The sequence below is a fragment of the Rattus norvegicus genome, chromosome 10 (genome assembly GCF_021556685.1).
Source record: "Rattus norvegicus strain SHRSP/BbbUtx chromosome 10, alternate assembly SHRSP_T2T, whole genome shotgun sequence".
Lineage (NCBI taxonomy): Eukaryota > Metazoa > Chordata > Mammalia > Rodentia > Muridae > Rattus > Rattus norvegicus.
Window position 1 is genome coordinate 83,512,293 of NC_141543.1, and position 72,089 is coordinate 83,584,381.

General features: G+C 38.5%; 1 long non-coding RNA gene across 1 annotated transcript; it reads right to left on the reverse strand.

The window, feature by feature from the left end:
- Positions 1-11,939: 11,939 nt before the first annotated feature.
- On the reverse strand, positions 11,940-51,213 carry LOC148003042 (uncharacterized). The gene is made up of 3 exons (XR_015632402.1): positions 50,981-51,213; positions 14,034-14,104; positions 11,940-13,569 (listed from the first exon to the last, which is right to left on the reverse strand). It is a non-coding gene; the product is annotated as an uncharacterized LOC148003042 (long non-coding RNA).
- Positions 51,214-72,089: the final 20,876 nt, after the last annotated feature.

A 72,089-nucleotide genomic window follows, 5' to 3' on the forward strand; every position in this document is an offset into this window, starting at 1 on the left:
GATATTTTCTTTATTTACATTTCAAATGTTATCCTCTTTCCTGCTTTTCTTCTGGAAACTTTCTATCCCATCCTCCCTCCTCCTGTTTCTATGAGGGTACTCTCCCATCCACCCACCCACTCCCTCCTGCCTTCCCACCCTGGCATTCCCCTACACTGGGGCATCCATCAAGCCTTCACAGAACCAAGAGCCTCTCCTCCCATTGACATCTGACAAAGTCATTCTCTCCTACACATGTGGCTAGAGTCATGGGTGGCTCCATGTGTACTCTTCGGTTGGTGGTTTAGTCCTAGGAGCGCTGGGGTGTCTGGTTGGTTGATATTGCTGTTCTTCCTATGGGGTTGCAAACCTTTTCAGCTACTTGAGTCCATTCTCTTAACTCCTCCATTAGGGACCCTGTTCTCAGTCCACTGGTTGGGTGTGAGCAGAGTATCTATCTTCCTTGTTTCTCCTGAGAGGTTCCCTGGTGAAGAAAAAGAAAGGATTTGCAGGTCTGCTAATAGCCTTTGTCTTCCTATCTCATGGATCATGCAGTGATGATCACAGGTTGCTGTAGCACTCTGATTTCCTCCTCTTCCTGCAAGTTTTGAATAATAATATGAAGATTAAGTACTTAGATTTTAGAATGTCTGGTTCTTGGTGACTGGTGTTGTTGAATTAAAATCTAAATTCTCCCCTTAGTTTTGGTCTCGGTTCCACAAATGTCTGCTTGATAATTGTACTGAGTATTTCACTTTATTGTAATGTCTGATACAAATGTGTACTGATCTCTCGGCTTCTAACCCCCACCCCCACCATAGATTCTGCTCCCACAGTTTAGTTCTGCTAGATATATAGCCTTCTGTGCTTATCTCATTCATCCAGCAAGATTTCTTATTTTACATATACCCTGATACCCAAAAAATGTACATGGCAACAACACAAATACATTTGATTCTGAGTCCTTTGCTATCCATCCTACCACTACCTTTATTTTACTGTCTCTAGATTAGCTTTTCCAAACTCACTGATATCCCTTACCCTTTCAACAGAACTCTACTACTTAAAGCATTCTATAGTTGTCCATTGCTTTTAAAATAAACCCCACTCTTCATTTTAGATTCGGGTCTCCATATCTTTTCGGTACTACTTCTATAAGAAGATTCTTCTGCCTTTCAATTCATTTCTAAGCTCTAGGCTTTCTCCTAGACCATTGAATTATCTATTTTCCTCCTGTTTCAGAAGGAGTTGCTGTGTAGCAATTTCCTTTGATATGAAGCAGGCAGGCTTGGAAGGAAGCTCCTTAAGACACAAAATGTTTAAAAAAGGGCGCGCGCGCGCGTGTGTGTGTGTGTGTGTGTGTGTGTGTGTGTGTAACAACAGAATGTTCTAAGAAGAAGTGAACTATTCCATTAGTCAGGGAAACTCATTGATCTCGGGTACTAAACAACTCAATTCCTTCAGGAAACCCTTGAAACTTACCAGAATCATTATATTTCTCCTCTCCAAATGTACATAACCAGTAAGGGTTCCTGAGAGAAACTCCCAGAGGCACTGAGCTGCCTAGAGGAGGCTCAGACTAGCTGAGCCCCATGAAAAAGATACCAACCTGCTCAGCTGCCTTCAGGTTATGTTGAAAACTCCAGGATTTTTAGCTTTCATGAACTGTCACCTATACTGGGGCAGACTTTGGTGATACATTGTCTTGAATGCTTTCCATGCCTGTTAGGAACTACAGTAAAATTCTTCAGTTCACCAAGTAGGACTTCGGTGCTATTCTTGCTTACTGTCTGGGGTGGATAGCTTTTTATTCGTGGATCTGCAGCAACTGTTATACATCACATATATTCTGCTGTGTTTCTAATATTTCTTGACACAGTAGAAGAACCTCATTCTTCTAAGTTCAGTAGGAACATCACCTCTCTTCTTCAATCATCATTGCATTGACTAGTAAGAGAATCCAAACATCCCAATTAAGCACCTGTCTACCCCTTCACAATATGCACTACTTAAGAGAATGCATTTTGTTGTTATTTTTTTGGTGGTGTATTTATTATTTATTCACTCATTAATTCATTTCTTTGCCTTTGAAAAAATCTATAAGGTAAAAATGGAATGTCATGTTTTTATTCCTGGTAAAAGTAACTGAATGTGAAAAATCACTTCGATAAGGTTCTGTCAAAATGTTCTGACAAGGTCTGGGAAAATGTGTGCGGATAATATTCCTTGTTGTGCAAGCATAAGGACCTGAGTTCAGATCCCCGGGACTCACATAAGAAGCTGGGCCTGTGCAGGTAACCTCAGCCAGAGGGAGTAGAGACTGAGACAGGAGAATTGGTAGAGCTTGCTGACTGCCTTCATAGATAAAACTTGGCAAGCTGTGGATTCGATGAAAGACCCTGTCACAAAGGAAAAAAGCAGAGGCAGTGAAGTCGCAGACACATGTGCACATGTGTGAACATGACACACGGGATTGTTGTCTATATGCAGGCGAGGGCAGACACAAGATATGGCAAAACCTGTAATTGGGCAGTGGAAAAGGAAGGCAGGCGCAGAGTTTTGGAATGTCAGGAGAGGAGAAAGGAAAAGAAGAACCAAGATGGAGGCAGAGAAGGACGACCCAGATCTGTGTGGCCTTAAAGGGCCACGAGTAGCTATGAATATTTCATAAGGGAAGGACTTTTACAGTACAATTTGTCTTATCTAGATTGGCAGTTTACAGCAATATTAATTGGTTTAGAGTTTAGTGTGTGGATGTTTTGTGGGGTGAGAATTTACTGATATAAATCTGATTGATAAATTACAAGCCTCTAGAGTTTTGATTTTAATGGGATACTGGGATTGTGAACAGAGTTGAGAGCAGAGAGTCACAAGAGGGCAGCCACTGCTGTGGCCAGAGAGTAGCCAGTGCCAGTGTGGGGCTAGCCATGGAAGCAGAGAGACCGCCAGAGACAGAGAGTAGCAGGAGGTAGCGTGGTGTGGTACATGGTGCCCCACATCATTTTTTATTTAATATTTACTGCAACACCATACATAGATTTAAAATACATTTTAATACTCAAAAGTAAGTTTTAACCAGGGAAATATTATACACATAAACAACAACTATTATTATTATTTTTTGCAATATATACTCTTGGTGAGTTTTCCAGGAGATGTCTATGTTACTCGATTAGTTCTGAAGAAAAGCTCTTCATTAGTCGAACCCACCCTTACCAATGGATGACTTCTGCTTAGAATATTTGGTGTGGTAAGTCACTGCTTCTGACCTGTGTTAGATGGAGTGAGAAGTTAAATATCATGGCTCTTTATGTGAATCCTATCCTTTGCTTGGAAAAGACCAGTGATTTTTCTGTCAGCATCACACTGGCCTTGGCTCTTGCTCTGCCAAGTGTGATTTTATCTCCCTAGCATAACCAAATGTTTTAAAGGGGGTAGACAGGAAAAGATAAAAAGTTTTAGAAACCCGAATTAAACCACTGTGCCACTCAACCAACAATTATTCTTATTATCATATTTTCATGGTATTTTGTCGTCTGTAAGGTTTTTATTGCCTAGGAGTCCATTTTCAGCTTCTGCCATTTATTCTGCCATTGATTGCTGAATGTGGTCAGAAACTGGATGAAATACAGCAGAGACTAACACATACTGAGAACAACCTCCTGACCCACCTCACAGGTTTTCCCTGTGGTATTAAAAGTAGTCAATATTTATCTCTTGGCTCAGATTCAACCTCTTCCTCAGCAGTCTACTACCTACAAAATTTTGATAAGCAATCTGTTTAAAAGAGTGTCCACATACAACTTAAAGGACATGTCTAGAAAATTATTTAGGATTTTAAAAGTGATAGTTCAAAAGCATATCCTCCATGAATCAATGTTTAAGTGGCTTTTCTTTCAACAAGGACTTGTTAATTTTTGACATTATAGGCTTTAATTTGTCACCTTTGGATGGCAAAAGTCAACTTACTATGCCTAATTTCTGTAGCAAAATTATTTATATACATTTTTAGGTAATAATCCAGGAAAACAGAATAAAACAAAGCTCTCAAAACATAACTGTTAGAGAAATGAAAGTAAGTGCACACACTTGCTTCAGTGTGAGAATGCTATATTTTTCTCCTGCTACGTTTGATTTAAATATTCTTTTTTTTTATTAACTTGAGTATTTCTTATATACATTTCGAGTGTTATTCCCTTTCCCGGTTTCCAGGCAAACATCCCCCTCCCCCCTCCCCTTCCTTATGGGTGTTCCCCTCCCAACCCTCCCCCCATTGCCACCCTCCCCCCACCAGTCTAGTTCACTGGGGGTTCAGTCTTAGCAGGACCCAGGGCTTCCCCTTCCACTGGTGCTCTTACTAGGATATTCATTGCTACCTATGAGGTCAGAGTCCAGGGTCAGTCCATGTACAGTCTTTAGGTAGTGGCTTAGTCCCTGGAAGCTCTGGTTGCTTGGCATTGTTGTACTTTTGGGGTCTCGAGCCCCTTCAAGCTCTTCCAGTTCTTTCTCTGATTCCTTCAACGGGGGTCCTATTCTCAGATCAGTGATTTGCTGCTGGCATTCGCCTCTGTGTTTGCTGTATTCTGGCTGTGTCTCTCAGGAGCGATCTACATCCGGCTCCTGTCGGTCTGCGCTTCTTTGCTTCATCCATCTTGTCTAATTGGGTGGCTGTATATGTATGGGCCACATGTGGGGCAGGCTCTGAATGGGTGTTCCTTCTGTGTCTGTTTTAATCTTTGCCTCTCTCTTCCCTGCCAAGGGTATTCTTGTTCCCCCTTTTAAAGAAGGAGTGAAGCATTCACATTTTGATCATCCGTCTTGAGTTTCATTTGTTCTAGGCATCTAGGGTAATTCAAGCATTTGGGCTAATAGCCACTTATCAATAAGTGCATACCATGTATGTCTTTCTGTGATTGGGTTAGCTCACTCAGGATGATGTTTTCCACTTCCAACCATTTGCCTACGAATTTCATAAAGTCATTGTTTTTGATAGCTGAGTAATATTCCATTGTGTAGATGTACCACATTTTCTGTATCCATTCCTCTGTTGAAGGGCATCTGGGTTCTTTCCAGCTTCTGGCTATTATAAATAAGGCTGCAATGAACATAGTGGAGCACGTGTCTTTTTTATATGTTGGGGCATCTTTTGGGTATATGCCCAAGAGAGGTATAGCTGGATCCTCAGGCAGTTCAATGTCCAATTTTCTGAGAAACCTCCAGACTGATTTCCAGAATGGTTGTACCAGTTTGCAATCCCACCAACAATGGAGGAGTGTTCCTCTTTCTCCACATCCTCGCCAGCATCTGTTGTCCCCTGAGTTTTTGATCTTAGCCATTCTCACTAGTGTGAGGTGAAATGTCAGGGTTGTTTTGATTTGCATTTCCCTTATGACTAAAGATGTTGAACATTTCTTTAGGTGTTTCTCAGCCATTCGGCATTCCTCAGCTGTGAATTCTTTGTTTAGCTCTGAACCCCATTTTTAATAGGGTTATTTGTCTCCCTGCGGTCTAACTTCTTGAGTTCTTTGTATATTTTGGATATAAGGCCTCTATCTGTTGTAGGATTGGTAAAGATCTTTTCCCAATCTGTTGGTTGCCGTTTTGTCCTAACCACAGTGTCCTTTGCCTTACAGAAGCTTTGCAGTTTTATGAGATCCCATTTGTCGATTCTTGATCTTAGAGTGTAAGCCATTGGTGTTTTGTTTAGGAAATTTTTTCCAGTGCCCATGTGTTCCAGATGTTTCCCTAGTTTTTCTTCTATTAGTTTGAGTGTGTCTGGTTTGATGTGGAGGTCCTTGATCCACTTGGACTTAAGCTTTGTACAGGGTGATAAGCATGGATCCATCTGCATTCTTCTACATGTTGACCTCCAGTTGAACCAGCACCATTTGCTGAAAATGCTATCTCTTTTCCATTTGATGGTTTTGGCTCCTTTGTCAAAAATCAAGTGACCATAGGTGTGTGGGTTCATTTCTGGGTCTTCAATTCTATTCCATTGGTCTATCTGTCTGTCTCTGTACCAATACCATGCAGTTTTTATCACTATTGTTCTGTAATACTGCTTGAGTTCAGGGATAGTGATTCCCCCTGAAGTCCTTTTATTCTTGAGGATAGTTTTAGCTATCCTGGGTTTTTTGTTATTCCAGATGAATTTGCAAATTGTTCTGTCTAACTCTTTGAAGAATTGGATTGGTATTTTGATGGGAATTGCATTGAATCTGTAGATTGCTTTTGGTAAAATGGCCATTTTTACTATATTAATCCTGCCAATCCATGAGCATGGGAGATCTTTCCATCTTCTGAGGTCTTCTTCAATTTCCTTCTTCAGTGTCTTGAAGTTCTTATTGTACAGATCTTTTACTTGCTTTGTTAAAGTCACACCGAGGTACTTTCTATTATTTGGGTCTATTTTGAAGGGTGTCATTTCCCTAATTTCTTTCTCGGCTTGTTTCTCTTTTGTATAGAGGAAGGCAACTGATTTATTTGAGTTAATTTTATACCCAGCCACTTGGCTGAAATTGTTTATCAGCTTTAGTAGTTCTCTGGTGGAACTTTTGGGATCACTTAAATATACTATCATATCATCTGCAAATAGTGATATTTTGACTTCTTCTTTTCCGATCTGTATCCCCTTGACCTCCTTTTGTTTTCTGATTGCTCTGCCTAGAACTTCAAGAACTATATTGAATAAGTAGGGAGAGAGTGGGCAGCCTTGTCTAGTCCCTGATTTTAGTGGGATTGCTTCAAGTTTCTCTCCATTTAGTTTAATGTTAGCAACTGGTTTGCTGTATATGGCTTTTACTATGTTCAGGTATGGGCCTTGAATTCCTATTCTTTCCAGGACTTTTATAATGAAGGGGTGTTGAATTTTGTCAAATGCTTTCTCAGCGTCTAATGAAATGATCATGTGGTTTTGTGCTTTCAGTTTGTTTATATAATGGATCACGTTGATGGTTTTCCGTATATTAAACCATCCCTGCATGCCTGGGATGAAGCCTACTGGGTCATGGTGGATGATTGTTTTGATGTGCTCTTGAATTCGGTTTGCCAGAATTTTATTGAGTATTTTTCGTCGATATTCATAAGGGAAATTGGTCTGAAGTTCTCTTTCTTTGTTGTGTCTTTGTGTGGTTTAGGTATAAGAGTAATTGTGGCTTCCTAGAAGGTATTCGGTAGTGATCCATCTGTTTCAATTTTGTGGAATAGTTTGGATAATATTGGTATGAGGTCTTCTATGAAGGTTTGATAGAATTCTGCACTAAACCCGTCTGGACCTGGGCTCTTTTTGGTTGGGAGACTTTTAATGACTGCTTCTATTTCCTTAGGAGTTATGGGGTTGTTTAACTGGTTTATCTGTTCCTGATTTAACTTCGGTACCTGGTATCTGTCTAGGAAATTGTCCATTTCCTAAAGATTTTCAAGTTTTGTTGAATATAGGTTTTTATAGTAAGATCTGATGATTTTTTGAATTTCCTCTGAATCTGTTGTTATGTCTCCCTTTTCATTTCTGATTTTGTTAATTTGGACGCACTCTCTGTGTCCTCTCGTTAGTCTGGCTAAGGGTTTATCTATCTTGTTGATTTTCTCAAAGAACCAACTTTTGGTTCTGTTGATTCTTTCTATGGTCCTTTTTGTTTCTACTTGGTTGATTTCAGCTCTGAGTTTGATTATTTCCTGCCTTCTACTCCTCCTGGGTGTATTTGCTTCTTTTTCTTCTAGAGCTTTTAGGTGTGCTGTCAAGCTGCTGACATATGCTCTTTCCTGTTTCTTTCTGCAGGCACTCAGCGCTATGAGTTTTCCTCTTAGCACAGCTTTCATTGTGTCCCATAAGTTTGGGTATGTTGTACCTTCATTTTCATTAAATTCTAAAAAGTTTTTAAGTTCTTTCTTTATTTCTTCCTTGACCAGGTTATCATTGAGTAGAGCATTGTTCAATTTCCAAGTATATGTGGGCATTCTTCCTTGATTGTTATTGAAGACCAGTTTTAGGCCGTGGTGGTCTGATAGCACGCATGGGATTATTTCTATCTTTCTGTACCTGTTGAGGCCCGTTTTTTGACCAATTATATGGTCAATTTTGGCGAAAGTACCATGAGGAGCTGAGAAGAAGGTATATCCTTTTGCTTTAGGATAGAATGTTCTATAAATATCCGTTAAGTCCATTTGGCTCATGACTTCTCTTAGTCTGTCTACATCTCTGTTTAATTTCTGTTTCCATGATCTGTCCATTGATGAGAGTGGGGTGTTGAAATCTTCCACTATTATTGTGTGAGGTCCAATGTGTGTTTTGAGCTTTAGTAAGGTTTCTTTTACATATGTAGGTGCCCTTGTATTTGGGGCATAGATATTTAGGATTGAGAGTTCATCTTGGTGGATTTTTCCTTTGATGAATATGAAGTGTTTTTCCTTATCTTTTTTGTTGACTTTTAGTTGAAAATTGATTTCATTTGATATTAGAATGGCTACTCCAGCTTGCTTCTTGCGACCATTTGCTTGGAAAGTTGTTTTCCAGCCTTTCACTCTGAGGTAGTGTCTGTCTTTGTCTCTGAGGTGTGTTTCCTGTAGGCAGCAGAATGCAGGGTCCTCATTGCGTATCCAGTTTGTTAATCTATGTCTTTTTATTGGGGAGTTGAGGCCATTGATGTTGAGAGATATTAAGGAATAGTGATTATTGCTTCCTGTTATATTCATATTTAGATGTGAGGTTATGTTTGTGTGCTTTCATTCTCTTTGTTTTGTTGCCAAGACGATTAGTTTCTTGCTTCTTCTAGGGTATAGCTTGCCTCCTTATGTTGGGCTTTACCATTTATTATCCTTTGTAGTGCTGGATTTGTAGAAAGATATTGTGTAAATTTGGTTTTGTCATGGAATATCTTGGTTTCTCCATCTATGTTAATTGAGAGTTTTGCAGGATACAGTAACCTGGGCTGGCATTTGTGTTCTCTTAGGGTCTGTATGACTTAAGGGGCCATGTTAGTACGCACTTGTAATACTGTCACTCTCAAGATGGAGGCAGAGAGAGATTTCAAGTTCAAAGCCAGCCTGTGCTGCATAGAGAAAATATATCACAAACTAATATGAAGGTAGAAGTACGACATAGCATATGTACATGCATGAAAACAGCATATGTTATAAATTACATGGATGTGTTTTGTTTCATATATCAGTTTAAAAGTGAATATCGGCCTTGTAAAAGGAATAGACATGATTGTTTTCCTAAACAAACTAGGAGATAAGACACTTTCAGTATCCTCTCATCCAGTAAACACTGTTGTGTTGTGGTTCTGTGCACACTGTGTCTGGTAGTTGGAAACACCCATGAAGAACACACATGGATTTATAATCAGAGACCCCATTGGCATTTTCAATGTACTTGAACTAAAACCTTATCCATTTTTCAGACACTTGACCATGATCTCCTGATTCATTTTTCTTAACATCTCTAAGAAATTTGGACTTTCCTCTTCTTCCAAAGTGATTTCCCTAGCTGTCTACTTTACAAGGGAGAATTTTACCTGCCATCGCAAATTAAATTCAAGGAGAACAGTGAAATACATGACCAATCATTTATCAGGATGGTAAAGTGACACACTTGCTAACTCAGTTCTCAGAACACTCCACGGTTTTCATTAATACCAATGCTTGGGGGATAAAACAGAAAAATGATTGATTAAATCCTTGATTTTCTCTGCATATGTAGACTTTCTCAGCTTCTTAGTGTTTCAGGATAAATTTTGTTTGCTTTTCCTTTTCGATCTGTAACTGAAAAATACATTCATTTGTGAATATCCTGCTGTTGAAAGATATACTATTTTACTTATCTTTCTGTTATATATAAATAATAAATATATAAGTATATATAAACATATATATATATATATATATAATATATACCCATAAAGTAACTCCTCTGGGAAAGATTGGAAGTTAGATCTGAGGTTAGGGCTTCCACTTTTAGGGGAGTTGGGGAGTTAAGGTTATCATTTTCTGATATGGAACACCCCCAGAAACAAATAATAGTTGATTTCACTATATAGATTCCTAATCGAGTTATCCTAATTATTGATTAGTGATACATTTCCTGAGTAATAGATAATGATGCCATTATACTATTGAAAAAAATTCAGTCTGTATATGGAATCACTACTTCTCTTAATAAAATTAAAGTCAAATATATTAGATAATTTGGTAATATTTAATAAATATGATTTATTGGCTGGAGAGACGGCTCAGCAGTTAAGAGCACTGACTGCTTTTCCAGATGGTCCAGAGTTCAATTCCAAGTACTCACATGGTGGCTCACAACCATCTGTCATGAGATCCGATGCCCTCTTCCGGTGTCTCTGCAGACAGATAAAGTGTATTCATATAAAGTGAATAAACAGACAAGCAAACAGACATATAAATGTGATAAATATCAAGAAAATGTACACTATTCTCTCAATTTTTACACCACTTTGTACCAATTCCATATTTGGGGCTATTCTCTCTCTCTCTCTCTCTCTCTCTCTCTCTCTCTCTCTCTCTCTCTCTCTCTTTCTCTTTCTCTCCTGATCATATGTGCCTCAGTGCACATGGATATCAGAGGATAAACCTAGGTGTTTGTTACTGCTTTCCATCTTGTTTTAAGCAGGACTTTTATTATTATTTTATTATTTTATTATTTTATTATTATTTTATTATAGGCTAATGCCAGTCTAGCTCGGCCACTAGCAATGAGGGATTCTTCTTCCTCTACTCCCATCTTACTGTAGGAAGGCTAGGCTCACACATGCACACTGTCATGTCCCGAAGTGGGTTCTGAGGCTTCAACCTGAGGTCTCTTATTTACACTCTTCACTTCCTCCATTAAACCATCTTCCTACTTACATTTCACATAAAATTGGTACTGGAATCCATTGCAGGACTGCATGAACCTAAATGACAAGATCTTTGCAATTACTTATAGGTGAATCCCTAGATGTTAGCATAGGTCCATATCTATTTGAGGCACTCAGTCCCTTAGGGATGAATATACTCTGTCAATAAATGAATCCCACTTACCGTGGCAGCTTTCGTTTCTTTAGCAGGTTCTTGATAATGTGATCCTCTGGTCGGCAGCACCATGGCACTGCTTCAAATGTTTTACAAATGCCAAATCCCAGTAACCAGTACCGACTTAATGAAGTATAAGTTAAGGGCTTTTAGTGCTCTCCCATAGATGCTGAGATAAAGTAACAAGTTGGAAGCCAATGCTGACAGAGCAGCCCTATATAGAACCACCTGACTAACAGTAAAGAACACAGTAACTGTCCTCTTGGACTCACTTCAGAACAATAAAGGTAATATATTTATAGGTTTTTGGTAGTTTCAAAACTTATTTGATGTATGTTGTCAGGCTTTAAGGGCTAGCAAGCAAACCCAATTTTTCTGAAATTTTTCTCCTTCTCTTGTGATCCACCTCCAATAACTCTACAATTGTAACCTCTTGTTGCAAAACTTATACAGGTATAAATTGCTAAAAGACTTAAATATTTCTCCTCCTTTTAGTATGATACCTAGCCTTATCTAGTCTCCTATTATCAGGTATAAAAGGACTATAGTTAAACTTATTTTTAAATTTCTCCACACACAGAATATCCCAGCTGGTTTACTCTGGGTCTGCAAATATCTCATTAAGAAATATTGCATGGTCCAAGTATTTCATTAAGTGCAAGGATTTTTATAAATGCAAGACTATGTTACTATTAAATATCACATAAGTTTCTAGGAGAATATGAGATTATTTAGTTTCATATACTAACATTTCTAAAACCCTACAAAATCATTTTATTTATTTTCTTTAACATTTCATAGATTAAAATTACAATAAACCTAAGTTTAAATGAGAATTATGAAAGGTTGACTATTCACAATTAAATTGCTTTAGAATAGCCACAGGGTCACAGAGAAACCATATTTAATATAAAAGAAACATAATACACCATTTTTTAAAGGTTTATTTATTTTATGTATGTGAGTACACTGTAGCTGTCCTCAGACACACCAGAAGAGGGCATCAGATCCCATTACAGATGGTTGTGAGCCAACGTGTGGTTGCTGGAATTTGAACTCAGGACCTTTGGAAGAGCAGTCAAGTGCTCTTGACCACTGAGCTATCTCTCCAGCCCCCATAATACACCATTTTTGTCAACAACCCTATTCCTAGCCTTGTAAATGAAAATTCAAGTTCAAGCATTTTTTTTTCTTCCCTGTCCTCAAGTTTCCAACTAGATAGATAAGTAGTCACAGGGACCAGATCTTGGCTTGGTGATAGTACAGGTCCCAGATAGTGGCCTCCAACTCCAATGTTCTGTCTGTGTGTGTCAGTAAATCAGCACCTCCCTGTAGTGAGAATTAGGGTTTCTTCAAAACACAAGTGTCATAGGAATGTGTTTTTGTTTTAATCCCAGGCATGTGATTTAGGGCTGTATTAGATTGTCCACAGCAGTGACTATGATTTGCCTGGTGCTCTAGCAGGGGCACAATTTTGCCAGCTGCAGAGAGTTTCTACAAGTGTATGATGTTTGGACTCTTGAAAGTGTATATAAATTCTAGATCCAGGAGAGAGCTGTGGCTTCTGCTGCTGCAGCTCCTCTTGCTGCTACTGTTGCCGGTTGCTGTGGTTGAAGTTTACTGCTGTTTGTCTAGTGGTCACATGTAAAGAGATGAGAGGATAACCTGACTGTGAAGATCAAACTTGCCCCAAAGTACTTCAGGTCCCTAATCAGCAGGAAGTATCAATATCAATGTGTTCTTTCCCCTCTAGCCTTCTTTCCCTCCTCCCTAATGTTGGGAGGGGGTGGATTTGGAGGGTGGGATAGGGTTAAAGAAGGATGATAGGAAAAGAAATCCGTAAAATAGCCAGCAGTCTAGCTACGCTCCTCCAAGAGCAGAGACCTGACTCAGTTCTGAGTGGCACGATTCTTGAGACAAGACAACTTAACTTAGTTGGAGGGGACCCACCACACAAATGGTCTGTCTTTACTGAGATGCTAAGGATAAGCCACCACAGCTATCAAAGAAAGTAGCACACAGACCTCCCATGGGAAGGCCACCATCCAGAGGGATCATGCCACACCTAAAGGCAAAACTCCATCTTCCCAGCCCATGTGGCTGAAGTCAGCCTCAGACACAGTCAAGCTTCTAGGTGGAGTAAGGAAAGTGGAAGGAACTCCAGCCGCATGTATCTCTCAGGATACTTGGATGAGAGGAATCCATTCTGGAGGTCAGTTAATCAGGACTTCCCACAGGGGTGCCAACACCTTCAGCTTGTAGTCCTCACAGTCATCATCAAACTGGCTGGCACTTTGATCTTCCACCATTCACATCTTGCACTTTTTTTTTCTGTGATGGCAAGTTATCAACAGAGGTCAGGAAAATAAAATATAACTCTGAAAAATAATGTTTAAAAATCTTTGAAAAGACAGTATTTGGTATTGCATAACATTCCAATGGATGATGATGATGACGATGTTGATGATGACAACGACGGCAATGACCTCGAAGATGACTACGATGACGACGATGACAACAACATTGATGACAACGATGATGAAGCTGAGAAGGGGGCTGAGGAAGAGAGGGCAGCAATTAGGGCTGCTGCTTCTGCATTCTTGCATTCTACACTCTAGACTAAATTTTTCTGTCCAATAGTTTTTATCAGTAGTTCTCCTGCCCTGAAAATTCAAATAACACACTATTTTATACATACAAGTCAGGAATACTTGGAGTTATATTCTATCACTATTCTCGTTTTGCTATGTGACTCTCTGTAGGTTATTTCTCTGTGATACCTTCTTCTGCAGGTTTCTGTGAAATTTAAATGAGGCTGGGCAAATATTGCCTTTAGAAATGCCTAGCATATCATGGATATCCAAATCACATTATTCCCTTTCCTTCGTTTCTCTTGACTATGTGGATATATGTCTTTAAGGAAAATACTGTTTTATTTAAAGATATCCCAGGTATTTTGCAAAAGCAATGCTTAGAACAACCTTCTTTCTGTAACATTTCTATCACAATGCTTCTCACACCTGTGTCCTGAAGAGCGCCTTTGTTTTTTCTTCTGTCTCGTCTTTTTTCCTGGTTGCTATTTCTCACCTGTCTGAGGAGCAGAGAGAGGGTTGTGAATTAAAGCGAAGCTGAACCCCACCTTGTTCATTTAATATTTCAGTGGTCAGGGCATAGCCATTATCACCTGCTATTTCCTAGTAAGTAACTGTAGAAAGCTTTAATCCCCCTTATCCCTTCCTAGAATATTGTATTTGAATAAAGCACAGCAATTCACAGTCAAGTAATTCCCCATTTATATTTTATCAACAACCCCTTTGACCTTCTCAACAGCATTAGTGCTCTGGAAGAAATAATTTCCCCTTGCTTTGATGTGTAGTACAAGTTGTCTCAAACAATTTGTCATGAAGGTCTTTTGGCAGAAACAAAGCCAAAACACACACACACACACACACACACACACACACACACACACACAGAGCCACATTCCATTATCAAGGTGGCATGACTGGCACACCAGACAGGAAAGTGATTTATATAAATGAAAGGATGAAAGGACATACCTTAGCCAGACAGGGAAAAAAACAATCAACAGCAGCTTTCTGGAATGATCATAACATCTGTTAGCTGTTCCAGAAGGAATAAAAGCTAAACAGGTCTCTGATTGTCAGCACTATTTTTAATATAAACTAAAGGATTTCATTGTCCTTTAAAATAAGTAAAAGCATTTGCATTGTGTCCTAAATATCTCCTTTTGATCACTATTAGCTTGACTTTGGAATACAATACAGAAGAAAGAAATTTAGCCAGAGAAGGAGGATAAGCTTATTCACTGGTTCTATTCTGAGCAGGTAGCTAAGAGTCTCATCTATATGGAAAGATGATAGGACTGAGTATGTGATTTCAAATGGATCTTCTAAACTTCAACTGAAAGGCAGAAAGGTTTAACACAACTGCCTCATTTCTTTGATTCAGCATTATGATCTGCAAGCTTGTCAACCACTGATGATTTTGATACTTCAGAACATATGAAAACTGACCCTCAGGTGTTTTAAATTTTAGATGTATAGCTTTGTCCTAGCTAAGGTTACTAGTGCTATCATGAAATACCATGGTCAAAGCAACTTGGGGAGGAATGGGTTTATTTCAGCTTACATTTCCAAGGTAACAATTCATCACTGAGGAAAGTCTGAGCAGGAACTCAAATATGGGAACCTGGAGGCAGAAATTGAGGCAGAGGCATAAAGAAGTGCTGCTTACTACCTTGCCACTGTGGCTTGCTCACCTCAGAAGCCAGGGTCTCTAGGACAGATTGAAACCCTACTCAATCAATCACCAATTAAGAAAATCTCCTACAGGGTGATCTTGTGAAAGCAATTTTTGCGCTCTTTCTCTCTCCCTCTCCCTCTTCCCCCTCCCTCTCTCTCTTTGTGTGTGTGTGTGTGTGTTTGTGTGTGTGTGTGTTTCTTATATTGTTTGTTTTGTTTTATGTTCATTGGTGTTTTTCCTGCACGCATGCTGGTGTGGTGGTGTCAGAAACTCTTAGAACTAGAATTAGAGAGAGTTGTGAGCTACCAAGTAGATTCTGGGAATTGAACCTGGTCTTCTGAAAGAGCAGCCAGTTCTCTTAACTGGTAAGCCATCTTTCTTACTTGATATTTCTTCCTTTTAGATGATTTCAGCTTGTGTCAGGTTGACTTATGCCAGCCAGCAAAAGTTTCATTTGTGAAAAAGCACAAAGATAACAAAGCTAATTAATTTAAGATAAATGTGTAATTGATAAATTGGTGAGTGAATGTCACTCACAACACTGAATCAGAAATGAAACTGGCAGTGCAATGGTCTTGAATATACCAGGAATGGCTAACATAGACTTCCCACATAAAATGATAAATCAATGTTCTTTTTACCATAGCTCTCCTAGAAAAATAAAATGCCCTTGGTGGATGTTTGTTAGATTCTAACAGTAGAAGAGCAGAAGTCAAAGTAGAATTCTCAAGGTCAATACAAAACTTAGTAGGCCCAGTGAAGCATACCTAGACGAATGGAGACTCAAATCTATTAAGCATGGAGATCATAAAACAATTTATTTGAGATAATTAAAAGTCTTTGAATTCCTTATTGTCAGGCTATTCTGTTTGTTTGTTTGTTTTTGTTTTTATTTTACTTTCAAGTTGCTTAAGAGGAGGAAGAAAGAAAAGTCCCTTTGTCTAGGGAAAAATTAAAACAAGGAAATGATAATGGCTGTGTATTAGAGTCCATAAATATTGTATGAAAATTTTGCCAAGACAAAGCAACTTATCATTCCACAGTCTTGCAGACATTTGAACTGTACAGGAGGAAATCAAAGACAATGGTAGATTTCTCAAAGAATTCCAATTAAGTTCTTAATAGATCTGTAAGGAAGGAACATGGAGATCCCCACCACCCCTCTCACCTCTCTCTGTGTGTGTGCGTGTGCGTGCGTGTGTGTGTGTGTGTATGTGTGTGTGTGAGAGAGAGAGAGAGAGAGAGAGAGAGAGAGAGAGAGAGAGAGAGAGCATGAAGAAATGTTAATGGGACAAAACAAAAGACAATGATATCTATGGAAAGCTGAAGAATATTATTGAAATTTTAAAATTTTAACCAATATATTTGAGATTTAATTAGCAGTCATCGCACCTTCTGTGAGTGGGTTCCTTTCATTAGCAGAAACTTAATTCTCTTGAATTAAGGTTAAAATTGATAGAAACATTGGTAAATTGGAGGCGGCATCTTAGACTTGTTCTGCATTGCTAATGCTATCCATCCCTCCACTAGCTGACCTGCTGTCATTCAGTTCTAATCTAAAGTATGACCTAGAAGGTTCAATACTTACTAATCATTCCTATAACTATAACAAAGAAACAAATGTGGGTGTTCACACCACTCAGTGTTTGATGGTACCTAATCAGTAATTATTCCTGCCTTATCCTTTTCTGATGAATGCATCTAGGAGAAAAAAGTTTTTTCTTAAAAGAAATAGTGAAGGGGGATTAATTGTTTTTAGTCTTCATTTCCAGTGGCACTTGCATAATTCTGTTTAAAATCATTAAACTGTATGTTAAAAATATAATTCTATACATTATAGATCAATAAGCATGAGATTTCTAAATTCTAGGAGTTTAAAGATTAGTATACTTGATAGTAAATAACTTATTTTCAAAGTTATCTCATCAGGAAAACACATGCCACCAAGACAAATGACCTGAACCAGTACTAGGACCCACATTGTAGAAGATATACTAAATATCTTTAAATTATTCTTTATAAATGATTTATAACTATGAAAAAATGAGAATTAGCAAAAAGTACACACTAAAAGTGTCTTTATTTGTGTCTCCAACAAGTTCTAAGCACTAGATATCTTAGGAGAATGCTCTAGTTCTTTAGTGTTTTCTTAGAGACAGGTGTCCCTATGTAGAATGGCTTATATAAACTAGTTGCACACATGTACATAGGTGTGTTCTGCATATTCATAGTGGGGATATATTCAATTCTTTTATTTCTGTACTTACTATGTTTGAGAAACGATTTCCGAGAACTATGTGCAAAGCTTATCTTCCTTTTAATGACTATTAAATATTTTGTTTTACCAACTTACTAGAAAATATCTTATGCATTAATTTTTCTTTGATATTTAATATTGTGTTAGTCTTTTCTCATTACAATTCAAAGTGATTATACTTCGAGATTATCTAATCTATCTAATCTATCTTTCTTTCTTTGTTTCTTTGTTTCCTTTTTCCTTTCTTTCTTTCTTTGTTTCTTCCTTTGTCTCTTTCTTTCTTTCTTGCTTGCTTTCTTTCTTTCTTTCTCCTTTTCCATCTCTCTCTTTTCCCCTCCTGTGTTTGTGTGCATGTGTAGAGTATATTTCTTTTTTTTTATTATTAACTTGAGTATTTCTTATATACAATTCGAGTGTTATTCCCTTTCCCGGTTTCCGGGCAAACATTTCCCTCTCCCCTCCCCTTCTTTATGGGTGTTCCCCTCCCCATCCTCCCCCCCTTGTTGCCCTCCCCCAAACAATCTAGTTCACTGGGGGTTCAGTCTTAGCAGGACCCAGGGCTTCCCCTTCCACTGGTGCTCTTACTAGGATATTCATTGCTACCTATGAGCTCAGAGTCCAGGGTCAGTCCATGTATAGTCTTTAGGTAGTGGCTTAGTCCCTGGAAGCTCTGGTTGCTTGGCATTGTTGTACATATGGGGTCTCGAGCCCCTTCAAGCTCTTCCAGTTCTTTCTCTGATTCCTTCAACGGGGGTCCTATTCTCAGTTCAGTGGTTTGCTGCTGGCATTCGCCTCTGTATTTGCTCTATTCTGGCTGTGCCTCTCAAGAGCGATCTACATCCGGCTCCTGTCGGTCTGCACTTCTTTGCTTCATCCATCTTGTCTAATTGGGTGGCTGTATATGCATGGGCCATATGTGGGGCAGGCTCTGAATGGGTGTTCCTTCTGTGTCTGTTTTAATCTTTGCCTCTCTATTACCTGCCAAGGGTATTCTTGTTCCCCTTTTAAAGAAGGAGTGAAGCATTCACATTTTGATCATCCATCTTGAGTTTCATTTGTTCTAGGCATCTAGGGTAATTCAAGCATTTGGGCTAATAGCCACTTATCAATGAGTGCATACCATGTGTGTTTTTCTGTGATTGGGTTACCTCACTCAGGATGATATTTTCCAGTTCCGACCATTTGCCTACGAATTTCATAAGGTCATTGTTTTTGATAGCTGAGTAATATTCCATTGTGTAGATGTACCACATTTTCTGTATCCATTCCTCTGTTGAAGGGCATCTGGGTTCTTTCCAGCTTCTGGCTATTATAAATAAGGCTGCGATGAACATAGTGGAGCACGTATCTTTTTTATATGTTGGGGCATCTTTTGGGTATATGCCCAAGAGAGGTATAGCTGGATCCTCAGGCAGTTCAATGTCCAATTTTCTGAGGAAACTCCAGACTGATTTCCAGAATGGTTGTACCAGTCTGCAATCCCACCAACAATGGAGGAGTGTTCCTCTTTCTCCGCATCCTCGCCAGCATCTACTGTCACCTGAGTTTTTGATCTTAGCCATTCTCACTGGTGTGAGGTGAAATCTCAGGGTTGTTTTGATTTGCATTTCCATTATGACTAAAGATGTTGAACATTTCTTTAGGTGTTTCTCAGCCATTCGGCATTCCTCAGTTGTGAATTCTTTGTTTAGCTCTGAACCCCATTTTTTAATAGGGTTATTTGTCTCCCTGCGGTCTAACTTCTTGAGTTCTTTGTATATTTTGGATATAAGGCCTCTATCTGTTGTAGGATTGGTAAAGATCTTTTCCCAATCTGTTGGTTGCCGTTTTGTCCTAACCACAGTGTCCTTTGCCTTACAGAAGCTTTGCAATTTTATGAGATCCCATTTGTCGATTATTGATCTTAGAGCATAAGCCATTGATGTTTTGTTCAGGAAATTTTTTCCAGTGCCCATGTGTTCCAGATGCTTCCCTAGTTTTCCTTCTATTAGTTTGAGTGTGTCTGGTTTGATGTGGAGGTCCTTGATCCACTTGGACTTAAGCTTTGTACAGGGTGATAAGCATGGATCGATCTGCATTCTTCTACATGCTGCTCTCCAGTTGAACCAGCACCATTTGCTGAAAATGCTATCTTTTTTCCATTTGATGGTTTTGGCTCCTTTGTCAAAAATCAAGTGCCCATAGGTGTGTGGGTTCATTTCTGGGTCTTCAATTCTATTCCATTGGTCTATCTGTCTGTCTCTGTACCAATACCATGCAGTTTTTATCACTATTGCTCCGTAATACTGCTTGAGTTCAGGGATAGTGATTCCCCCTGAAGTCCTTTTGTTGTTGAGGATAGTTTTAGCTATCCTGTGTTTTTTGTTATTCCAGTTGAATTTGCAAATTGTTCTGTCTAACTCTTTGAAGAATTGGATTGGTATTTTGCATTGAATCTGTAGGTCGCTTTTGGTAAAATGGCCATTTTTACTATTAATCCTGCCAATCCATGAGCATGGGAGATCTTTCCATCTTCTGAGGTCTTCTTCAATTTCTTTCTTCAGAGTCTTGAAGTTCTTATTGTACAAATCTTTTACTTGCTTGGTTAAAGTCACACCGAAGTACTTTATATTATTTTGGTCTATTATGAAGGGTGTCGTTTCCCTAATTTCTCTTGGCTTGTTTCTCTTTTGTGTAGAGGAAGGCAACTGATTTATTTGAGTTATTTTTATACCCAGCCACTTTGCTGAAGTTGTCTATCAGCTTTAGTAGTTCTCTGGTGGAACTTTTGGGATCACTTAAATAAACTATCATATCATCTGCAAGGAGGTCAAAGGGATATAGAGTATATTTCTAACATAGAAATCAATAACTATGTACATATTTAATTTTAGTTTTAACATTGCACATCCCTTATAAGATTTATGCCTTTTTGCCTCATCTCTTTGTTGCCCAAAGTATCATAAATTTGTTCTTTTTCATGTGTATGCCAGAACATCACATCACTGGCTGGGTATTGTAGTACAGGCATTTTGCAGGTAGAGGCTGGAAAAACAGGAATTCACAGCCAGCTACAGATACATATGATGTTCACACAGAGCACGGGACATATAAGACCTTTTCTGAAAACAAACACATTAGCACTAAAGTCAAGCTTCATATTTTGAATACACATGAGTAAATGTATTTTTATATTTTACTAAACATGTAGAATTCAAAGAATAATTCAATGAAAGTTTCATTTTTAATAACCAAAAATTGGACATTTATTCTGTAATGTGTTTTTCATGGTTAATTTTTAAATTATGTTTAGGTTGCAACCGCACGGGCAGGATCTGGAGATGATCAAATCAATCAAACTAAGAGTGTGGATAGGAAAGGGGCTCATAAAGTCCTGTACCCAGCTCAGAAGCGATTGGAAATTGGTGGCTACTAAAGGAGGGAGAATTTGTTTACTTCAGAAATATGGGCCCTAAAATGCTACCCATGCTCCCACAGCTTGCCCCATACCCATGTACATAAAACCAACACTAAGTGAAGTTAACAGATTAAAAAACATAGCACATGAAATGAGGGGGTGGTGTAAATGGTTGGCAGAAAGTTTGGGGGAAGAACTAATGAGAAGAGAAAGAGGGGTAAATTTGATCAAAACACATTAAGTTCACCGATACGATTCTCAAACAATAAAAATACTCTTTTTAAATTATTTACATTATTGTTATGTGCATGGATTTGTGTATGTGTGCATGGGCTTTAAATAGTCTTTTAAAGATATTTTTATTATTTTTATGTCTCTTCGTGTGTGTGTATGTGTGTAAATGTGTGTGTGTGTGTGTGTGTGTGTGTGTGTGTGAGAGAGAGAGAGAGAGAGAGAGAGAGAGAGAGAGAGTGTGTTAAGGAGCTTACAGTAGTTAAAAAAATAATCAAATCCCTAAAACCAGAGATTCAGGCAGTTACGACTATATATGTTTGAGCAACCCAGACCATCTATAAGAATATTAAGCAGTTTTGACCACTGAGCAATCTCTCTAACCTTCCCCAATTTTAATAATTATTTTTAAACAAAATAATATATTTTAATTATACTGTCATACTAGGCACTTGGGTAGAATTTCATTTCATTCAATAAAATGTGTTTCAATGTAATAATTCGAAGACAAGAATTAAGAAGAGGTAATATGTTTGATATAAAGTATAATTATAGAGATATTGAGATTTTGGGGACTTTCAAACTTATAATAGACCCCAATAACCATCCATGTGCTGTGCAAGGAGGCTGACTGGCTGATTCCTCCTATAGATATTATAATGTTAGAGAATGTAGTCAGAGAATCACAGAATCCCATACTCATAGAGGGACATAAGGAGAATACTTTTGCAAATGTAGCAACCTTATATATTCTATCTCAATATTTCTCAGAAAGAGAAAGGGGGGTGAGTTTTACCAGGATAAGCTATTTTCAGGATTTTTGTGTTAAGGGAATAAACATCAAACTCTAGTGAATTTTCCAGACCTCTGGTTGTAGTTACTGAGGCACAGGCAAAAGCTACTTACAAATATGGCAGGTCTCATAAATGATTTACCTTAAAAGCATTCCAATAGCCATTGGATATAGCTAAACTCTACTGTTGCAAGGAAAGCATTGCTAACTTAACTTGTAGTGTAAGTCACAAATTAAAGCATTCATAAGGCTAGAACTAGAAACTTCACCTGTAGTCATTCAGTGATCTGGCATCAGGGGATGAGAAAGCAATGACAACTTACCATGTATTTTATTATCCCAGACTTTATGGTCTCACAACACCATTGGTTATTTGACTCTAAATTCCTGATGCACCTGGAATAACCTTATTTTATGATAATGGACTAGGAATGTAATGCAGACATGTTAATTCTAATTCTAGACTTCATAGAAAATGGCCTAAATTTTTCTTGTAGCATTTTGACGTTCATTTTATTGAGTCAAACTTTTATTTTTCTCTGTATACAAAAATCTTCATGCTGAAAAATATTATCTTTCTGTTCCTTTTGTCACTTTTCTCATATATACAGTTTTGGTGGTTTTTTTTTTTTTGGTTGATTGATTGATTGATGAGTTGATTGATTGATTTGTCCAAGACAGGGTCTTACTATGTAGCATCAGTTAACCTAAAAATCAAGAAGCAAATCAAACTGGTCTTAAACTGTGGCAATTGCCGGTGCCTCCAGGTTATTGGCCACCCATTAGAAGGGACAACTCACTTTGAGGGTAGATCTTTCTCCATTAGTTTAGCCTTTCTAGAAATCCTCACACAGTCATATCTGCTGGGTTATTTTAAAGACTGTCAAGTTATTAATCAACTAGAAGCATCAGAGAGGGATGGAAAATGACAATATAGATGAAAATACTGGTCCCAAAATTCAAAGTGTCACTCAAGGACAATTCGAGAAGATTGTGTACCGCATGGTATTGTACTGTATTTTATTGTACTGCACTGCATTTTATTATATTATACTCTGCTTTATTGTATTGTAACCAATTAAAAGTACAAGAGAATATGGAACTATATTTGATAGAACACAAAGTACACGTCGATTCTATGGATATCTTCTCAGATATAGAAAACAGCAACAACACAAAGGAGAGTAAACTGGACTTGAAAAAGGCATAGTTGAAATGTAAGTCACATGTGTTTTCCCCTCCCCATTGTCTAGCAATGACCAAACAAATATGAATTTGGCATGTACTTTATAAATTATAAGTGACTCCCTAAGGATTTTGGACAGCTAAATTATAGGCTCAGTGGTGGATTGCTGAAGTGGACCTAAATTGGTTGATGAATATTTTGACTCTGTCCTTTAAATGATGAAGAATAAATGTCCTTTAAAGAAATATAGATGGCATATAGATTATGTGAAAATAAGCTTGACAAAAACATGATCAAATCTGCATCTATTTTGCTTGTTGAAATTTTATTTGTACATGTAAAGCATCACATTTACTAAGAAGGGTAGGAACTAATCATTTCATCATGCGATAAGGCATTGACAATAGAAGATCAGATGTCACTCAAGGATAGCTTGGTGAGCAAATGGGGCTGTTAGGGTTATTTGCAGTAGCTTGGGTGAGAGGTAACTTACAGGAGCTTAGGGGACTCTTGGCCAGCTGTGTCGCCCCAGGCAGTGATACAAAAATTATACCACTTATTCCTGTACAATGAGGAGGCAGCTACATTGTAGAATGTCTCAATGAGCTGAGCTTCCTTTGTCTTAGAAGTCCCCTCTTTTCTCCAGAAGATGATGTTTTCAATTGAGAAAATGGCTATTCAATGTTTTCATTATACCAATTAAAAATACATAGGAGAAATATAGAACTATATTTGATATAACACAAAGGATATGTTGAGTCTCTTAATATTTTTATCGTGTGTGTGTGTGTGTGTGTGTGTGTGTGTGTGTGTGTAAGGTGTTTTTCTATGTCTCATTCTCTCCTGACCAACATTCCTTCCTCCTTCCTTCCCTTCTCTTCTCTCTTCCTCTGTATGTATGTGTGGGGTGTGTATCCAAGTCCTTCCCTTCCTTCCATTTCTCTCTCTCTCTCTCTCTCTCTCTCTCTCTCTCTCTCTCTCTCTCTCTCTCTCTCTCTCTCTCTGCGTGTGTGTGTGTGTGTATCCAGCAGATAAATGAATATCAGAGTACAACCTTCAGTGTCAATTCTATAATTCCTATGAACATTTTTGTGTTTCTTCAAAAGTAATAATGTGATTATTATGTATGGAATAAACTGGACTTCAACAACAGTAGAAACACAAGAGAGAAATTTAACATCTACATAATGATCTCTGGGTAAGGAAAAAATTAAAGAATTTCTGGAATTCAATGCAAATGAAGGCACAACTTACCCAAATTTGTGAGACACAATGAAAGCAGTGCTGAGAGGAAAGCTGAGAGAACTAAGTGCCTCCATAAGGAATTTCACTTTCGAATAATGATGCAAAAATACTCAATAAAACTCTCGCAAACCACATCCAAGAACACATCAAAACCATCACTGACCATGATCAAGTAGGCTTCATCCCAGGGGTGCAAGGTTGGTTCAATATACAGAAATCCATCAATGTAATCCACTTTATAAACAAACTCAAAGGAAAAAAAATCACACAATCACCTCATTAGATACTGAAAAAGCATTTGACAAAATACAACACCTCTTCATCTTAAAAGTATTGAAAAGGTCAGGAATTCAAGGTCCATACCTAAACATAATAAAAACAACATACAGCAAATCAACAGCCAACATCGAGTTAAATGGAGAGATACTTGAGGTAATCCCACTAAAATCAGGGAGAAGACAAGGATGCCCACTCTCCCCGTACCTATTCAATTACATCCCCTGAAGATCTAGTTAGAGCAATCAGACAACAAAAGGAGATAAAGGGGATAAAAATTGGCAAAGAAGAGATCATGGTATCACTATTTGCAGATGACATGATAGTATATATAAGCAACCCAAAAAATTCTACTAGAGAACTTCTCCAATTGATAAACAACTTCAGCAGAAAAGCTGGTTATAAAATTAACTCAAACAAATCAGTAGCCTTTCTTTATACAAATGATAAGTGGGCTGAAAAATATGTTAGGGAAACAACATATTCCCTTCACAATAGTCACAAACAATACAAAATATCTTTGGATAACTCTAACCAAACAATGAGAGATCTGTATGACAAGAACCTCAAGTCTCTCAAGAAAGAAATCAAAGAAGATCTCAGAAAAATGAAGAGACATCCCATGCTAGTGGATTTGTAGAATTAACATTGTAAAAATGGTCATTTTAGCACATGCTGACAGCACATGCTGGTGAGGATGTGGGACAAGGGGGAACACTCCTTCATTTCTGGTAGGAGTATAAACTTGTATAATCTCTTTGGAAATCTATTTTGGCAGTTTTTCAGAACACTGGGAATAGTTCTACCTCAAGACCCAGCTACAACACTCCTCAGCATCCCGCAAGGACACTTGCTAAACCATGTTAATAGCAGCTTTATTTATAAGAACCAGAGACTGTACACAACCTAGATGTCCCTCAACTGAAGAATGGATAAACAAAACATGGTACATCTACACAGTGGAATTCTATTCAGCTATGAAAAACAAAGGAATCATGAATTTTGCAGGCAAATGGATGGATGTTGAGACTATCTCCCTGAGTGAGGTAACCCAGTTCCAAATGTACATGCATGGTATGTACTCATTTATAAATGGATATTAGCCATAAAATACAGGATACCCATGCTATACTCCACAAATCGAAAGAAGTTAAACAAGAAAGAAGGCATAAGTGAGGATGTTTGAATGTCATTTAGAAGGGGGAAAAATAGTCATAAGAGGCAGATGGAGGGAGGAAAAGAACTGGATGGGAGAGCGGATATAGAGGGAAATGGGGGGGCTTTTCAGGATCAAGTGTGGGAAGGGACAGGAGGGATGGCCAGATGACCATAAAAAAGAATGGAAATCTGCAACTGATTTCCATCTCCACAACCTGACAGAGACATGGGATAATCAATGGAGGTGGCCTTAGCTGTGACTCACTACATTGGAGATTTTGGACTGGACTGTGAGAGGCCACCTTCTGTAGTGAGACAGGAATCTCAGTGGAGCAATAGAGACACCAACCCACACCCAAAACTTTCAACTCACAATTTATCCTGTTACAAGAAATGTGAACATGGATACAGGAACAAAGCCTGGGGAGATAGCCAAACAATAACTGGTTCAACTTGAGACCCATTTGATGGATAAGCACCAATCCCTGACACTATTAATGATACTGTTATGATTGCAGACAAGAGCATGTTGTCCTCTCAGAGGCTTGACCCAGCAGCTGACTCAGACAGATACAGACACCACAGCCAAAGAGCAGATGGAATTTTGGTACTCTTATGGAAGAATAGGAGGAAGGATTGCAGGCCCTGAAGAAGATAGGAACTTCACAGGGAGGCCAACGAAATCAACTAACCTGGACACTTGGGGCTCTTTGAGTCTGAACCATCAACCAAAGAACACACACAGGCCAGATCTAGGCCTCCCCACAGATATGTGGCAGCTGTACAGCTTGGTCTTCATGTTGGTCCCAAACAACTGGAGCAGGGTCCATCCCCACAGATGTTGTCTGTACATGGGATATGTTCTTCCAGCTGGGCTGCCTTGTCTGAGCATGATGGGAGAGATGTGATGTTTCAGGGTTGGGGGAAGCGTGCCCATGGGTTCCCCAACTGCTCAGAGGAGAAGGGAAGGGGGATAGGAAAGGGATTGTGGAATAGGGTGACTTGGAGGGAGCATTGAGTGGAACGTAAAATGAATAAGTAGTAAAAATGAAAAGAAAACTCAATACTACTATGCATATTACTATTAATAGTGTAGTACTTTTACTACTATTAATAATAATAATAAACACTAATAAAATAAATAACAATAGTAATATTGGGATTATCTTTTTATCTGTATCACAAAGCTTTGTAAAGAGTCCATGAAAGAATCAGCTTTCAGCTTGTGATTTTAAACTGCTGTCCACTTTTGTGTACACTCTGGGAAGATAAAGGATTTGGAAGCACATGCCACCTCCATCTGCAACAAAAGACTTTTTACTTCCTCGTGTTTCTTGGCCATAGTCCAGAGAAACAGCTCTTGTAGCAGTTAAACAAACGAACTCATTCCTCTTGAGGCCGGGGAGGGAGGGAGCCAAGCACCAGTTTGAAGTATTTTTTTTCTTGGGTAACATCAACTCAGCATATAAAATTTAGTCAAAAATGTCAGAAACAATCGATTGTTTATTTTTACCTCCTGTGTGCCATTTGAGGAGTGGAATCAGGCACTTTATGCATTATCAAAGTGGCACGATGTACTTGTTCACATTACTGATTTGAGAAACAAGAATTTCTGAAAGAAAATCAATTTCAGACATGGAACAATGCTAGATCTTGCCATAAAATAACAAATCCTCAACTAGACATTCTAAACATCGCCTTCTCCAGTATGAATTCACATCACACTGCATTCGGCAGTCTGATGCCTTCACTTATCACCCACTCCTACCAAATGTGCGCAGTTCAAAGGTAGTTGAAACGAGTAGTTCGTTGAGAAGCATGCACGAGTTTAATACGTATCCATAGAAACATGTTAGGAGGCTGAAAGCTAACATGTACTAAACAGAATCCCTGGAAATATTTATTTTCACCGATTTGTATTAATTGTGCATATTAATGGGGATTCAGGATGGCACCTTAGCATATGCTCACAGCAGGCATTGATCAAATCAAACCCAACTTCACTTTATTGACCCCATGCCTACCTTTCCCAACTCTAGTCAACAGTGTTTTACATACAAGGTATTATTGTGTTAGATTATGACAATGAGGAAGTGTGTGTGGTACTTGTTTTTCTGTGTCTGCCTTACTTGACTTGAGTTAATATTTTCTGATTTTATTCATTGTTCTGTCAGGGACAGGAATTTTATTTTTATTTGCATCTTGATAATGTTCCTTTCAATATAGAAACTATAATAGATATTAGACTGCATAAAATGGGCTCTTAGCTTGTATACCTATCTTATTGATGTTGAACAGTGCTATGAAAACATGAAAGTTCTTTTTGGAACACTGATTACATTTCCTCTGTTACATATACAGCTGGAGCCATGGGTCCCTCTATGGTTGGTGGCTTAGTCCCTGGGAGCTCTGGATGGTCCAGTTTGTTGATAATTGTTCTTCCTGTGGAGATGCAGTCTCCTTCAGCTCTTGCATTTCTTCCCCTAACTTTTCCATTGGGGTTCCCAGGCTCAATCTGATGCTTGGCTATGAGTATCTGCATCTGTATTAGTGAGGTGCTGGCAGAATTTTTCAGGGGACAGCTCTACCGTGATCCTGTCAGCAATTGCTTGCTTCCTGGCATCAGCAATAGTGTCTGGGTTTGGTGTCTGCAGATGGGATGGAATCCTAGGTAGGACAGTCTCTGGATGGCCTTTCCTTCACATTCTGATCCAATATTGTGTCTCTGCATTTCCTTTAGACAGGAACAATTCTGGGTTAAAAATTTTGAAATGGGTGGGTGTCTCCATCCCTCAACTGGGTGCCATACACAGAGGTGGTCTCTACAAGTTCTATCTCCCCTTTGTTGGATATTTCAGCTAATGTGAACACCTGAAATATCTCATTTCCCCAGTGTCTAGGACTTTCTAGTGGATCCTCCCGGTTCCCCATCCCCTATTGCTACATATTTCTATTCATTTTTCTGACATCTGGCCATCTCTCCTGTCTCTTCCCATACCTGATCCTGCCCCCATTTTTCCTCCCCATTCTCTCTCCTTCCCATGTTCCTCTCTCCCACCCTCCCTCTATCTCCTGTGACTATTTCGTTCTCCCCTTCATATAAGACTGAAGCATCCACACTTCGGTCTTTGTTCTTGTTAATCTTCATATAGTCTGTGAGTTATATCGTGGGTATTATGAGCTTTGGGGGCTAACATCCACTCATCAGTGAGTGCATATCATGTGTGTCCTTTTGTGTCTGGGTTACCTCACTCAGGATGATATTTTCTAGTGCCATCCATTTGCCTACAAAATTCATGAAGTTGTTTTAGTAGCTGAGTAGTACTCCATTGTGTAGATGTACCACATTTTCTGTATTCATTCCTCTGTTGAGGGGCATCTGGTTTGTTTCCAGCTTCTTGCTATTATAAATAAAGCTGCTTTGAACACAGTAGAGCATGTGTCCTTGTTATATGTTAGAACATCTTTTGGGTATATGCTCAGGAATAGTATAGCTGTGTCATCAGTAGAACTAGTTCCAATTTTCTGAGGAACTACTGGATTGCTTTTATTACCACCACAATAGTTTTACCACCACTGTGTGCTTCTGTACTATTTTATTCAGCAAACCCAGTCACCACCAATATCTGGCGACATCCGCATTCAACACAGCATGGTACCCATAGCTGCATCCCTGCAAGGTTTATTTTGTATGAATATCTCTGTTGGAATGTGAGATGGCGTGAATAGTGTCATACATGGGGGGATTCCATGCTTGCAGATGGTCTTTTTAGAAGTAACTTGATCTCGAAAGCTCTATATAATCAGTTGATTAATGCATTGATGTGGTGTGATGGAATTATAGTAAGGCCGTGAAAAGTAGTAGATGGAGCCGCACTTGAGGAAACAGGTCATTGAGGGTGTTTGTGAGTTTCATCTTGCCTTTTCCCCATCTGTGTATCGCCTTTTCCTTCGTCCGGCTTCCTGCCAGCCACATTTTCAGTTCTTCTCTGTCATGCTTCCATTGTTGCAAAGGACCAACACCTCTAAAATAGGAACAAATCTTTCCTCTCCTTACACTGTTCACATCAGGTCTTTTGTCACAACTAAGCAGGGAGTAATTAATAAAATGCTCCCACTACTTTCTTAATTTCCCAAGTACAGTCCCCATGATGCTGCATAAGTTAACCTTGTCCCTAAGAAGGGACTACACTTGGTGCATTATGTAAGATGTAAAAGGTGCCTAAGATTTCCCCATCTTAAATTTTAACTTACAGTGTGCTTTAGTATGAGAATGGCTATGAAAAGAAGCTTCTCTGAAAGAGAAATCCAGCTGTTTCCCTTCTAATCTTCAGTAGTCCGCTAGTGAAACAGGGAGGAAGTTCAATCTACTTCCAATATTCACAGAGTAATTCCCTATGACTAAACATGCAATAAAATATACAAAAGCTTCTCCATGACACTGCAGTGAGAACAGAGAGCTGTGCTGGGTGATTAGGAGTTTTTCCTGCTCTAGCATTATATGACTGCTTTATACCCATCAGGAGTTCACTACGTACTCAATTATTTTGAAGCTAAATATATAGTAGTATTCTCTTGAAGAATTTCCCTTTTAAAGCATAGAAAGTTTACTCCGGCAATCATCTTTAAAGTCCAGAAAATTGCTGACAGGAAATGTGTCATCGAGAAGTGAATCTGAAAACTCTAATAAACTTACAAAACTTCAATAATTCTATCATTGGCATGTCTTCATTTTGTAGCACTTACAAGATCTGTCTAATGAAGAAAAGATTCAAAAAGCAAAGGTGAGGGTGTGGGGAGGTCTAATGGGGGGGGTATGGGGATATCTTGGAGATGGGGAGGAGGAATAGGACAAGGAACAGTCAGAGGGCAGATTGGGGGGTGGGTAACTACTGGGCTGTAAAAAAGATTAAAGAATAAAAAGAGATCTCTGTGATAAAACTTCATTGAATAATATAGCTAGGCTGAACTGAGAACAGGACCCCTTTGGGGGGAATTAGAGGAAGGATTGAAAGAGGTGAAGGACCTTGCAACCCCATAAAACAACAATGCCAATCAACCAGAGCTTCCAGGGACTAAACCTCTATTGAAAGACTATACATGGACTGACCCTGGGCTCCAACTGCATATGTAGCAGAGAATAGCCTTGTTGGGGCACCAGTGGAAAGGGAAGCCCTTGGTCTTGCCAAGGTTGGACCCCCAGTGCAGGGGCATATGGGGGCAATAAGGAGGATATATTGGGGGAATACCTGCATAGGGGAGAGGGAGGGAAAGGAATGGGGGCTTATGGACAGGAAACCAGGAAGGGGAATAACATTTGAAATGTAAGTAAAGAAATATATCTAATAAAAAAATTAAAAACCGAAGTCCTATAGTCTTTGGATACTTGGGTAGGATTAAGACAAGAGGTCCAGAGCAAATGGGCAGTCTAACTTATCTGTGTGACCAACCTCTGATAGGGAAGAGTAGGATAAATTCTTACCCTCTCCATTTTAACATTTTCGAGAGATGTTTGAAAGGGAGGCCTGATAAAAGGACCTTAGTATCTTATTAACCCTGGAGGAAAAAGAATCACAATTTTTTAGGAAAGTGCTTTTATCAAATTAGTTCTCCTAACAAATGCAACAAATGCAGCAAGTCAGTCACAAGTATTCAAATATTCACTATATATATATATATATATATATATATATATATATATATATTAAATTACCATGTGAGAAAACAGTAAAAATAGAGATCTTGTTTCATATCTGAGAGTAAGTTATCCTTCAAGGAAAGATCACATCACTTCTCACCATACATATAACCAAACTCCCTGCTATATAATACGACTCTGAGGTTTAAATTTGTCTCAGTCACACTCTGGGGTAACTAATTTCCTGATGTAAATGTTTTAAATCCAGGTAAAAGACAATGCTGTTGATTTCATGGCTAGCGTCCAGAGAAGTAGAACTTACAGCAAGGGCTGAAGATGCTCAAAGATGTGACGTAGAGATAGTAATAACTGGATAACCAGGAAACTGCTATGTATGTCTACCTACTAACATGCAAAGATCTGAAAGTCTGAGTCTAGAATTCGGGCGAGCGGCATTCTAAAACATGGAGGTAAAAGTACTTCAGCCTGAACACATAAAAATGGCAACTCACATATAAGGACATATTTTCTCCCCCATCATTCAGATGATGATGATGCAAGATATGGCGGAAGAGAGAAAAATGGAAAGAAGATCAGAGCTCATAAGAATGCTAAGCTTCTGTGCTAGATGTGTTGTGACACATGAAAAGCCCAGAACCTCACTGTCATGAATACCATTATGGGTCATTCCTGGTCACACCACAATTACCAGTACCACATTTCCTTATTAGAACTCAGTTGAATGGCAAAAATCTTTCCTTCAAGGAAAGATTACTTTTAATCATCACTTTTCATCATACATACAACAAAACTCCCTTATATAATATGACTCTGAGGTTTAAATTTGTCTTATTCACACACACACACACACACACACACACATATACATATATGAATGAATGACATTATCAATAGCTGAATAGAAGAGCTAACAAAGAAATGATAAAAATCCAGTGGAAGGAATAGCAGAGATAATAATCCAGATGAATCTGGATAAAATAAGTTGGCTAATATCGAAAGCTCCTGAGGCTGGTAGCATGAACAGTGGAAACAACAAATATAATCTTAGATGGAACGAATGCAGCAGCACAAGGTTTGCGTCTGTAGGAATTAGACTTCTTCCTGTTTAACTTCCTCAGAGTCAACTAGCTTCAATTCCAGAGAAGACATCATCCGCTTTCCTCATAGAGATTTTTGCATAATAGAGATCAGAAAAGTGATGCTACACCAACACAAAGGAGATACCTAAATGTCAGTGACAAAAATGTTAAAAATTGCTATGGCCCCTTCCTGTTTCTTCAAGGTGTAAAACACTAAGCATGCAATGTTTGCTTCCACTGAGGCTATATGAAGGCTGTCCTCTGGGCTTCAGGTTAAATGCCTATAGGTTTAGAACTACGGGAATTTCCTCCAGAAAATATTTTTGTTTAGTCACCATCTGAATAAGATGAGAACCTTCCTTATCACTCTGTTCCCCCCCATGAAATTTTCTATCAGCTTGCAGCATAATTACATATAAAGTTTATCTGATGACCAACAAATGTTAGGAGATAGTCACTAAGCTTATTGCCACGCTGCAAAACTAACAGGAGAGATAAGCACCTAGAATCCATAAAAGACACAAAAAAGACTTAAAGAGTAAAACATTTAAAAATTGGTTTCAGGCTGACATGCAAGTGTACCCAGTCCGTGGGAAACAGAAGCAGTGAAATTGCTGTCTTTAAGGACAGCATACATAGCAAGCTCTAGGCCAATCAAGGCTACATGGTGAGAACCTGCGACCCTCGAAAATCGCAAAGTAATAAGTACATAAATAAATGCCTTTCAGTATTCTAATGAAGACAAAAGTTAATGATCATGCAAAAGACAGAAAGATATAAAAGTGATCATTAAAGCTTTTACAAAGTAAAAATGTTACCAAAAGCGATAAAAAGGAAAGTGGGCAGTGGGAAGCAAATGGACTAGATTGAGTGCTTATGTGTTACTTCTCTACCTGACTTTTAACATCGGGTCTGTAAATATGGCTAGCAATCCTCTATAGCGAGTCCTGGCTGTTATTATAAAACATCATAGTTAGGGAGGCATATCATGTGACAAACTGAAACATGTTACCCTAAGACTTCCATTTTCGATTTAATCCTGGTTAGGGTAAACACATTGGTCATCTTCGCTATATCTCATCTGTGTTAGGACTCTTTTATTGCAATAACAAAATAGTTAATGACTCAGTTTAGTCCTGAGGAACAGGACCTATGTCACTGATATTAATTAGGAAATTAAATGGGATCTGATTTTTATGTAACCCATGGTGATAAACAACTGAAAACTCTCTCACCTTTCTTCCTGATAAGAAAGTGTGTGGAAATTTATGCCACAGCCCATTGGCTAGGAGACCAAGTGCCTTTTGCATTATAACACACTGACCCGGTGAAGGTTGATATTTCTTTCACTAAGCTAACTTTTGTCACCACAGGAAAATAAAGTAACTGATGTGACTGGCTTATTTTAAAGCAGTTAAATTGTTTACTTGGTTGAAATTGTTCAACTGTAATCTAAATCAATTAGTAAAGTTAAGCAAGTGGAATGCCTTTATTTGAGTCATTATGGTCAAAATAGCCAGCAATGAGATTTGATTTAAAAAAAAAAAAACTTGTATTGACTGAGATAAGGAAATTTGGTTTTCAAGGGCAAATCCAGAATTACCTTAGTGTGAGTTAACTTTCTATGTGACAAGTCTTTCTCATGTATGCTGTGAGGTCAAACTGAACTGCACTCTTTTATTTGGGAATAATATTGAATTAGCAAGCATTAACTTTATGAATTTCCTGTCTAAAATGTAAAGCTTACCAAAGAATTCAAAAGAACAGAAGTATAGTCCACAAGCAGAGCCCTGTTTCTGCATTCATCTTCAATGAATGGGGTCCTAATATCCGTGGAATTTCACCCTATACATTTTGTGGCATAGAACAAATTACTAGAATTTTGGTGAAAGCCAAAAATGCAATTTTCTTTTCACTTCTAATGTTTGTCTGAGAAAGTCATTTAAAAAAAGAAGGAAATAAATAATGTGAGTTTGCTAGTCCAAGCCCACTGATCACTCAGAAGACCAAGGTCTGGTAACTATAGAAGCTGCCATTCCCTCTCTATTGGGCAATCACCTAGCATTCAAATCAGAGGAAGGAGTTTCCTTTCTATAGCAACTAACTATATAGTCAAGGGTGACATGTGCATAGAAGAAACTCTGAGGTTTGGCCTGAACAGAGACCAGAAATAATGAAGAAGTTTTGATTAGATCCTCCTCCAACTGGTCAAGTTCTGTTCTGTGATGGCCTGGGTATAGGGGGGACTCTTGGTATTAGTCTTCGATAGGATCACAACCCCTAATTGTATATAATGCAAGTACCTGGCAAATGAAAACATCTCACCTTATTTAGCTGCTTCTCGGCTGTGTGTCTTCGATCTACTTCAGTAAGTTGACATGCTCTACGGTTTGGTTGTTTTTCTGTCCACTGACACATGGGCTAAAGCTATATAACTTATTTGGTTGGAGAAAAACAGGTTGAAAATGGAGACGGAACATCAACACAAGGAAATTCTTTGTTAATTCAAGCAGAGAACTAACAACTTTGATATTTACATTCCAAGCCTCAGATGATTCTGTCTATAAAGCTGCAGTTAAAAAACATTTCCTTGGGCTGGAGAGAGGGCTCAGCGGTAATACCACTGACAGCTCTTCCCGAGGTCCTGAGATCAATTCCCAGTAACCACATGGTGGTTCACAACCATTTGTAATGGGATCTGATGCTCTCCTCTAGTATGTCTGAAGAAAACAAGGGTGGACTCACCTACATAAAATACATCTTTAAAAAAATTTCATTGACTTTTTAGTAGAATGTTCTGGACACTACTTTCCTCCTTTGTATCCAATACTATTTCAAATCATTTTGAAGGAAATAAACTCAAATTTATGAAATTGTAATTATTCTCTTTTAGGGGAGGAAAAGATTTATTTGGTTTACAATTCTGTATTAGGTTCTGCATTCTGGGGAAGTTAAGGCAGGAACTCAGGCAGCTAGGCTGTCATTTGCCCAGAACAGAGAGAAATGATTTTACCCATGCTCTATGCTTGTTCACTACTTACACTCGGCTAGCTCTCTTCACACTCAGACAGTTCAGAAGAGTACAACTTAGGTAATAATGGTGCCAACCACCATGATGGTCCTACATCAACTAACAGTCAAGTCAATCCCAGACAGACTGTCTCACAGGGAAACCTGATCTGGACAATTCCTCTAGTCGGGCAGTCTTCTCCCGTGATTCTACTTTATGCCAACTTGATCATTGGAAACTAACCAATACACCCTGTATGTCAGTGATATATATCCAATTACATATTGCATGGATATTACTGTGACTTGAGGTTAACTCCAACTTTTGCAAAACAAATTGATAATCTCTAACCACATACACAACAGTGATAACCATAACACCTTTAATGCCCATGTGATCAAAAGAATTATCTGAGAACTCTTGTGTTGGCTATGTGGACATACTTTTGCTAAATTACCCATTAAGTGGGATTTGGAGTACATGTGATTTCCTTTGCTAGTTCATGTCCAAGATATAGCTTTTCTTCACTAACAAAGGTACTGCTAGAACAGTCCATGGCAGTCTACCTGAGTATGTGGCTCAAGGAACTACCTCTCTACTGGTTTTTGTATTTCACTCTGTCTTTATCGTCATCTGAATGCTAAATCAATGTTAAAGTATAATTTTAATTTCAGGATAAATTAAATTTTATTAGTGACGTACTAACAGTGAGTGCAAACCAACACAGTAGCAATGTCAGCTCTAGGTAGGGATCCAGTTCCTTGGACGGACCAACATGAATTCTCATCTTCTTCCTGTTTCCTATGAGCTCAGGAAAAGCAGCCACTTGTCAGTTTTCAGGTCTTTCGACAACTTTCTAGTGAGTCTTCCTGATTTAACTCCCTCTGAATTTATAATCACTCTTTGCAAATGTAATCATCTTGGGGCAGGGAAGATTGCTCAATGGATTAAGTATTTGCTGAGCAAGCAGATCCCCCATGTGTCATCAAAACCGGATGTGGCAGTGCATGTCTATAACCCCGGTGCTGGAGAAGAGTGGACTCAAGACTGGAAGACTCTTGGCACTCATTGGCCAGATAGTCAAACTTTAGCTTTTGTAAGAGATTTTCAAAGAAAAAGATGAAGAATAATAGAGGGAGATACACCCAGTTTAATTCTGGGATGTGCACAGACAGGCAAATAAAACCACACACACACGCTCTCTCTCTCTCTCTCTCTCTCTCTCTCTCTCTCTCTCTCTCTCTCTCTCTCCATATATACACATGTATACAATAAATGAATAAATCAACTAAATTTTACCTACGAAAAATCTATATTATCTTCTATTATATATTTATTGCTAATGTAATGTATTCTCTGTTATTGAGCAATTGGGTTATTTAAATTTTTACAAATATAGTGATTATGGATTATTTGCTAATTATTATTCTAGAAGAGTGAGCAGTCAGGCAATATAGTGTTGATATTTCAAAGCGCTGAATCTATAACATGTCTTAAGGAGAAGGGAATGAATTGACTGGGTTGATGTAAATAAAAGTGTTTTAGAACTAGACAGATAACAGACGTTAACTGTCTTCTAGGTGGGATTCAGATCTTTTGGTTTAGACATATTTATCAGGCATCACAATACTGTTGAAGTTGACACTAAAAGAAGAAAAAGCATAATTTAACACCAGCAATGAGGTTAACATAACCGAATATGGTCTTTAAACTACGATCAATGTGTCAGGTTTCAGGTTAGACAATGACTGGATTTGTCTGTCTTTCCACAGAAGGTCAGAATACCAAAGTTTGATGTCTTAGGTATCATCAGAGAGTAGCTAAATATAATAAAAGTAAGAAGGTCATTAAATTAGGAACAGCAAAGATATGGGATAAAGTTGTTTTACAGTTGATGGTGCCCATTACTTTTAATTGTTAAAACCAACTAAAATATGTTCGAACTGAAGGAGCGTCTCTGACTTCCACAAGCATTTACTTAGGACATTAATTCGGAATAGATGGGGAAGTACCAGAGGGCCAACTTATTATACAGCTGGTTTTTTTAGAAGTCAGCATTTGAAAATCATAATAACACATAAAATGTTTAAATGGGCTATAAAATTTCACAGACTATAATTACTTATACACAAAGTTCCACATAACATGATGCCACCTTGTCTTTGTTGATAATTACTACAAAATCTTTTATCTGGCTAAACTTCTTCCACGTCATAAGCTGTAAAGAAGAAGAACTGACAGGCCAAGGGGGGCCAGTGAGTTTTGATGTTGTACAAGGCCGGATTGCTTTATTTTATATTTACCAGAGAGGAGCAGTGAGGGTAAGAATTTTGTATTTCATGAAAATTTAAAAGCAGGCATTGAAAGTATTTTAAAGTCCAAGTCAAGCTTTGAAACTCTGTAAGACTTATACATCGCTGTGGAACATTCACAGCTTCCAAACTTTATCCTCCATTGGCTTTGTAGGATAGGAAACCAATGGGCAAAACTACGTCCTTATTTTGTCTTGTGTTGCTATGTATATACTAACAATGTAAATGTTAGACTAATAGTTATCCAATGTGCATATCCATAATTTACGGGAGTGAGTTTTCTGCCTCTCTCCTCCCCCAGTGTTGGACCCTAGCGGGGCTCAAGTCATGCTACGCTAAACGGCAAAGACCTTAGGCCAGTGAGTCATGTCATTGCACCTACTTTTCTTCCAAAACCATAAAAATTGCCTTCTTAAAACTGTTGCACTTCGGATAAAAATGAATTTATTATTACCAGTACAAGTAGAACCTCTGACTTGACATGCACCGTGCTTGTAAACTCTACCCAAATAGACAGCATGTGTTAGTGTAGAATAGTTGCAGTATACCATTGGACAACTTAACGCACAGCATTTAGGCAGCTATAAAGAGACCGTGGTGCATTTTTATATCCCATAATAGTACTTAGAGGAATAAAAAATGTAAACACTGAAAAGATATGCTGATTTTTAAAGCATCCTCTGACCCTCTGCATATTGATTTGTAAAACTGGCTAAAATTTGAAGTTGGGTGACATAAAATGCAGCATAAAAATTATATGCGATTAAAGTCTCCTCCATTTATCTTATTATATATTTTAATTTTATGGTAATTTTATTAAATGCACCCCCTGGTGATTTCAATCATGTATATAATGTATGCTGGTGCTTTCAACTCCCCTATATTCTGCTGTTTCTTCAAACCCCTGCCATTGTCCCCTCTTCCCTAAAGATTCCCTCTCACATTTATATATTTTGGGTGGGCTTTGTGAGTTTAAAACCTTCAGACTTCAGTCTTCATTATAGCTTCAGAACTTTGAACTTTCAAGGTAAATGACAGAGCATAACAGAGTATCAGTTTTTAGTTGCATCATTGGAAAAACAGGGCATGTAGCCTTTATGATCATACACCCCAGTCATTTTAGGCTCAATGGTTTTATTATCATTACTGCCATTTTTCCAGTGGTTTATCTTCAACTACCAAAACACAAATGGGATGCAAAGAGTGGAACATTTCTCTATTATGTTGCCTACTGTTAAGCAATCCACTCTTTTAAAGCAATGAGAAATGTAACAAGATAGCTACTGCATGGTATCTATTTACAGATTTGTCTATTCCATCTAATGGCCACAAATATACTTTTATTTTATGTGCTCCAGGCCTGCAATTTTATAATAACTTGAAACAATTTTCTGCAGCAATGTGTTCTTTATAGCTAAAGATCAATTTAATTCAATAATTTTTTTTCTGTGATTCATTTGCCAGGCGTTTTCTTCAAGTCCAGGCTCTTGGAGGGAAAGGGAACCCTGTCCCCACCCTTAAGGAAGTTAGCATGAAGTCCACAATGAAGATAGTACTGTGAAAGGAGGACTGCGTGCACAGCTCTGTGGGAGCATTGGCAACAGGATACAGGAAAGCTGTGCTTGGAATTTGATATTCATCACTAGCCTCAAGGAATAAACAAGGGTGAGGGTGGTAATCCCATAGTGGTTATTCTACACAGAGTGTGATTAAGCACAGATATTATCTATGGATGTTTCTGTGGATGTCCGCAGCATACTGTGGCACATGTGGGTGGTTCTAACTGACTGGAAGGACATAACCAACTAGAAGAGCAGTGAAGGGTGACCGAAATATTGTGTCACCTTGTGCATAGACTATGAGCATGTAAGTACAATGGTAGACAAAAGGTTCCTCAAGATACCTGGAGTTTAATCCCAGAGTGTACTCAGATTTTTCTTTCTTTTTTTTCTTTTTTTCGGAGCTGGGGACCAAACCCAGGGCCTTGCTCTTGCTAGGTAAGCGCTCTACCACTGAGCTAAATCCCCAACCCCAATTAGATTTTTCTTAATCGAACCCAGTTCAATAATGTGCTATATATATGTAGACAAAAATCGAATACTTAAAGATGGGCATTTGATATCATCCTGAGTGAGGTAACCCAATCACAGAAAAACACACATGGTATGCACTCATTGATAAGTGGCTATTAGCCCAAATGCTTGAATTACCCTAGATGCATAGAACACATGAAACTCAAGACAGATGATCAAAATGTGAATGCTTCACTCCTTCTTTAAAAGGGGGAACAAGAATACCCTTGGCAGGGAATAGAGAGGCAAAGATTAAAACAGAGACAGAAGGAACACCCATTCAGAGTCTGCCCCACATGTGGCCCATACATATACAGCCACCCAATTAGACAAGATGGATGAAGCAAAGAAGTGCAGACCGACAGGAGCCGGATGTAGATCTCTCCTGAGAGACACAGCCAGAATACAGCAAATACAGAGGCGAATGCCAGCAGCAAACCACTGAACTGAGAATAGAACCCCCGTTGAAGGAATCAGAGAAAGAACTGGAAGAGCTTGAAGGGGCTCGAGACCCCTTATGAACAATAATGCCATGTAACTAGAGCTTCCAGGGACTAAGCCACTACCTAAAGACTATACATGGACTGACCCTGGACTCTGAGCTCATAGGTAGCATTGAATATCCTAGTAAGATCACCAGTGGAAGGGGAAGCCCTTGGTCCTGCTAAGACTGAACCCCCAGTGAACATGATTGTTGGGGGGAGGGCGGCAATGGGGGGAGGGTGGGGAGGGGAACACCCATAAAGAAGGGGACGGGGAGGGATTAGAGGGATGTTTTCCCAGAAACCAGGAAAGGGAATAACATTCGAAATGTAAATAAGAAATACTCAAGTTAATAAAAAAAAAAAGATGGGCATTTGACCTTTTGATGACTTGCCATTCTTTCTCTGAAAACATTGTTAGCTTTAAATTTTACCTCTTATAATTTTCTAAGACAAATTCGTGTGTGTGTGTGTGTGTGTGTGTGTGTGTAATTCATAAATAATGAAATTCTATTTTTATGTAAGCCATATTGAGATAGGATGTGATTTGTCATTAATGCATATAAATTAAGATAATATGAATTGGGGTTTTTTTTTGCTATTTTTTAACTAATTTACTGTTAAGTGTGTGTGTGTGTGTGTGTGTGTTTGTGTGTGTGTTTACTAAAACAATAATGATCAGCCAGCAAGATATTTTTAAAGAAATATTACTTTGCTTATAACCAAAAGCTATCTAATTGAATTGAAGCCCCCATCCGATAGGGAATTCTTGGTACTGGATACCTAATTCACTACCATTGGCTGATGAGATGGTAGACCTTAAAGAGGAGCCTATCACAACTACTTTCCTAAACAGATACAATTTATAACCACATTCAGAATAATTATTAAATCCACAGATAAATGCAACTCTCACCCCTCATCCAGAAGGTAGAGGCTGTGGCAGAAATATACGACTGGTCAAAATGCAGAAAGAAACGGACTTTCAGAAGCCAAACCTCGGTTGATACACTCACAATGCAATCCCTATTGCTATGGTTAGGTAATTCAAGACAAGGCAGAATTCAAAAATAGTAAAAGCCAGAAGACCATGACATCTGCTGTGAGAATGGCTTCTATCTTTGAAAGAACCCAGAATCTCACCAATATGGATGCCTAGCAACACCTAAATACCAGGTTATAAGCCAGTGCTCACGGACGGAGCTCAAAGATTCTACTGCTGGATGAAGAAAGGCAGTGGCTAATGGCTGCTTAGTGTTGACGAATCACTTCTTCACCAGGGACAAAAAACTTGATAGCTGATTCACTTCCAAGTGTTCAGCCCTGAACACATATATGTAGTAGCAACACTAAACGAATTTAGCAGAATGTGTGTGGCTGTGTGTATTCTTTAGAGAAGAGGATAATAACTCAAGAGGAGAGCGTATTGGAGTTGGAAGGGTGAGAGGGAGAGGCATACATTGATTTGTTTAAAATTGCCTATCTAAATTTTTCTAAAATTAAGTTGGAAAATTGATTCGAGCATTTTTGTAAGCACACCACAGCATCAGTAAGAGTGTCAGGCCTTGGAGCCTCGCCCTGAGCTGGATCACAATGTGGGCTGTCACAGAACCTCCTTTGCCTCAGTCTCTTCTACATTTCAGTCCCTGCAGTTCTTTTAGACAAGAACAATTCTGGGTCAGAGACTTTGACCGTGGGATGGCAGCCTCAATCCTCCTCTTGATGCCCTGCCCTTCTATTAGGGGTGAACTCTACAAGTTCCCCACATTTTCTGTATTCATTCTTCAGTTGAGGGACATCTGCACTACTTGTACGTGCACATACACACAACAGGCACAGACATTAGCCAATAATTAAAAATGAAATATATCTTTAAAATGCAAATATATTTATACATGGATTATTTGAATAGCACAGGGCTAGAAGCCGCACTACATCCAGACAACACACATAGTTTTTGAGTTATGATGGAACAAGAAATAAAAATAAATTATTGTAGAATTTGTAAAAATCTGTAGGAGAATATAGCTGGAAGATATATTGAGATGAGTGAAAAATATTTCTACCTATTTAAAAATTGAATTTAGGCATTGAACTAAAGGTGGGATCTCTGATGACTTCAGTTAATGCCCATGAAAGTTAAAGTTTTTGTTGTATTGATTAATTAATTTTTTGACAATTTTAGATATTTATATAGCATATCTTCTCTCTTCCACACAGTTTCTCATTGCACTCACATGTCAGTCCCTTCCTATGATTTGGTTTGATTTTGTGACTTATATAGCATACACAGAGCTGTTTGTGTCACCACTGGATTGGAACTACCTATCAGAATCTGGTGGAGTGGAGGGAAGAGAAACAGCATGGCAGCAGGAAGAGCGAGTCTGGGAACGTGGTCCACCCACGGGTGTAAAACTGTGCTTCCCGATGCATATGAAATGCTTATGTGATCGGGCTCTCTACCTTCACCATTTTGGCTCAGCAACCTAGAGAAATAGTCATGGAATCCTCGCACTCCCTCAGTTACCCTAATAGAAGGCAGCGGCCTCTCCTGCCTGGCCTTGATTACTCTAGCTGTTGTCTATGCAGCACGATGAAGGTGCATTCGCTCTGAGAGGTCCATCATTCTAATGAACATCTGCCTATCTATCATCTCATCCAATATCCTCATACTGGTTGGACAGACTCAGACTCACAGTAAGGAAAATCTTTCTGGGAACAGCCTCACAGATACATTTCTGTGGCGATTCTAACGCTGACCTCGCAGATTAACCTAATCGTCCCTGTAATTTTACTCTTAAATGTATATCCAAGAGAAATAAAAGCTTATATTCACACAAAGGATTCTAGACAAACATCGTCACATCAATGTTGATATAAGGAATACAAATAAAGGCTTCTGCTTGGTGTAGTTAAAACAATCAAAAAGAATCTGGTGGAGTTCTAGTAAGAATTCAAACAAAGGCACTGATTCTCTTTCAACTTTGAACAGGAACAGCACAAATAATCAACCACGCGATGTACTTTAGAGGTCTGGAAAAATACAAATGAAACATAAAACACTGTAGACTAGAAAAAATAATCACTACTAAGGCAGACACTGGTGAAAACAAAAAGGGAAATGAAACAGTAGTCAAAGAATCGAAAAGTTGTTTCTTTGAAAAGATTAACAAAATTGACTTCCCCTATGCCGAATTGACTGAAAGAGAAACAAGGCAAATTAATAAAATTTAGAGCTGAACAAGGACATTTTACATAAGATCAACAGGTACGAAAGAATTTCCGAAAAGTATAAGAGAATGTATTTAAAACAATATTTTATGGGCTGGAGAGATGGTTCAGAGGTTAAGAACACTGGCTGCTCTTCTCAAGGGGCCAGGTTTGATTCCCAGCACAATCATCTATAACTCCAGTTCCAGGCAATCTGCTGCCCTCTTCTGACTTCAGCATGCAGATAAAACACCTCCCTACATAAAATGAAGTTAAAGAAAAGAAATAATATTTAGCTAAATTGAAAAAAACCTAGGGAAAATGGCTGAATTTCTAGATACATCTGATTCACTTAAGTCTAATCAAGATACAAACAATATACACAGTACTATAACAAGCAGAGAGATTAAAGAAGTAAAAAAAAACCTTCAAAATTAAAATTTAAAAAGCAAAGCCCAGATCCAGATGTATTCACAGCAGAAATCTACCAGATGTTAAAAGAAACTACAACCAACGCGGCTCAAGTTATTTCACAAAATAGAAGATAAAGGAAAGTTTCCAAAATCCATCCACAAAGCCAGTGTTGTTTTAACATCAAACTAGGTAAAGATACAACAATATAGACAACTATCGCCCAATATCCCTTCTGAACATAAATGTGAAAATTGCTAACAAATTACATCAAAAATTATTTACTGTGATCATACTGCCTTGATCTAAGGGATTATCATTTAATAGAGAACTGAAAGACTGTAAGAGCTGGAGGGGGGGGATCTGGGAGAGCATGACAGACATCTGCTTTAAGAATGACTTCTATCTTTGAAAGAGCCTTGACTCTCAACAACATAGATGCCTGGCAACACCTGAGTAATGACATCAGTTGAGAAGCCAATGCTCACGGAGCAGAGCTCACAGGCTTCTACTACTGAACAAAGAGCTACAGACAGTAGGTAGTGGTGTCATGCACTCCCAAACATGGACATGTACCCCAGACAAACATAAAACATTTACACATATGCACATACACACCCATGGACAGGCACAAAAACGTGCACGTGCACACACACACACACACACACACACATACACACAGACAGAGACAGAGAGACAGAGAGACAGAGACAGAGAGACAGAGACAGAGAGACAGAGAGACAGAGACAGAGAGACAGACAGAGACAGAGACAGAGAGACAGAGACAGAAAGACAGAGACAGAGACACACAGAGAGACAGAGACAGAGACAGAGAGACAGAGAGAGACAGAAACAGAGACAGAAAGAGAGAGTCAGAGAGAGAGAGAGAGAGAGAAACTCACACAAACCAAATTATTGAAAACTATTTCAAATATCCCAAGCACCTCAAAAAAATCTAGGCGATCAGAAGCCCCTAACAAGATGACAATCACGGCCATGCAGCGGCATCCACAGAGAACTAATGAGTCCGACTTAACAAACAGGCACACCTGTGTGGCAACAGATGAGTTATTTTCAACTGGAATGTGAGCTTTACATCCCAAGACTGTGTCTGAGGACATGACAGCGACACATCACACATGCGCCACTGCTCGGTTCTCCCAACCTTATCCAATTTATCATTCTTGTTCCAAAATAGAAAGCAGGAAACGCTTTGTAGGTATTAGGAACCATGCCAAACAGGATGAAAATGTTAATCCCTTTGAGAAATTTCTCAGTGTAAACTGAAGGGAGAAAAAAAAAACCTGATTGACGTATTTCTGTTAAGAAAATAGAGCTTTCTTCTCACTAATTTGTGACTTGCCTATTTTTCCTCATTTTCTGAAGGGACCTGAAAGATGGCAAAATAAACATAATTGATTATTGAGTGGAAAGAACACTTACTGTCAGGCCTGGCCTCAGATTTCTGCTCCCAGCTTTATCTCTAACTAGCTTGTTCCCTTTACCTCTTTTATCTCATCCTTACCATCAGCACAAGATGGCAGGGATCTCTAAATTTATACACAAGATCTACCTTCCAGTCCTCATACAGTTTATTGAAAATTGCATAACTTTGTAGAACTTTAAATGTAAAGAGATCCAATCCAATTGTATTACAGTGGTTTCAGACAGAGTGAATAAGTTATCACATCAAAAAGCTTACTTGACTGTGCAATCCATAACACAAGCCCCACTGTTATTTTTCTATGTCTTCACATTCAAATTTCTCTTTTTCTTTATTGTCTATGGAATTCTAAAATGTCTATTTATATTAAAAACGTATGTGAATGAATGCTTCATGGTGATATCTCATGGTACTGTGCATGTTAAATTATACCATGGGCCCATCAGAGTGTTCATTATTCCTAAATTTGAAGCCCGTAGACTTGATATATGACTATAGACTTCAGGAAATTTAGTCCTAGTTTCTCAAAGATGGGAAGATATGAGGTAATAAGGAAAACTACAGAAAAGTTTATGTATTCTTTTGGGTTTCAACACCTTATAGCAACTCATACTTGTGATGTGAAGCATCAAGTCTATTGCCTTCTCCAGCCTAGCAGAGAATCCATGGTGTGTGTGTGTGTGTGTATGTGTGTGTGTGTGTGTGTGTGTGTGTGTGTCTATGTGTTAAGTTGAAAGAAAAAAATCTTTCCTCCCCAGTGTAAAACTGAGCATTAAAAGTACAGATCATTCTGTGGTTGTACTTTGGCATTGACATCATATTTATTTATATCAAAAGTCCCTCTTGTTTAAAAAAGTCTGCTTGTGCACTTACAGCAATGCTTCTAGAATAGGATAAAAGGCGCAGACAAGTAGAGGTTGAGGAAGGAGGAAATTCTAGTATGATTAACATATTCTTTGCCTTCCTTTTACATGAAGAGTAGCCCTCTATCCCTCTTATTATTAGAGCAGCATGAGAAGTAAACATTATAAACTGGATATGGGAGCTTAGACCCCCAACACTCCTGGCATGGAAAGTAGAGGAGAGTGGGAGGGAAGATAGACTGAAATTGTATTATTGATTTTCTCCATACCTTTTAAACTATCAGAAGTTACTCCAGAACTATATAATCCCAGAGGCCAGTCACACCTAGGCTGATCACATCTCCCCTTCACATGAACAAAAATGAAGGAAATACAAAGTTCTACTTCAATACCACGACGCCCACCAGAAAATCCCAAAAGTTTTGTTGACTTTCGTGTGCCCTCCCTCATGGAGGCACATTAGCATTTTGTTACTGACACGGAAAGAAATCTGAGTTACAGTCAAGTGGACCTCTCTGATGAAGACCATAGAAATCCTGACCCAAAGAGGGTTTGTTTCATATCAGTGATGTTCATCGAAATTAGTTTTCTTGTGTCTTCCTCCTTCTGGTGTCCCTGTCTATGTCCAATTCTGCTTCAGTATTCCCATTTCAGAAGGCCCCCACTCAGAGAAGAAGAACTTTGGGTTCTAATGAGCATGCTGAAATTGTTTTTTCCAAGAATGATTAAGGCACTCAGACTTTATATGGTAGCAGTAATTGCTCCCCACACTGCCTTAGCAGGGAACAGAGCTGCTGGGAACAGCAAATGCTACACTGTTATGTAAGGACTCATTACTCTGATACCCCACCTGCTGCTTCCCAAAGCTGAAATGGGCTACCATACGCACATATGAGAGAGTCCCAATGCCATTTAAGGTTATGCCATGAGACAAGAGCCAAAAATAGAAATAAAACATGGCATAGAAGAACATACAGAAATAAAAGTAAACCTATAGACACCATCGGTACTGGTTTGGTGTCTACTCACAGTCAAGGCTGTATGTAAAAAAAAAAAAAAAAAAAAAAAAAAAAAAAAAAGGCTGTCCTATCAAGCCAACGCAACTGGTCAACTAGTTTATATTCTAACAGAATTAAATGGGGCTACAAATCTCACTTCACTATCCTTTCATCTTGAGGCACTGTTTAATAATTCCCTACCTTTATTTTTTTTCATCTTTATTTACTTGGGTATTTCTTATTTACATTTCGATTGTTATTCCCCTTCCCCATTTCCAGTCCAACATCCCCCTCCCCTTCTCTATGGGTGTTCCCCTCCCCATTCTCCCCCCATTACCACCCTCTCCTCAACAATCACATTCACTGGGGGTTCAGTCTTGGCAGCACCAAGGGCTTCCCCTTCCACTGGTGCTCTTACTAGGCTATTCCTTGCTACATATGCAGTTGGATCCCAAGGTCAGTTCATGTATAGTCTTTGGGTAGTGGCTTAGTCCCTGGAAGCTCTGGTTGCTTGGCATTGTTGTTCAGATGGGGTCTCAAGCCCCTTCAAGCTCCTTCAGTCCTTTCTCTGATTCCTTCAACGGAGGTCCCGTTCTCAGTTCAGTGGTTTAATGATGGCATTCGCCTATGTATTTGCTGTATTCTGGCTGTGTCTTTCAGGAGAGATCTACATCCGGTTCCTGTCAGCCTGCACTTCTTTGCTTCATCCATCTTATCTAGTTTGGTGGCTGTATATGTGTGGGCCACATGTGGGGAATTCCCTACCTTTAAAGATCCATAAGACCAAGAATGAAAAAAGATGTATTGTTTTAGAGACTAGAAGATTAATGTGAAAACATACTAACATTATCTGTACTCAGATGCTATCTACAAAGCACAAAGTTCTATGATACAGTGTCAGAGATTCAACAGTAACAGTGAGAAGAGACTTAGACACTGACACACCCCAACATCAAAATAAGGCATGCACAAACAAGCCAAGGACAGTGCAGGCTTTTTGGGAAAAAAATAACAAAAATTTAATCTTCAGTTTGACTGAAAAATGTGCCCACTGTGGTAATGGAAGGGGCTTAAAAGATAGCTGATAGGATTCTTCACACCTTCCTTGATTATTTTAAACATTGGTGATATTTTGGATTCAGATGAAGCAATGATAAAATGAGTACCAATCAGGCTGGGGACTTAGCTCAGTGGTAGAGCGCTTACCTAGGAAGCACAAGGCCCTGGGTTCGGTCCCCAGCTCCGAAAAAAAGAACCAAAAAAAAAAAATGAGTACCAATCATGTGTAGGACACTTTTGATTGACAGTCCAATTTGTCCAATCCTTCGAAATGTTTAGGAATCCTTCAGGTAAAGAAATGAATAACTTACAGTGTCAAGAGATGAGTCACTTAATGTCAAGCCAGCTAGAGCAAAAGACGTTTCAGAATTCTATGCTGTCTCCGAAACACCTGTGTCTTCATCAAAATCTGCTGCTGCCTCCACCCATCAGGACCATGAAGAAAGGAAAGTATGCTTATATCCAAATCTTTGATCTAAAGCACTTGCTGTCTGCATCACCTCTGTGCCATGTAGAACTCACAGTTTGCATCTACCTGAGGCTTGCAACTCTTTTCTGTTTCCCATGAATTGTTGGTTCAAGACTGGCTAAGTTTATCACCTAACACTGCTATTTAAAAAATCACTTTACACTGGGACCACAATGGGGCAGTTAGAGTATGGACCAAAGGAGCTGAAGAGGTTAGTAACACCATAGGAAGAACAACGATATCACCCAACCAGACCCACCCAGAGTTCCCAGGGATTAAATCACCAAACAATGAGTACACATGGAGGGACCCATGGCTCCAACCGCTTATGTAGTAGAGGATGGCATTGTCTGGTATCAATAGGAGGAGAAGCCCTTGGTCCTGTGGAGCCTCATTCCCCAGTGTAGGGGAATTCCATCCAGGGCGTTGAGGTGGGAGTGAGTAGGTGGGAGTGGGAGCATCTTCATACAAAGCAGGGGGAGAGGGACGGAGGATGGAAAAGGGGGAAACATTTGAAGTGTAAATACACAATAGAAATAAATCACTTTATAATTCCTGTAATTTGCATTTTAAGTGTCCCTATAATCTATGTAATAAAGAGTGGTGAGACTTTTAAGATATGAGAAATTGTAAGAGAGTTTGAAGTAAGATATTGTATCAAGGTATGTAGTAAAATTCTGTCCTGTGCTTTTCTCTCCTACTCTTTCCCAGTCCTGAGCTTAGTGGGACAATTCTACTATTCACTCCTATCGTGATATGCCTTGGTAGACCCCAGGCAATCAAGCCAACTAGTAATAAAGGAAATTTTCTAAAACTGAGCTCAAAATAAACTTTATTTTAGATATTGATTTTTCTCTGATATTCATTACAGTGACAGACGACTAAAGAAAATGGTCAATTCTTCTACATGGTTCATTTTGCCATACTTGTTTTGGATAAACATCCGTGGATTCCTGTACACTATTGACACAGTATTTGGCACAGATTTCACTCTTTATACGTTTGCCTGACACATGCCTTTCTGTTTCGTCTCCAGTAACACCAAATACAAAATAGCATATAGTCCCTCAAAACTGCAATTTACGGCAGTAAAATCAATACTATTTAAGACAAGAACACTTTGCATTCTTACATGTGACTATGGAAAGTCACGTGACTGTTCTGAATCTTTGCTTTCAGATCTAAATTGATGATGGCACTTACCAATGCCACCTTGTTTAGTTAGTTACAAAACCTGGGTGAGTAAACGCACAGGAAGAAAACAACCTAAGTGGAAAAATGAAAAAAAAAAAAACTTCTGTGGAATAGCTCAGTGATTGTTTTTTTCCATTGACCTCTTAAGAGGCTCTATACTTTACAAGGACGTGTGTTTGATATTCTCTGTTCTCACAGTGTCTTGCAACACATCCATTTTCACACCTAACACATAAGGCCACAGTTTTGCTTGTTGTTGTTTGCTTTTTGTCTATCTGCCTCATAAAACTCATAGTGCCCCGAGGAGAATTGCAGCTTATTGATTTTGCCTTACTAGTGTTCTGTACAATGATGAAATATAGAGAGTATAAGGACTAAAGAAGTAAAAAAGAGGCCAGAGTGCTTTCAGATTCATAGGGAGGATGAACAATGGAAACGAACATTTAAAAAGTGAAAGTAGGGCGTTAGAGAAGAGGGTAAATGAAGACAGAAGACAGAAAGGGAGAGGGGCATGAAAGAAAGGCAAAGAAGAGAGAAAAGAATGAGAGGAGTGGAGCAGACATATGAGAAGGAAAGAAGGGGAAGGGAAGGAGGGGAGAGATGAAAGGGTCAAAGTATGCATAGAAGAGAGACAAAATGACATCATTCACAAAACTCTATTAAACCATATTTCTAAAAGTGCTTTCAGGTGCAGAACCATAAATTGTGTCCTAAAATCCTATGTAAAGGATTAAATGCTAAATAAAATTTTACAATAGTTTGGCTTACAAATGGAGACCAAATCTCACAGTATTTGCTCCATGCAGCGCTACAATTTCTCCTCCTGACAATTCTTTAAAGCTACTGCATAGTTGTTATAAAGAAAGAATGCACATTTACATCCCCTGCTTACCTACCTTCCTCTTCCTGTAACAGAGAGCAATAGAGCAGGGCTCTCATTGTCTTGTCTCTTTATCAGTACTTTCCAAGTTTCTGGATACTTACTATTGAAGTGAATGAAGAGAGTATAAGTGGATTAAATGTAAATAAAAGACCTCCCATTTTTGCAGCACACACATTTTCTCACACAGCCTTGGTAGTTAAGATACTAGACAAAGCCAGTATGTTTGATGATGTAATTTTTAATATCCCCTTTCCTGATTTCCCCTCTGGAAAACCCCTATGCCATCCTCCTCCCCCTGCTTCTATGAGGGTGCTCCTCCATCCACCCACGCACTCCCTCCTGCCTCCATACCCTGGCATTCCCCTACACTGCGGCATTGAACCTTCACAGGACCAAGGGTCTCTCCTCCCATTAATGGCTGACAAGGCCATCCTCTGCTACATATTCAGCTGGAGCCATGGGTCCTCCATGTGTACTCTTAGGTTGATCATTTAGTCCCTGGGATTCTTAATCCGAGTCCTTGAGGATTTGACATCCTCTTCTGACCACTGCAGGCAGGAGACATGTATGGGGCACACATACATCCATACAGTCAGGACACTCATACATAGACATTATATCCTAAGATTAAAAACAAGTAAAACTTACACAACTATTGGAAGTTGTGAATTAAAAGTACATTCATTTTCCCAACCCTTAAATATTGTAAGAGGCTACAGATTTCTTGTGTGCCTGCTTTAAAGAATTTATAATTCTTAAGATGATGAAAACACTGTAAATAAATCCAAATAAAACATCACAATGTGGAAACAGTAGTTAACCATCAATAAGTTGTAGAGAAGTAACCATTGGAGTAAGAACCAAGACGGTAGCTAAAATATTATCTGAGGCAGTGAAGACAGTTTAAGGGCAAGACTTCGCTGTGTGACAGGCATATTAATTTCCCTTAAGTCATTCACTAATGGAAAATGTTATATATATATATATATATATATATATATATATATATAACATATATATGTGTGTATAATATGTGAAGAACAGAAAAGGCTGAATCATCACCAGATAAGCAATGGTTAAACTTATCCATGCCTCTTGTCTTTTTTTATCCCTTCTCTACATCCTTATTTTAAAACATTTTAACATGACTACCCACAAAAACAAACCCAGAAAAAAATGCACTTTATATCACAACAGAAAGCATTCCTATATGTATTTTATGTGTGTTCACATGTCCCAAGTATGAGTATAGTTACATCGTTATCCATTGCCACATAAAATTCATCTCAGAATCATGAGCTTATAATGCCAGGGAACATTTATTTCTCAGTGTTTAGAGATCAAGTACATGGGAACTGCTTTGATGGATGCTTCTGGATTTTTGTCTTCTGTAAGGTTCAGAGAATAGTGAGGCAGAGCTTTGATTGTGCAAATGTGAATTGATCTGCTTCTGAGGTGAGCTCAGCAAGTTTGTGGTAGGCTGTGGTGGTTAGCTCCATTGAAATCACATTAACATTTATACCCAGATTTATAAGCAGCCCCACGCTATGGCAGATGGCTCTGCAGAGAGGTAATAATCCACCATCAAAGCAGGTTCTGAAAGTCCTTCATGGCCTTGTATCAAAAGTCACACACTGCTACTTCTGCAAAGCTTCTGTTGATAAAACAAATCACTTGCAACTTGACATGGTAGTAAACTGCAAGGAGATATGCATACAAAAGCAAATGAGGACCACTGTAGAACATTCTGGAATCTTTATCTAATTCATCTACCTGCTCATTCACCTAGCTATAGCTACTTCTACACATATGTACATATTGCACACACATAGTGCTAAAACAAAGCTTTCTCTAAATAATATATTTTATATGTATATTGTATTAGATATGCTTTATTTCTATCTTGCTTTAAAGTACTAAGTAAATTTCACTATCTGCAAATCCTTATCTAAAAAAACAATATGTGAGTTCTATAGAGGGCTACCCTATAGAACCGCTCATAGGGCTACCTACTGGATTTACAAACATAATATTACGAAAATAATACAAATGGAAATCCCTTATAGCATATATTTAATAGAAGCATGACTTCCAAGAATAAAGCCAAGGGAGAAACATCATCAATGATTTTATTGTGCCTCATTCTACTTTAGGCCTCTTCCAGTGCTCAAAATTTTGAAGTTGTCAAAATTGAAAAGGTGCTAGAACAGGGCAGTGTGTAGGAAAATGACCAAGGACATAACTAAACTCAAGTTCTCAGACAGACACCCAACCTGTTTCATAGCGTAGTTGTGTCTAATGTGCATCTTGTAACTGGAAAACTGTACATAATACTGTCGAACCACAATGATAACATCCTGCAAGGAAGGCTACAACTAATTGCACTGGGATACAAGACTATATCAGGAAAACTTGGATGTGTAGTCACACCCCATAACCATTTTCACTGAGCAGTTCCGAGAGCAGAAAATGAGGACACTAAAGACCGTCTGCAAATACTAATTACTGAGGTATCTTAAGGAGGAAAATTCCTTGGTGTCCATGTGTAGGAAGCAAATGAAAAAGTGAATAAAAACCATTTTCAATATGTCCCTTCTGCAGTGAGCATTATGTAAGTTCATGTTATCTGTACTTGGATATCACCTTTCCTTCAAAAAAACAGGGGGGCACTTACCCATCACAGGCATCAATTCCTAAAATCAAGAATAACTCAGTCCTGTTTGGATCTTCATGGAGAACTATCAGTCCCTCCTCTTAGAGAGATGAAGAAAACAACATGAATTCTCAAAAGATATTTTCCAATGTAAAGTTTCAATTACACTTAGGTTATTGTAACTTGTTTTATCCTCAAAGAAATGTATATACAGCCTACGTGTCTTTACCAATTAAAATTTAACCAAAACCATACTGCAAGACTGAAGCTTTCAGGGTTGTTAAAAAGTCTACCAGATAAGACGGTACACACAATTTACTTTATTGTAGCATATTGTGATTTCCGAACTGTTAGCAATGTCAGTTTATACAATTCTTCTAGGGACCTGGTAGTCTACATGAAGCTTTGGGTGCTTCTTTGACCAATAAATTAGCATAATTACAGAAATAAAATTAACATATACCAAGTCACATGAAGAATGATAGCTAAACCTAGAAGGAACTATAACATTATCCCTTGAGAACCATCTTTGTGAAGGACATTCCACAAAGCTGTGTTCCTCTCGTCTACTTTAAATGTGTTCGTCTCAATTACAGCCTACAGAGGAAGACAGCAGTCGGTAGAAGGAGTGGAATGTCTTCAAGAGTTATGATAGTGTCACTTATAATAGTGTGACCCATGCCCTGGTTTCCCGGCTGTGGTGCCTACATTCCATTTGCTTCTCCAGTGCCTCCATAAATATATACTCTAGTCTTTTTCTATCCACAAAATATAGCTATTGATCACATTTGATCCAGCTGGAGTTTAATACTTTCTGCTCTGAGTGCTTGTGCTTAAACAGCAATCGAGGGAGAGCAAATGAGAACCAGCTATAGAGGAAGTGTGGGGATAATCTCCTTCTTATGATATCAGGTTACAATCTCTCTGGGACATGTAAATTCAGTAAGGGGCACTCTTGCAACCAGCATTTGCCAAGCCTAGAGCTAGCCACTCAGCACAAAATTGAAGTAAAAATTATATCTTGTATTGCCTGCATAGAAAAATGCCCAAAGGATGTATGTTCCTCTCTTTACCTTCTTTCTGGGTATAAACTAATAAAGGATAGAAATGGCTTGGCATGATGTTTTCATATTCACTAGCCATCTCTGGTAGTGTAGTGGATGGAAGGTTTGGTAAGAAATTTTGTCTTTTGTTGTCTCTCCTTAGGATGGCATATTCTAAATTCTGTACTTGTACATGTTTCCTACTAATTACCTACCTCCTCATCACTGATTCATTTATATTACTTTAAAGAATCCTAATAGTCTTTGTAAATGCAAGGTGCTTTTCTACAGAGTGGGCGGTCCAGTAGTTCTGAGAGGAAAAAAAAGGAACAAATAAAAACCCCATAAGTTATAGCTTAAAATTTGGAATTACTTGGAATCTCGAAGTCTGTTGTCTAAATGAGACAATAAGGAGCAACCCATTTACATCCTGAAATATGTGGATCTCTTGTTTCTCTACTACTAAAAATGGTTAGGTGAACACCATGCAGTGATCATAAAATTTTTATCAAGAAGCTGCAGTATGTTTAATAATTCATTCTTTTACCTTCTTCCAAGATCTCTATATGCTTTTAAAATGTTTTCATTATACTGCAAGAACTGGTACAGAAAGGAATCTGTCTCTAGTAATACGGTGTTACATCTGTTGTCAAGGAATCCTGGTTAGTGTACTCTAATTTTATTCCTCCTCTTTAAACATCTCTCAGTCGATTGTATTAACAATTGTTTTCTCTTTCCTTTCTGCACCATCTTAATGGAAACATGGCACTATATATTCAAATCGCCCTGTGGGACTTAAAGAAATTATAATACATCCTTTGAGAGTAAAGCACTAACACATATGAATCTTATTTCAAGAACAATTAAAAATGAATTCTATCTACCAATAAATTGAGTTCTTTAGATTGATAAATATGTAATTACTGGATATAATATTGACCAGGAATTTAAGAAATTACCTCAGAAAACACAAAGTTTAAGGCAGAGGAAAAGGCCATGGGTTCACATAGGTCAGGAAGAGTCAGTGACTGCCCTTTCAGCACACAGATGAATAATAAAACATAGACAAAGTTGCCCAATCATTCTAGGCTGCGGGGAAGCCATGAGTCCTTTGTCAGATGTAATTTAATTGCTTGTCACATCCTTCTAGCTGTCATGTTGGCTTGAATGTATCTTGTCAGATTATACTTTAAGGCATTATCAGGTGACTGAATTAGTTGGTGCTGCAACATGAAAATACAGCTTACAGTAAGGGAAAAAATAAAAAAAACAAAATTTAGCAATTTATTAAAGTAAAACTTGCTAACCAAAAGCTTGACTCCATAATAAAGTGTGCCAGCCTCATCTTAACTTTGTGAAATTTAAAAAAAAATGTGTTTAAAAAATGTACTGAAGGATTCTAGCACATGTGCCACAGTTTGATAATTTCCAAATTCTGGATTATAAAACTTAATTAACCCAAGGAATAACAGAAAAGCAAAACAATGCAATAAAAACAGGCTCCGTGCTTCTAAGATTGGCAGTTCCCACAATTAGCAGACACATGTTTAAGAAATGTCGCTCTTTCCTTTGAATTACTGTATATATTCAACTGATCAGGGTTCATAGAATAATGATCAGGAAGGTGTTCAACTACAAATGCTACATCTGTACCAAAAAGGTTCAGAGACCATTGCCAAAGATGGAGCCAAGTTTATTGAAAGAGCAAGGGGTCAAGGTGGACCAGAGTAAAACATTGTCCTCTTGCTGAGAAAGGAACATTTTACTCATGAACGCACAGCAGAAATGTTTATCTAAAAATGATGTGTACAAGATCCGTCCAAATATTTAAATAGTCTATTCAAATGCTGTATGTGTTAGTAAATTTTGAGTGTTGTTTTTATTACACTGATTTGTCTTTTTAACATAACATTTTTATTAATTCTCTTAAACTTTCATATTATGCACCCTGATAGCTCTAATTCCCCAGTCCTTCCATGCTTCCCCAAATTCTTGATACCTCTTTCCCCAACCCCCCCAAAAATGTAAAAAATAAGAATTAAAAATAGGAAAAAACTCCATTTCACTCATTGGATTGTAGTCAAACTCCTAGTGGCCTGGGCCATAAATAGAACTAATCCCTCTCCCTTTCAATCCCCTGTGATAAGCTATCAATAGTGGAGATCTATACTTGTGCATTCCTGTCACATATAGTCTAGGCTGTTACTTTTCTGGGGGGGAGGGTATGGGTTATCACAGAAGCCTTCCATGTCCCTTTCTCTCAACTGTGCATCTGCAGTCATCAATATTAAAGCAAATGTAGCCTCTTTGCTTTACACAGTTAAACCATGGATCTCCTCCACAGGGTTTCTGGCTACGCCACAGAACACAAACACAGCTCCTCACTGCAGGAAGACCAGAGGCATAGCTTCAAAAGCAGCCTAGGCCTCAGACATCAACATGGCTTCAGGTGACTGCTCAGGACACTCAAATCAGGATGTTCCCTAATGGCATCATGGCCCATGGGCATCAATACGTCTTCAGATGGCAGACCAGACCATGGATATCTGTCTGTATGGCCTTTGGTTATAACATAGGCCACCACAGACATCAACACAAACCACTGCTGCAATAGGACCAGGGATTCAGACATGATGCTTGGTAGCAGTATGGATCCAGACTTCACTATGGCCTCGGGTACCAGTATAGGTCACTCACATCAATATGGCCCCATGTGGCAGCATGGCCTCCGGATGTTAATGTGGCTTCAGGCTACAGTACAGACTCCAGACATTCACATGACCCTTTATGATAACATGGGTTACAGACATCAGTACCACTTCAGCCAAACTTGCCCGGGTGACATTTTTGATCTTTGTGTTGGATGCATGACATGTGCTATGATTCTTCTGAAGGTCATAGGCTAGAAATTGGCTCTTTTCTTGCACCATAGAGGTCCTTGATATTGAGCTCAGGTTATCAGGCTTGGCAACGAGCATCTTTATCTGCTGAACCATGTCAGCCTGAGCAACCTAATGTATAATGGGAACACTTGTTGTGTGTGGAAAATCCACAGAGATCATGTTATATACTTTCATATACATTTTTAAAGTCGTTGATGGAGAATTTACTTACAAAGCACGGATGCAAATCCTATTCTCCCATCTTCACTCTGCAGCATGCTGTTAACAATTTGATGGTTTAATGAGCTAAAAATCACAAAAGATATCCAGCAATGCTGAGAACATTTACTCAGAGGGCCTGAGGAAAGGAAAGAAGTCACTAGACGTGTTTCCAAACAGAGCTTGTTTGTTTAAAATAAATATGATTAGAAATAAAGAGAAAAAATAGAGATATTTGTACCCTGCATTTATATACCATTGTTGTCTACCCATTGACACTACTGTGGAACTAAGATAATAAGAGGAACTTAGCTTTCCTTAGGCATGATAAGGGGAGTAATTAAGGGTAAATAGAATATATACTTCTAGAGAGATGGAGGCAAATGGCACAAATAGATGAAGCAGGGAAGGGACGGAAGAAGGGGTAAAGGAAAAGACAGTCCGTTTATGGGGTCACATGGAAACCCAGTATTATAGAAGCTTCTTAAAATATATACATAGATGAAATAAATCTATATAGGGTCACTGAATAACAGGCAGACAATGCCCCAACTAGACAACTTTCGCCACTAAGGGAAACTTCAAGGGTCAGAAATGGGTCACATTTAGTGGAGTCATTGGCCTGAGGAGTACAATAGAAAGCCCCAAACATCTCAGGCTATTGCTAAGGCTATTGGTTACTGTAAACAAACCAATGGAAGAGCACTATTGGTGATAACAACAGAGGAGTTGAAGTGGCATCGAATTACAGTCTGTACCTTCACTGATTAGTGTTCATGGTATTCAAATGGACTCTGCATGTTACCAGAAGAGAAAGGTAATTACATATTAGCTGTAGATCCTGCACTCTATGACAATGATCCTGTATGATATTCTGGTACAATAGTGGTACAAACATTGTGGAAATAACCAACCACTCTCTGCTAGGATTTCAGGTCTAGTTCATGTTATGGGACTCATATTCAACACTTCAGTGGCCAAGAACATGAGACTGGGTAGACCATAGTCTTAGGGGAATTACAAATCCTATTGCTTTGTTGAAGAAATGCAGCAATAAAATGTCTCCTAATGACATCATGATATACCCATGAATCAGTGCCTCACTCACTCACATCAGAGAAATCACCTCTTGTAGTAGATAGGAACTAACACAGAGATTCACAACTGCAGAGTGAGCAAAGGGTGGGAGATTTTACAACACACAGTCCTAAATCTGATATCTTCTTTAAATCCCACCATTCACCCCTATGAATGTGGAGCTCTGCATAAAATGAGGCAGAAAAATTGGAAGCTCAGGCATGGATGGATGTCTCCAATGAAACAATGTGTTCCAGACAGAACAATGCAGATACACATTTGAACTTATAACCATTGCGGCTGAATGTACAGGCCTATACTGGTTCAAGCCACTTGAGATTACAGCACTGAAGGGGAAAGGAGACGTGAGTTTCACTGTAACCAAGAAGCTATCTCCAACTGATATTAGATTACAAAAGAAAACAATTGTCTCCACTGAAATCTCAGAGTGAATAATAAGCATAATTAAGGGTAAGTGGATGATTAGAAGCAGATGGTCATTTTTTGTAGACTAAATCTCATATTGCTTTATTTTTTTCTTTCTTTTTTTTTCCAACTCTTATTGGCCATTTGCTTGTACATTACAGTTTCTGATTTTGTGTTGTTTTTTTTTTTTTATTAACTTGAGTATTTCTTATATACATTTCAAGTGTTATTCCCTTTCTCGGTTTCCGGGCAAACATCCCCCCCCCTTCCTTATGGGTGTTCCCCTCCCAACCCTCCCCCCATTGCCACCCTCCCCCCATTGTCTAGTTCACTGGGGGTTCAGTCTTAGCAGGACCCAGGGCTTCCCCTTCCACTGGTGTTCTTACTAGGATATTCATTGCTACCTATGAGGTCAGAGTCCAGGGTCAGTCCATGTATAGTATTTAGGTAGTGGCTTAGTCCCTGGAAGCTCTGGTTGCTTGACATTGTTGTACTTTTGGGGTCCCGAGCCCCTTCAAGCTCTTCCAGTTCTTTCTCTGATTCCTTCAACGGGGGACCTATTCTCAGTTCAGTGGTTTGCTGCTGGCATTCGCCTCTGTATTTGCTGTATTCTGGCTGTGTCTCTCAGGAGCGATCTACATCCGGCTCCTGTCGGTCTGCACTTCTTTGCTTCATCCATCTTGTCTAATTGGGTGGCTGTATATGTATGGGCCACATGTGGGTCAGGCTCCGGATGGGTGTTCCTTCAGTCTCTGTTTTAATCTTTGCCTCTCCCTTCCCTGCCAAGGGTATTCTTTTTCCTCATTTAAAGAAGGAGTGAAGCATTCACATTTTGATCATCTGTCTTGAGTTTCGTTTGTTCTAGGGATCTAGGGTAATTCAAGAATTTGGGCTAAAAGCCACTTATCAATGAGTGCATACCATGTATGTCTTTCTGTGATTGGGTTAGCTCACTCAGGATGATATTTTCCAGTTCCAACCATTTGCCTACGAATTTCATAAACTCGTTGTTTTTGATAGCTGAGTAATATTCCATTGTGTAGATGTACCACATTTTCTGTATCCATTCCTCTGTTGAAGGGCATCTGGGTTCTTTCCATTTTCTGGCTATTATAAATAAGGCTGCGATGAACATAGTGGAGCACATGTCTCTTTTATATGTTGAGGCATCTTTTGGGTATATGCCCAAGAGAGGTATAACTGGATCCTCAGGCAGTTCAATGTCCAATTTTCTGAGGAAACTCCAGACTGATTTCCAGAATGGTTTTACCAGTCTGCAATCCCACCAACAATGGAGGAGTGTTCCTCTTTCTCCACATCCTCGTCAGCATCTGCTATCACCTGAGTTTTTGATCTTAGCCATTCTCACTGGTGTGAGGTGAAATCTCAGGGTTGTTTTGATTTGCATTTCCCTTATGACTAAAGATGTTGAACATTTCTTTAGGTGTTTCTCAGCCATTCGGCATTCCTCAGCTGTGAATTCTTTGTTTAGCTCTGAACCCCATTTTTTAATAGGGTTATTTGTTTCCCTGTGGTCTAACTTCTTGAGTTCTTTGTATATTTTGGATATAAGGCCTCTATCTGTTGTAGGATTGGTAAAGATCTTTTCCCAATCTGTTGGTTGCCGTTTTGTCCTAACCACCGTGTCCTTTGCCTTACAGAAGCTTTGCAGTTTTATGAGATCCCATTTGTCGATTCTTGATCTTAGAGCATAAGCCATTGGTGTTTTGTTCAGGAAATTTTTTCCAGTGCCCATGTGTTCCAGATGCTTCCCTAGTTTTTCTTCTATTAGTTTGAGTGTGTCTGGTTTGATGTGGAGGTCCTTGATCCACTTGGACTTAAGCTTTGTACAGGGTGATAAGCATGGATCGATCTGCATTCTTCTACATGTTGCCCTCCAGTTGAAACAGCACCATTTGCTGAAAATGCTATCTTTTTTCCATTGGATGGTTTTGGCTCCTTTGTCAAAAATCAAGTGACCATAGGTGTGTGGGTTCATTTCTGGGTCTTCAATTCTATTCCATTGGTCTATCTGTCTGTCTCTGTACCAATACCATGCAGTTTTTATCACTATTACTCTGTAATACTGCTTGAGTTCAGGGATAGTGATTCCCCCTGCAGTCCTTTTATTGTTGAGGATAGCTTTAGCTATCCTGGGTTTTTTGTTATTCCAGATGAATTTGCAAATTTTTCTGTCTAACTCTTTGAAGAACTGGATTGGTATTTTGATGGGGATTGCATTGAATCTGTAGATTGCTTTTGGTAAAATGGCCATTTTTACTATATTAATCCTGCCAATCCATGAGCATGGGAGATCTTTCCATCTTCTGAGGTCTTCTTCAATTTCTTTCCTCAGTGTCTTGAAGTTCTTATTGTACAGATCTTTTACTTGCTTGGTTAAAGTCACACCGAGGTACTTTATATTATTTGGGTCTATTATGAAGGGTGTCGTTTCTCTAATTTCTTTCTCAGCTTGTTTCTCTTTTGTATAGAGGAAGGCAACTGATTTATTTGAGTTAATTTTATACCCAGCCACTTTGCTGAAGTTGTTTATCAGCTTTAGTAGTTCTCTGGTGGAACTTTTGGGATCACTTAAATATACTATCATGTCATCTGCAAATAGTGTTATTTTGACTTCTTCTTTTCTGATCTGTATCCCCTTGATCTCCTTTTGTTGTCTGATTGCTCTGGCTAGAACTTCAAGAACTATATTGAGTAAGTAGGGAGAGAGTGGGCAGCCTTGTCTAGTCCCTGATTTTAGTGGGATTGATTCAAGTTTCTCTCCATTTAGTTTAATGTTAGCAACTGGTTTGCTGTATATGGCTTTTACTATGTTTAGGTATGGGCCTTGAATTCCTATTCTTTCCAGGACTTTTATAATGAAGGGGTGTTGAATTTTGTCAAATGATTTCTCAGCATCTAATGAAATGATCATGTGGTTCTGTTCTTTCAGTTTGTTTATATAATGGATCACGTTGATGGTTTTCCGTATATTAAACCATCCCTGCATGCCTGGGATGAAGCCTACTTGATCATGGTGGATGATTGTTTTGATGTGCTCTTGGATTCGGTTTGCCAGAATTTTATTGAGTATTTTTGCGTCGATATTCATAAGGGAAATTGGTCTGAAGTTCTCTTTCTTTGTTGTGTCTTTGTGTGGTTTAGGTATAAGAGTAATTGTGGCTTCGTAGAAGGAATTCGGTAGGGCTCCATCTGTTTCAATTTTGTGGAATAGTTTGGATAATATTGGTATGAGGTCTTCTATGAAGGTTTGATAGAATTCTGCACTAAACCCCTCTGGACCTGGGCTCTTTTTGGTTGGGAGACCTTTAATGACTGCTTCTATTTCCTTAGGAGTTATGGGGTTGTTTAACTGGTTTATCTGTTCCTGATTTAACTCTGATACCTGGTATCTGTCTAGGAAATTGTCTATTTCCTGAAGATTTTCAAGTTTTGTTGAATATAGGTTTTTATAGTAAGATCTGATGATTTTTTGAATTTCCTCTGAATCTGTTGTTATGTCTCCCTTTTCATTTCTGATTTTGTTAATTTGGACGCACTCTCTGTGTCCTCTCATTAGTCTGGCTAAGGGTTTATCTATCTTGTTGATTTTCTCAAAGAACCAACTTTTGGTTCTGTTGATTCTTTCTATGGTCCTTTTTGTTTCTACTTGGTTGATTTCAGCTCTGAGTTTGATTATTTCCTGCCTTCTACTCCTCCTGGGTGTATTTGCTTCTTTTTGTTCTAGAGCTTTTAGGTGTGCTGTCAAGCTGCTGACATATGCTCTTTCCTGTTTCTTTCTGCAGGCACTCAGCGCTATGAGTTTTCCTCTTAGCACAGCTTTCATTGTGTCCCATAAGTTTGGGTATGTTGTATCTTCATTTTCATTAAATTCTAAAAAGATTTTAATTTCTTTCTTTATTTCTTCCTACCAGGTTATCATTGAGTAGAGCATTGTTCAATTTCCACGTATATGTGGGCATTCTTCCCTTATTGTTATTGAAGACCAGTTTTAGGCCGTGGTGGTCCGATAGCACGCATGGGATTATTTCTATCTTTCTTTACCTGTTGAGGCCCGTTTTTTGACCAATTATATGGTCAATTTTGGAGAAAGTACCATGAGGAGCTGAGAAGAAGGTATATCCTTTTGCTTTAGGATAGAATGTTGTATAAATATCCGTTAAGTCCATTTGGCTCATGACTTCTCTTAGTCTGTCGACATCACTGTTTAATTTCTGTTTCCATGATCTGTCCATTGATGAGAGTGGGGTGTTGAAATCTCCCACTATTATTGTGTGAGGTGCAATGTGTGTTTTGAGCTTTAGTAAGGTTTCTTTTATGTATGTAGGTGCCCTTGTATTTGGGGCATAGATATTTGGGATTGAGAGTTCATCTTGGTGGATTTTTCCTTTGATGAATATGAAGTGTCCTTCCTTATCTTTTTTGATGACTTTTAGTTGGGAATTGATTTTATTTGATATTAGAATGGCTACTCCAGCTTGCTTCTTCTGACCATTTGCTTGGGAAGTTGTTTTCCAGCCTTTCACTCTGAGGTAGTGTCTGTCTTTGTCTCTGAGGTGTCTTTCCTGTAGGCAGCAGAATGCAGGGTCCTCGTTGCGTATCCAGTTTGTTAATCTATGTCTTTTTATTGGGGAGTTGAGGCCATTGATATTGAGAGATATTAAGGAATAGTGATTATTGCTTCCCGTTATATTCATATTTGGATGTGAGGTTATGTTTGTGTGCTTTCATTCTCTTTCTTTTTTTGCCAAGACGATTAGTTTCTTGCTTCTTCTAGGGTATAGCTTGCCTCCTTATGTTGGGCTTTACCATTTATTATCCTTTGTAGTGCTGGATTTGTAGAAAGATATTGTGTAAATTTGGTTTTGTCATGGAATATCTTGGTTTCTCCATCAATGTTAATTGAGAGTTTTGCTGGATACAGTAACCTGGGCTGGCATTTGTGTTCTCTTAGGGTCTGTATGACATCAGTCCAGGATCTTCTGGCCTTCATAGTTTCTGGCGAGAAGTCTAGTGTGATTCTGATAGGTCTGCCTTTATATGTTACTTGATCTTTTCCCTTACTGCTTTTAATATTCTTTCTTTATTTTGTGCGTTTGGTGTTTTGACAATTATGTGACGGGAGGTGTTTCTTTTCTGGTCCAATCTATTTGGAGTTCTCTAGGCTTCTTGTATGTCTATGGGTATCTCTTTTTTTAGGTTAGGGAAGTTTTCTTCTATGATTTTGTTGAAGATATTTACTGGTCCTTTGAGCTGGGAGTCTTCACTCTCTTCTGTACCTATAATCCTTAGGTTTGATCTTCTCATTGAGTCCTGGATTTCCTGTATGTTTTGGACCAGTAGCTTTTTCCGCTTTACATTATCTTTGACAGTTGAGTCAATGATTTCTATGGAATCTTCTGCTCCTGAGATTTTCTCTTCCATCTCTTGTATTCTGTTGGTGAAGCTTGTATCTACAGCTCCTTGTCTCTTCTTTTGGTTTTCTATATCCAGGGTTGTTTCCATGTGTTCTTTCTTGATTGCTTCTATTTCCATTTTTAATTCCTTCAACTGTTTGATTGTGTTTTCCTGGAATTCTTTTAGGGATTTTTGTGTCTCCTCTCTATGGGCTTCTACTTCTTTATTTATGTTTTCCTGGAATTCTTTCAGGGATTTTTGTGTCTCCTCTCTATGGGCTTCTACTTGTTTATTTATGTTTTCCTGGAATTCTTTCAGGGATTTTTGCGATTCTTTCAGGCATTTTTGCGATTCCTCTCTGTAGGCTTCTACTTGTTCTCTAAGGGAGTTCTTCACGTCTTTCTTGAAGTCCTCCAGCATCATGTTCAAAAATGATTTTGAAACTAGATCTTGCTTTTCTGGTGTGTTTGGATATTCCATGTTTGTTTTGATGGGAGAATTGGGCTCCGATGGTGCCATGTAGTCTTGGTTTCTGTTGCTTGGGTTCCTGCGCTTGCCTCTCGCCATCAGATTATCTCTAGTGTTACTTTGTTCTGCTATTTCTGACAGTGGCTAGACTGTCCTATAAGCCTGTGTGTCAGGAGTGCTGTAGACCTGTTTTCCTCTCTTTCAGTCAGTTATGGGGACAGAGTGTTCTGCTTTCGGGCGTGTAGTTTTTCCTCTCTACAGGTCTTCAGCTGTTCCTGTGGGCCTGTGTCTTGAGTTCACCAGGCAGCTTTCTTGCAGCAGAAAAGTTGGTCTTACCTGTGGTCCCGAGGCTCAAGTTCGCTCGTGGGGTGCTGCTCACGGGCTCTCTGCAGCGGCAGCAACCAGGAAGACCTGTGCCGCCCCTTCCGGGAGCTTCAGTGCCTGATTTTGTGTTTTTATGGATCGTGTGTGTGTGTGTATGTGTGTGTGTGTGTGTTTATGTGTGTGTGTGTGCATTTTTCTTGTGTATTATTGTTGTTTGGGTTTTTATGTTTTTTTGTTTGTTTCTCTATTTGTTTTCCAAAGGGAGAATAAGGAACGGAATGAATTTGATTGGATAGGGTGGTGGGAAGGATCTGAGAGGAGGGCAGAAGGGAGAGACCATGATTAGAAAAAATAGATTGTATGAAAAAAGATTTTTACAACAACAACACAAAAAGACAGAAAAAGGAGCAGTGAGTCCTTTCCAAGTCAGATCCATGAAGGAAGGCCACAGAGCACCTTCAAACATTCATCCTTCAGGTGTTCATCCGCACCTAGAGCTTGGTTCTGAATGTGGAAACAAGATGACTGAGCCAAATCTAACATGCATGCTGGGAGGGCGCGCGCGCGCGCGTGCGCGTGTGTGTGTGTGTGTGTGTGTGTGTGTGTGTGTGTGTGTGTGTGTATGTGTGTGTGTGTATAAACTGTGAGAAGTATTAAAATTTCATAAAAGTACTTTTATGTCTCATGAGTTTTCTATATGTATATGTCTTACACATAATTGAAATATATAACTATATAACTATATATACACACACACACACACACACACACACACACACACATGTATATGTATACACACCAAGGAGGAGAGAGATTAAATCAGCTAAGTGTTAAATATCTATATCTTACCTAGATTCAAAACCAATCTTTGTCATTGAACTACTTTACACAATTTTAATATGAGGTAAAATGACTAATTTATTGCCTATTGAGAATATAAAAGGTGCTAAAAAAGGCAAATTACTAATAATCTTTCTCATGTACTAAGCACTTAACAAATGTCTACTAGGAGCCTTCTCATCAGCTAACAGCCATGCTTCCTTATCTAGAAGTTTATTGACTCATTCCTGTGTCCTACTTTCAACATCCTAGGCTGTGCACTGTGCATGTACTGAGAACATAGCTATGAATAAGATATGTTTTTCATGTTCTTCAGTCCTAGAATATAATGATAAGTTACTGCTAATAAGTAACTGGGTCTGGCAGATTGTAAGTGTTCAATATATAATTAATAATTCTTAAAAAAGTGATATGATAACTTAGAAAGGAGCCTGTGGATTTGAGTTGATCTGTAAAGGACAAAACCCCCTGGTACCCTGGAAGATCTAGAGACTGCCATAAAGCACAAACATGAAAATTAAACTCGAATAAAAACAAAACTAAAGGGCAGTGGAGTGATCAAGATGAGTCCTCTGCATGTCCAGGAGCACAGATCAATGTCCAGTAAAAATGGGGTGGGCAATAGCAGTTACAAGACACAGATGCAGCCAGACTCTGTTCTGAGCCTGATGCGCTCTCTCTCTCTCTCTCTCTCTCTCTCTCTCTCTCTCTCTCTCTCTCTCTCTAATCTATCTATCTATATCTATATCTATATATCTCTATCTCTATCTCTATCTATATATGTCCCATCCTTGGGTGTGTCTGTCTTTTTGTCCCTCTGTCTGTCTCACCGAATCGCTCCTCCCCCCTCTTATTTAGATAACCTCTTTTTATCAACTTCCTCCTCTGTAAAATCATCATGATATTATAAGGTCTCTTATGGCTGCTGGAAGGATGAAGAGCACTTCACATGCAGAAAAAAAAATAAAATAAAACAAAAATTAAACAAAACAAAGCAAAACAGCACAAGTGAATGTTCGCTCTTCTTCACGTCTTCACCCTATTGGCTGATGCATCTGAAATTGCTCTTTCAGGCTGAGAATTAATTTATGGGCTCATAAGGTCGATCCTGTTAATGTAGAATCCAGACCATAGCTGAATGGGAGCACCAAGCCACCAAGACAAGAATATCTAGGAAAGAAGAACCCAGAGTCAATACAGTGAACAATTTTAAGGAGCAAAACAAAGAGATGTCAAACTCTTCTCTTTCTGTGTCCAAATGTTGTATCTTTGGAGGAGAAAAGTAGAAGATAATGATGAACATAGGAGACGAGTCAGTGCTTCTGGGACAACAGGAAAAGGGGGCTTGGTAAGGAGAGGAAGTGTTGGCATTGGCTTTGCATTCTTTCACAGGGAAAAATTAATCTCTTACAAAAATTGATTTCATCTTCCAAGTTGCAAAAGAGCTTCCAATTACCTTGAATTTCTGCAGACTATAAAATGCAAAAGCTCAAGCTCATTTATAAAAATGCAATTTTAATCCATTCTAAGAAGTTTTGCAAAGGTGCTGCATGTCAGGGGGGCAAATTAACCAGAGAAGAATGATGTCAGGCTAAAACCAGCAATTTTCATTCAAAAGACAGATGTAAAAAATATCCTAACTTTAGTTCTGATCTTTACAGACTACAAACTGAAAACCCATTTCCTCTCCGTTCTCAAAAGAGCATTTTTTTCCGTTTTAAAACACTCAGAAATTTAGCATTTTGTGCGGCTAGTGTTACAGCACTGAATGGTAGTTATTACTGAGCATGTTAATTAACATGATGGAATTTTCTATAAATCTCATCAAGAGATTTTTATATTTCCCTTGTAGCTGTGGTTTGACTTTCTGCTTAGGATGCAGAGATAATATCTGGACAGCATTAAGCTAGATCTGTGGCCACTCTTGTCACCATAGATGGCTGTAGGTGCTAGTAATGGGCCTCTAAGCCATCCACTTCTGGGTCATGAGTTCAGATATGGTTCAGACTAAAACTGAATGAATCTCATTATTTTCCCAATGCTATGAAAAAATATTTGTTTTAGGATGAGACTGCAAAGCCTAGCCAATATCTGGAACAAAGAAGTGTTAATTACACTGCTGTATTGTATTGTAATTAGCTCAATTTTATAAAGGAATATGAGATTTCTGGAAGGCAAAAGAAGTTATCTGCATGCATCATTCTATGTATTGAAACAATGTGTGTTGATGTTTAGCGTCCAGGTAGAGAGAAGGACAGAATTTTGAGAGAAAAAGCAGCATTGTGCTTCCTGATTCTCAGTCAACTGGTTCATCTTCTCTTTACTACAGCTAGAAAGAAAAGGACACATTGAAACAAGACAGAGTGCCATTATGCAAGAATCACAATCCCCCAGCTGACTTCCCAAACTTCATTAAATTCAGATCATAAAGAGAAGGAAATAAACTGTACCCTATATAATTATAGCCATGTGCTGTAAAGTCAGCATTGTAGATCAGCAAATGAATCTTTTGGGATTATCTTTAAAAAAAAAATCCCTCTCCCTTCAGGCCATCATACATATCATGCTATCGCCATAGCTCCATGCGTTATTTATGTTTGTGTTGGAGTTGGTGTTTTTAATCAGAACCAATTAGACTTCCAGTCATGAATACAAAACATATACAATTATGTTCAGTGCTTATCTCCTTGATAGTATTGATAACAGATCACCCTCAGTGTGTGCATTTATTACTCTATACTCTTGAATGATTTTTTTAGAGAGAACTCAATCTACTTTTATAAAACTGTACTCTAAAATAGTACCTCATACATTGTTGTCAGTAGTCACTTAAATTTAGTATTTACCATATGTGTTGATTGATAAGGAAACAATGTTGAGCAACTGACATAGACTGTTTGGGTTTCTATAAGTGTTCTGTGACGTTTCCATAGTGACAAGCATCCCTAACATTTTTCTCACAATACATCTATTAAGTGATGCATGCCTGTTCTGCAAGTTTTCATTATTTACATTCCTCTGCCCATATATAAAGTGAAAATAATGGTAATGGCATCAGCTCCTAGACTTGATATGAATGTTGAATGAAATACTGCCTGTAAGAACTTGGCATAAGGCGAAGCTGAACAAATTATCAATGATAATGATGACAACTGAGTATGCCTGGCTTCGTAGATTCCTTATGCATCTTGTCATTTGTGACCAAATACCCCCACGAGAAACATATTGCAGGAGGAAGAATTTATTTGTCTCATAAACTAAGATCAGTGACAGTCCACCACCATAGGGACAGCCTGACATCATGAAGCAGTTGAGGTCACAGTGTATCTAATGTCGAGAAATAGAAAGTGGACAGGGATAGGCTGTAGGAAGGAGGCATCAAAACTTTATGGGCTGTTCCAGTAACATCTATCTCCACCCACTAAAGCAACACCAGAGGTGAGCTTGTCATTTCCAAGTATCCAAACACCTTCTTTATCCCAAACACTACAATCTGTCAGGTCAGTTTAAACAACTGTGATAGAAATCTTGGCAGGGCTACATTGGAACTGCCCACCAGCATGTGAAAAGCTTACTCAAGGTCCGACCTTCAAAATCACCCTGGAACCAGTAAACAATCATCTCCTGATTTCCACAGTGTATACCTACTAGGTTCTAGGTTGGGCAAATTCACGAAGTTCTGAAGGGACCACCATATAATAGGACACCATGTATTTAGTGACAGAGTAGGTCATGAACTCCAACTCTACTAGCTATTATCTCATTTGAAATGAGATAATACTTAAAATCAAATAAAGAGAATCACCACAGAGGCCTGAAAATGAAAATAATTAATAATATTAGTAGTAGTAGTAGTAGTAGTAGTAGTAGTAGTAGTAGTAGTAGTAATGTTTTTAGTTTTCCTGGGATCTCTGTTTTATTTTTTAATTTTTGAGATTACAATATAATCACATCAGTTCTTCCCTCCCTTTCCTACACGAAAGCCTTTCTTATACCTCTTCTTGCTCTCTTCAAGGGTTAAATACAATAACTGGAGCTCTTCCTATTAACTTCTTTAGGTTTTTATGGTTCAAGCGCAAACCATTTATAGAGGAAATACACACAGAAGAAAGTGATAAGAAGTAGAAAAAAAGTTAAGAATCATACTACAGTTCAAACTCAGGGCAGAGAAGTATTAAACTCACCTTTTTCCTTCCAGGATCTCCAGAGCATCTGTGTTTTTTAGATCTCCGTGCAATGGTGAAAGCAGGCTTTGCTGTACTTGTGCTGTTGAATGTGTAACCCACTGGAAATGTGTATCTAATGAGCAGTCGAAATGTGTCTAATGCAACCGGGGAAATGACTTTTAAGTTTTATTCCATTTTAATGTATTTAAATGTGAAGAGTCACAAGCTATGGGGGCATAGTCAGTAGGGTACCTAGCAAACTTTGGAATTTATTATTCTCCCTCAAGCCAAGAAACCAATGTTTTGATATTCACACCTATCGCCTTTTTGCGTTATTGTGCTACATATTGGAGACACCCCCCCAAATGTCTATCACCCAAGTGCTATCTTCACAAATATCAATATGTGTGCATTGACATAATATTGTGTATACAATTATTTTAGAACTAATCATTAACTAGTTAAGTAGCTTCATTTTAGTAATATGATATAGGTATATTGTTTTTATTGGCACTACAAATAGACATAGTTTCAATTGCTTTTGCATAAGGAAAGCCAAAAACTGTTGACATCTTACATATGATATTATTTACTTGAGTGCTAACTAAAAAGTCATGTCACATATTCCTAATGTATACTACCAGACTGTGGATCCATCACTACAGACAAATTGAGAAATACCTCAAAAGACAAACTGAATCTAACTTCTAATTACAACTGAATAGAAAAAGCCTGGGGTGTGTAGCACTTGTTCCTAGTTTACAAGGAAGATACACCAAAGCTCAGCACAGGCTCTGGGCCCAACTCTTGGCTGCCTCTGAAAACAGGAGTCTTCTCTAGGTAGCTAGCATTCTGGGTGATGGAGTGTCAGTCCAGACAAATGCAATTCCCAAATGCAATGAGCTCAACACCTTTAAGAGAAGCCCATCTTCAAAAAGCTACATAAAGATTTCCGTGTAATTACCTAAAGCAGTGTTAACACTGCAGTTACAATTTCAGTGTCTACCTACAGCAGGGTTTACATTTTCTGCTCTGCCCCTGTTGCTTTCAACACTCCTGGTTCCTTCAAGGTGCTAAGGCATAGGGAAGGAAGCTTCATCCCCATTCTGTCTCTATCCCCTTTCCAGAGATGATTTATCTCAAATTTCCATCTCTCTAGAGATGTGTCCCTATTACAGTTCAAACTCTATTTTTAAAGGATTCCAAAAGACCCATATCATTTTCCCCTACTGTTGCTGTTTAATGAAGAACCCCACAAGTGTATTTGTTATTAAATTTCCCTCTACCATGACTCACTGTAGACTCCTAGGAAAATGCTTCCCTAAATCAACATACATAATTTCATATTTTGTAACAATAAATGGGACAAATGTGCTAATTCTATTCTCTTATCTCCACTGATGGGAAAGAGGTTCATAAAAAATAAATATATATGCATAAACAGAGACAGAACCAACATGCTGCTTATGTATAATAAGCACCTTTGAATAATTAACCAATTTCTGCTAGCTTCTGCATAATTCACTTAAGCACCAAAAAGCAAGGGAATACATAATTTCTTGGGTTTAAGGAGAAAGAAAGATCCTCATGACATCAGATTTCCTTT